The sequence below is a fragment of the Amblyomma mixtum genome, chromosome 1 (genome assembly GCF_055824585.1).
Source record: "Amblyomma mixtum isolate Tamu chromosome 1, ASM5582458v1, whole genome shotgun sequence".
In the NCBI taxonomy this organism is placed as follows: Eukaryota; Metazoa; Arthropoda; class Arachnida; order Ixodida; family Ixodidae; genus Amblyomma; species Amblyomma mixtum.
The window spans coordinates 56,972,882-57,044,970 of NC_143012.1; the positions used below are offsets into that span (position 1 = coordinate 56,972,882).

At 48.6% G+C, this 72,089-nt stretch overlaps 2 long non-coding RNA genes across 8 annotated transcripts; one reads left to right on the forward strand and one right to left on the reverse strand.

Moving 5' to 3' along the window:
- Positions 1–11,040: 11,040 nt before the first annotated feature.
- LOC149366359 (uncharacterized) lies at positions 11,041–23,891 on the reverse strand. 6 transcript variants are annotated; one of them, XR_016283744.1, is made up of 5 exons: positions 23,321–23,891; positions 22,954–23,055; positions 17,705–17,760; positions 15,767–15,917; positions 11,041–11,195 (listed from the first exon to the last, which is right to left on the reverse strand). It is a non-coding gene; the product is annotated as an uncharacterized LOC149366359 (long non-coding RNA). The 6 variants fall into 6 exon arrangements; XR_016283752.1 differs by having other exon boundaries at positions 23,003–23,055; positions 23,321–23,594; XR_016283754.1 differs by lacking the exon at positions 15,767–15,917 and having other exon boundaries at positions 23,003–23,055.
- Positions 23,892–61,963: 38,072 nt separating this feature from the next.
- Positions 61,964–64,677, forward strand: LOC149366360 (uncharacterized). 2 transcript variants are annotated; one of them, XR_016285199.1, is made up of 4 exons: positions 61,964–62,596; positions 62,920–62,988; positions 63,488–63,552; positions 64,546–64,677. It is a non-coding gene; the product is annotated as an uncharacterized LOC149366360 (long non-coding RNA). The 2 variants fall into 2 exon arrangements; XR_016285195.1 differs by lacking the exon at positions 61,964–62,596 and having other exon boundaries at positions 62,637–62,988.
- Positions 64,678–72,089: the final 7,412 nt, after the last annotated feature.

Here is a 72,089-nt window from a genome sequence, read left to right on the forward strand (position 1 = left end):
GCCAAAATATATATGAACTTTCGAGAAGCTTGCAGTCAAAGGAACCTCTCCAGTGCAAGCAACTCGTCGAAATCGCCAAAATTTGTTCGGCCACAGTGCCGACGGCAGCCACGTTTACGAACTTCTAAAAACTGACCTGGATATTACTTACGCTGGGCTACACAACGCTCTGTAATTAAGGAGCCTAACAGTAAGAGTTAAAAAGTTAACTATTCAATATTAGTTAACCAGCCTGCTTGTAAGCACGCCTTAGCTGTATTTTGAAGTACTACACTGCTGATAATGCGATGCCTGAAAAGTGCATTTCTAAGTCAAAAAGCCTATTTTTAAAAGCTGCGTAAGGATTTAGGTGAAACACCCTGTAAATAGCTTGCACTGAGCGACACGGCTGCCATTACGATGAACCACCTATAGCTTGCACGGTGCAGATCGGGGCATGGGCGGATGAGGGAATTATATAAGCGAAATGCCCTTCGGCGTAGTCCTGGTGGCTCAAAAAGCGGCCACTATGGCGTTAGCGAAAGCTGTATATGAGGTCAACACTAGTACTTATCTTGTAATATTGCCGCACGTGCTCCTGAATCGTGTTTGACGGCAACTCTGGCTCGGTTTGTTGTTTTCTTTATATAGAACTGCAACACTTTCCCAGCGATCAAAAGCAAAAATACCGTAAGTTTAAGTATACAGCCCGCGGGCTAAGCGAGTTGAGAAAAGTTCAGTTTTGGGCTTTGGTGAATATGTGTACGTGTGCATCATGGAGAGCTTTCGTTTTTAAGTATGCGCCGATACTGCGTGGTTGTTCAACGCTTTTGTGGTTATTCAACGCTTTTAGGCAAAGATGATTTAACTGCGCGTTTGTCGCTTATTCTGTTCGTTGCGATAATGGTGATTATGTTATTTCTGGATCGCTGATATTCATTCCAACCCTGGCAGCTGTTTTCACGTGGTGCCAATATGCAATCGGTAATGAGAGCTGATACAAAGGACACAGGTTAGAAGCAGAAAGAAAGGGGTAGGAAATTAAAGAAAAATTATTGGCAGTTCTATCCCCAAGAAAACAATCTCGTAGAAGCCTTTACTTCCAGTTTTAATTACGCGTGCGCAGCATGAACACGAACCTCTCAGGGTTTTGTCGTGTTTCGGATTTTGTAACCGCGTTTGCGTCGAAAGGAAGACTGAAGCTGGAGGGCCTTTCGAAAAAAAATAAGATTTCCTGTACGCTGTGTTCTTAAGGCGAAGCTTAATTATCCTCTCCAGTTTTTTTTTTTTTTGACGTTGGCTACGCTTCCTTTTCCTTATTTCTCACTGATAGTGTACGATCGCTGCGCAAGCTTTTGATAAGCTAGCGACAATGGTCTCCCAAGGAGGAACCAATACGCACGCCAATATATGCCAGTATGTGCACTGCCAATATATGGCAGTGCACATTTGCCACCCATTTTATAGCAGTGATTCCCACCTGGTGGCTTGTGCGCCCTTTTTTTTGTTCTTCAGGATGACATCACGATGGCGAAGTCGCTACGCTACCTGTGCATCCTCTCTGACGTGAATCTTACCCGGCACGCCGAGACCCACGTCAGGTGGTTGTCCAGCCGTTTTCCACGCCTGAAGGTTCTGCACGCGCACTGCAGGAACATCATCGGCGGAGAGCTCCAAATCACCTGGCTCTGTTCCTTCGAGGCTGCCCTACTGCAACAGGGAACCTCCCCCCAAGCCGCCGAAGAGCCGCGACCGCGACCTCCACCGCAAGCGAAGCCGTCGTACCCGGACCAGCGGGGCCAAATCGTCCGGGGTAAACCTTGCTACCTCTGCTCGGCGCAGACGTTCATCGGACTCGTCAAGGCGCACAACCGCGGAAGGATGACTTGCATGTAGAGTCACTGCTCCCCCTTCCCTTTCTAAAACACTGGGGCCCCCGACTCGGCTTAAGCAGCTGTGACGGTGGTGGTGGTGAAAAACTTTAATCAAAGAGAGCTTGAGGGTAAAAAAAAAAAAAAACCCTGCTGCATGGTCGGTATGCTTAGTCCAGGACACCGCATGACGACGCCCCGTCTCGCGCCCGCTTGACCAGATCCCTTTGGGACTCCAGTGTGGAGCAGTTGAGGAGGGCAATCTCCCATGCCTCTCGGGTGGGGGTGGGGGAGGGGGGAAGGTGAGGATTCTGAGTACATGCCCACACCATGTGAAAGATATCGCAGATCTCCCCACAGTGCGGGCAGCGCCCATCTGTGTTCGGATCGAAGTGTTTTGCTATTGCAGGACAGAGAAGGGTTCCTATCTGTAGGCGCCGCAGAGTTCGCTCCTCCGCCTTACTCAGCCCCTTGGCAGGTGCCGGGTAGAGACGGTGGCTGTCGCAATAATAAATTAGGATTTCGCGGAACCGCAGAAGCGGTTTATGAGCTTCTGAGCCATGAGAGCTAGGATGATGAGCCCGGTGTATGAGCGCTCGGGCGGCCGCATCAGCGGCCTCAGTGCCTCGTAGACCCTGGTGGCCAGGAGCCCAGATCACTTTTGTGCGAGTTGGATCGGCGAAAGCGCGTCTTAGAATTTGCGAGGCAAGAGGTGATATTTCGCCTGCAAGATAATGTTCACAGGCCCGGCGAGAGTCTGTGATAACCGTTTTCGATTTTGGATCGGCAGCAGCGAGAGCTATTGCGACTTCCTCCGCTCGTGTTGAATTTGGGGCCCGAAAAGATAGCCCATCGACATTCATTCCCCGGTGGACTACGGCAGCCGTGAAGAATCCCGCGGGCGACGGCCCTGTGATGTCCACGTAATAGACGCCCTCTTTATAGCCATATTGCCTCTCAAGCGTGCGAACCCGCGCTTGTCGTCTGCCTTCATGTGAAGCCATGTCCATGTTACGCGGGAGCGGAGCGACCAAGAGCATGTGGCGCCACAGCACCGGGATGTTCTCCGTCCCCTCTGGTATTCATGTGTGTTGGATGTGTAAGCGGTTTAGCAGGCGGCGCCCAGGGACCGTATGCGATAGCCGCGTATATTGGTTCGCGAGGTGGGCCTCCCGCAACTCCTGATAGGAGTTTACCACTCCCAACGCCTTCAGTTTGGCGTTGGAGGTAGCCACCGGGAGGTCCAGTGCTCGCTTTGTTACCTTCCTGATGATGGCGTCAATGCGCTCGTCTTGTTGTTTGGTGGGTAGGTACGGCACGGCGTAGGGGATCCGGCTGGTCACGAAGGCATAGGCGAGCCGTAGCGCGTCCCTGCCCCGCAGACCACCCCGCTTGTTGGAAACACGGCGGATCATTCATGCGCCCTACCTGTTCACCCATGCTCTTCAGTTTCGCTATAGTAGAGTCCGGCCTAAGTTTGTTATTGATGAACGGACCCAGGATCCGGAGCTCCGCCACTTCTCTGATGGGACCGCCCGACAGAGATATGTGTAGAGACGTGTTGTCCTTGTGGTTTGTCCTGACGTGTAGAAGCTCTGATTTGGCGGGAGCACATTGGAGACCACAGTCGGCAGCATATGCTGCGACTATGGAGGCGGCCTGCAGAAGGCCGCCTCCATAGGAAATAAAATGAATGAAAAAAAAGGCGGTCCTCCATCTCCCCAAGGCTCCCCTCGGTGGTCGAGATTGTAATGTCGACTGCGTAGAGTGCGTGTTTTATGCCATCCACCTGAGCCAGTCGGCCGGGCAGGTGCATCATGGCGATGTTGAAAAGGAGCGGTGATAACACCGCCCCCTGTGGTGTACCTCGTGTACCCATAGAGTACGGGCCGTATTCGTCGTCCACGGTGGCGGCATTGAAATGCAGGACGATGCAGAAGCGTACGCGGAAACGACGAGACGCAGGCCTGACAAGAATGTATATTCAGCGTGTTCGAATACTCCGCGAGCGTGGATACATCCGCCTGCCAAACGGGGAAACGTCATGAACTGCAGGCCCAGCGGCCGGAATCCTTTCTGGTTAACATGCCTGCCATTCCCCTCTCTCTGTATCTATCTATCTGGGGCCCCCCGATCAAAGAACTAGACCTTCCCTCCTGTTCTAGTGGCCATTTAGGTTCGTTAGGTTTTTAATGCGAAAGCCTTTAATGCCTTATCGTTGTCAGTAGAAGGTTGTCAGCAGAGGTGTCACGCTTTTTCTAGTCAGAACACAAAAAACAAAAATCTCTGCCTCTCCCGTAATCGAGAGTAGAGTAAGCACGAAATGTTTACGGTCATAACACATTGGTTGTACATGGTACTAGTCAAAATCTTGAAATGGGTCTAGCGTTCAGCACAGCACACCACAACACACCACACCACACCACACCACACCACACCACACCACACCACACCACACCACACCACACCACACCACACCACACTCTTCTTGTTGCGTCGAAGCGATCGTCTGCAATAGTGCGTGCTTAGGTTGGCAGCCGCGAACTGTGGCGGCCTTGTCGCTTTCGAGAGCGGCCGCATAATCACGGCATTGTCGGCAGGGGCGAGCAGTCTTCTGCTTTGGCGTATCACACGCAAAGCGATCGCTTTCCGCAAGACGCTTCCTACCTCTCCTTTCATCAGGCTCCTTTGCTCGGCTTATGCAGCTGTGACCGTGGCGGCATTGAAATGAAGGACGTTGCAGAAGAGTATGCGGACACGACGAGACACAGGCCTGAAAAATATGTATCTGCAGCGCGTTCGAATACTCCGCGAGCGTGTATACATCTGCCTGCCAAAGGGGGAAACGTCATCAGGTGAAGGCCCAGCGGCCGGTCTTTTACATGTGTGAGTGTGGGACCGCGGCGCCATCTTTGGGGACGGCGCGGAAGCAGTTTTTCCGCCCAAAGCCCTTCTCGCCCTGGAGCTCCCTCTTGCTATAAGCGGCCCTCTCTAAAAGCCCCTAACAGATCAAGTATGAGTCTTGTTAAATCTCGTACGGTGCCCGGATGCTCTCGTTTCAGCTCCTGGACGTGTTTAATTCAGTGCCCGAATGAGTGGAATTAAGTGCCCGGATGTTGGCTCTCGGTCTCGGCGTGACGTCATCACACTGCCGACAACGGGAGCTAAAAGCATTTCATGCTTAAAATTTTCGTGCGCGATGGGATTCGAATCACCATCCTTCCGTTCCGCAGCCGAGCGTACTAATGGCTACGCTACTCCCAGCCAACGCATATGTAGTGTCAGTCGCTGGAGAGTGTTTGCAGAAAGGCGTCGAATCAGACGGACACATCCCAAACGCTCTCCAGTGTTTCCAGCATTTAAGATTTACAAACAATTGTGTACTTAATTAACATCTTAACCACACACCAGTGACACAAGCAGCAACACCGCGCAAAAGGCTTTTGCCTCACCGCACTTTAGATCAACAAAGTGCCCCCCTGAATTTTTCTGCGAGCCGTGTGGTGGTCATTGCAGAAACCTTTGGCTTCCAGCCCGGTCACTGAACGTTCATACCTAAAGCAGCCAGTGTAGCTAATCCCTAGCGCTTTTCTTCCAGAAAGCTTTGTTCTTAATTGAAACCACCTCTGCACCCGCTGCGCATGTTCATGTAATCTCCGACTCGAATGTTTGTCACAAATCATATCCTTGGCAAATATTTTCACTGTAAAGAAACTGCCAACATTAAAGTCATTTTCATGTGTCTAAAGTGGCACCACAGTTGTTTCCAAAAATGGCTGCAAGGCTTTCTGCTGCACCCCTACAAAGGGATGCCGTGGCTACAGCGGCACAGGGACCGATAAGTGCGATTGCAAGGGATAGAAGTGTACAGTCGGCCAAATCTTGAGCTTGCGTAAGCGACGGCCGCTTTTTCTGCGCTTGCGCACTTTGTGACGAAGCAAACTTGGTTGGTTGGTTGGTTTATGGTTAGTTTATGGGGTTTAACGTCCCAAAGCGACTAAGGCTATGAGTGACGCCGTAGTGGAGGGCTCCGGAAATTTCGACCACCTGGGGTTCTTTAACGTGCACTGACATCGCACAGTACACGGGCCCCTAGAATTTCTGCTCCAAAGAAATTCAACCGCCGCGGCCGGGATCGAACGCGCGTCTTTCGGGTCAGCAGCCGAGCACCATAACCACTGAGGCACCGCGGCGGCAAAAGAAGCAAACTTGGGGAAAGCTCAATATTAAGCAGGGGCAAAGTGAGCCCCTGCTTAAATTTGATATCTTACTAAGTTTGGGCCGTCATAAGCTGCAGGAGCACGGAAAACGCAGCCGCCGCGCACGCCAGCTAAAGATTTGGCCGGCTGTACGGGAGTGCTGTGAATGTCATGTCGTTCACACTATGCCTGCACTTGTTTGGTATGGGGGCATATTTATGATATTTATGATTGCAGCTTGACGCTAAAAAAAATTTCTGGGGGGGGGGGGGGGGGGGTGTCGCTTAGGGGGGACGCTTAAGCTCCGGCTTTAAGGGTATGTGGCGACAGCGGTTCCTCTCGCCTACGCTGACACCGATTCCTCTTTCAGCAATCGCAATTATTATGTGAAAGTTCGCACGACACACATAGGAAGGCCCGCTTTAACGAAGCCGGACCAACGTGTATGCGAACACTAAAGAAGTGGGTAGACGGTCACGCATGTATCCAAACCAGCGCTGGAAGACACGGACATGCGAGACATACAGCGGATCGTGTGTGTGTCTCACCTTTTGTCCGTCTTTTTAAGCGCTGGTTTGGATAGAGAACTCTAGAGCGGTAACGTGTAACGAGGATTTTTTAAAAGTGGAATTTATTTCGAAACCGTCAGGCTGCACTTCGGTCGGACTCTCAGCCCGCCAGCGTAGCTCCCCCTTCCGGAGTACATGAAGTAATTTATTTACTTCATGTACTTACATGCCTCGATGTCGTGTTTGCTAATGCCTTAATCGCTTTTAAATCTGAAGCTTCACGTGGGACGTATCTGCTGGTTCGTGCTTGTTACTTGTGATCATCATCATCAATCTGACGACGCCCACTGCAGGGCAAAGGCCTCTCGCACATCTCAACAGTTAACCCTGCAACGTCTGACAGAACTATGGCTGACAGTACGAGCCACTAAAGGCTTTCGCCTTAAAAGTGGGCAGGTTTCTCAGCAGTCGCAAGAGTGGGATAGTCACGCGTATCTTGAGATATGAAGATGGTTTCGTGGCTTCCAACCGAATGTCCCGCCGAGTGACTGAAGTAAAAATAAGAATAGAATAGTGAAAAAGCATTTAATGAAAACGGCCTCGGCCTTGACTTCATCTTCGAGATGGCCGAGGAAAAATCGCTCCGTTTTCTTGAAACGTAACTCGGCATGCTTTCAAATCAACTTTGCTGGGTCTATGAGCCTGCGTCTACAAAACCGTGTCCTCTACTAAAGACCTGAACTTTCAAGAACCGTGAAGAGAGGTATTGCCGTTTTCGTCTTGGGAGTGGCTTTGTCCGAAACATTTGTGCGTTGAATGATCAATTGTTTCGTTTATTCGGCTTTTAGGATGATGAACGTCGCATTACTGCCATCTGCACTACTCTCGTGTCGGACTCAAGGAAATAGAGGAAAACAGGAAATACCGGGGGCGCCTCCGAAGACGGCCGGTGGGAAGACGTTCTTTGAAATGCCTTATACACATATGTTGGGCACATAGTGCGAAAAACATTCGCGTGAGGTTTGGTGCGGAAGTGGTGTTTTCGGCACCCGACACACTTTCCCTGATTTTGCCCTTTGGCACACAAAATTCAGAATGTGTCGTAAAGGCTCCAGCATGTGTCTTGTGTTGTGGAGTTGAGTACGGCGTTTCATTTCCCTGCGCGAAATGCTATATTGGGGAAAGAGGAAAGTGTGTCTACAAGTGCCTCAGAGGGCATGAGGAGGAGGAACAACATTTATTTCCACCGAATATGGCGCGGTAGCCACCTCCGGGTCCGCACGCAGGCGTCCGGGGAGGCAGTCTGTCGCACCGCGGCCGGATGACATCCGATCCCGTCTAAGAGAAGAGGTCTTCAGCATCGGCCGCCAGGCGGACGGCGAAGCGCTGAGTTTTTTCGTCTGAGCTTTTCAGCGTGGTCTCCCATTCATCGCTAGTTTTAATCGCAATGCGCCCTGGGGCACGAACGCATCTCCAAATTATGCGATCTAATATTGCCACGTGGCCGCAAAATTTACAAATTTCAGTTTCTGCACCGTCCCTCTTCCGCCCTCTTCCACCCGTCCAACTCCGTACGGTCAAATAGGTGTTGGCTTTAACGATAACTGCGACGCTCCCACCACGCTAACCACGGTCTCGCCTGAATAAGTTGTAACCGGGCGGAATCAGTTTGTCATCGTGAATCCTATCACGCAGCCACGTTTCAGTCACAGCTAAAATATGGGAATCATAAGGAGGAAGAAATGTTTCCAGTTTATCGACCTTGTTCACTAAAACTTCTAGCATTCAGCGAAAGCAAGCGTAGCCCAAGCGCCGGACGCTGTAACTGCTATCAGGCAATACTTTGCCTATCGTTTCGACAGGTCTATGTTCGTTTAGAGCGTCACCCGGCGGGTGGCAGTGCGGCGAGTGGCGATAATACTGTACTTCTAGGGCTATGTAGAAAAGCAAGCGCCACGCCGCGGTGGCTCAGTGGTTACGGCGCTCGACTGCTGGCCCGAAAGACGCGGGTTCGATCCCGGCTGCGGTGGCGGAATTTCGATGGGAGCGAAATTCTAGAGGCCCGTGCGCTGTGCGATGTCAGTGCACGTTAACGAATCCCAGGTTGTCGAAATTTCCGGAGCCCTTCACTACGGTGTCCTTCATAGCCTCAGTCACTTTGGGTCATTAAACCCCAATAAATCAATAAATCAAAGTATCATTGGCTGGTGTGTGGAGTGTTTCCCGAGCGGTGAATACGTGCAACAGATGAACAACTCACGCCATCAAGATTGTCACGAAAGATACAGTTTAGCACCTTTTCCCGCTGGTCAGTTTCAGTTTCGTCAGGCGTTCTTTTTATTCCAAAAACAATCAGATAAGCTCTTCTGCTTCTGTCCTCTAGATCTGCTAATTTTGATTGCTGGCCTTTCATTTTTTCCTGAACTTCTTTGATATGACTGCTCAAGCTATCAGTAGCCGCCATCTTTGCAGATATCGTTTTGGCGCCGTCTTACAGGCAGAAAACAACAGCAGGGTCTGCAACAGAAAAGCAGGACACATCTTGAGCGCTTTCCCACGCGGAGCGCACCACACGCTTTCACAGTGCCCACATACAACTAAATACAACTGAAACAAAATATATAATTTTTGCTCTAGTTAACAAACCTGGTTGGTTTATGGTTGGTTTATGGGGTTTAACGTCCCAAAGCGACTAAGGCTATGAGAGACGCCGTAGTGGAGGGCTCCGGAAATTTCGACCACCTGGGGTTCTTTAACGTGCACTGACATCGCACAGTACACGGGCCTCGAATTTCTCCTCCAAAGAAATTCAACCGCCGCGGCCGGGATCGAACCCGCGTCTTTCGGGACAGCAGCCGAGCACCAAAACCTGCAGATATAACCGCTATTATATTATTTAATAACCCGAAAAGAGAACAAATAGCGACGGAGAAATTTTCGGGTGTGTTGTTTGAAACCGATCTATCTTGTAACACACGTGTAAACAAGCTGTGTTCAGAATTAAGTAAGGTTCTTGGGTGATTTTGCAGGTCAACTAACTTCACACTTCTCTGTTTGAAGGAAACATTGCACTACATTTTATTTTAATCCCGACTATCATACTGCAGCCTAGTATGGGGTACAAGGAGTAAAGAAATATTTACGGATAACCATATTGCAGAAAAAAAATTAGGAATGTTTGAAAGCTACGGAGGTAGACTTCGAGTTATATTATTTAATAATACGAAAATAGAACAAATAGCGACGGAGAAATTTTCGGGAGTGTGGTTGGAAACCGATCTATCTTGGAACACATGTGTAAACAAGCTGTGTGTAGAATAAAGTAAGGTTGTTGGGTGCTTTGCAAGTCATCTAACTTGATACCTCTGTTTTAAAGAAACATTACACTACATTTCATTTCATTCCTGACTATCATACTGCAGCCTAGTATGGGGTGCTAGGAATAAAAAAATATAACCGGTTAACCATATCGCAGAAAAAAAACAGGAATGTTTGAAAACTACAGAGGTAGACCTCGAGATTTACCAACTGAAGCAGTCTTCTTAATACATGAAATGCTTAAACCTAGGCAGATATACTACTAGAAAATTGCACAATACACAAAAAGGTTTGGTTGGTTTGGTTTATGGGGTTTAACGTCTCAAAGCGACTAAAGCTACGAGAGACGCCGTAGTGGAGGGCTCCGGAAATTTCGACCACCTGGGGTTCGTTAACGTGCACTGACATCGCACAGTTCACGGGCCTCTAGAATCTCTCCTCCACAGAAATTCAACCGAAAGTAAGCGATATGTTAATGTCCGGCATATGACACTAAGTCGGTACTGCTTACGAAAAGAAAGAGAACACCACGCATATGTAAAAACTATGGCACACAATATGTAGACTACCAAGTCCCCCTATTTATAAATAGCCAAGGTTGCAGGGTTGATTTCAGGAAACGTATTTTGAAGAAGTCACTAAGATGATTCCTGCTGGAGAGTGAAATAATACTTCAATTTATAATATCTCCTGATGTATTGTATTCTAACAAAGCAACATAGCTTTCTGTTTGAGCGTGTGTTGTATTTGATGTTATTGATATGCTTGTTTGTGCTTTAGTTATTTTCTGTTTAGTTTCAACGTTTTCTGTGCGTACAAGATGTATGATATATGCCTGCAAGTTTTTTGTGAAACTGCATCCTGTCGGCCGTTACTGACGTTACTGTCAGGAGCCCCTGTCTGGCTACACCCTTAGCTTCTGCTTTACTGCGCGTTTGTTACCTCTATAACAGAGCAATGAACAAACTTCAAACTGTGAGCACCCCTATTACCCCGTGTGGCCGTTGATTTCGAACACAAAAAACGTGCTGGTGCGTCACAAAGGAAGCTTTTAACCGACACTTGGATTATTTGCCCTTTGATATGTGTATCCCATGCAAGATCGGGTGTTTAAGTTCATTGACAAACAGGTGCAAGAAATCTCCAGCCGATGCTTCACAAAAGTCAGTCTCCTCATCTCCTTTTAATAACGGCTGACAGAATTATAATCCACTTCAGCAGCTCACGATGCTGGCTTGTGAGGTTTGTTTTCTCGCTGGGAGAAATCATATCAAACACCAGCTTTTCCACTCGCTTCAAAATGTAAGGAATTGGCTGTCCTGAAACAAAAAAAAAATGTAAAGTAAGAATTTCTACAGAGGCACCAGATGCAGAATATGAGACTTCAAAAAATAAAAACAAAACTGGCTTGCGCCTACTGTCAAAACTGGGCATCAGCCGCCATCTTTCTGCGGGATGCCACAGCGCTGCGAACTGCACCCGCATAGTGCACAACAAGCGGGCTTCATAACCTCTGAGAGAGCTTAAATGTTTCCCTCTCGTCTTCCTGCAAGTACAAGAAGTCAGGGCACCACACAGTTGTTTACTGAGGCTGTAAACGCCCGTGGGAAAGCAGCAGCTGTGTTGTCTGGGGTGCTCTGTGCGTGACATGCACAGTGTGTGTTGAGTGCTCTGCCGCTGTGGAGAGTTTAGCCTGCATCGTTTCTAATCAGCAGTTCAAAAATTACCGAAGACACATTCGAAATTCTGAAGTGTGCTTGGCGAAAGCCTTGTGGTCAAGCCACTGCGGCTTCCCCGAACCGCTTGGCGCGTGGCGGGCTTCCCACATGTGCGGTTGCTATTGTCTCTGGCGACTGCGGTCGCTTTTGAAGCGAAAAGCTTCACTACGCGGTCAGTGCCGAGCTTCGCGTGAGCCGAACTGCTGAGCTATGAGCATGCGCGAAACCGAGTGACGTCACGCACCGCTAAGGTGGTCATCCTCGTCGCTGCCGCCGCCGAGTCCGGCGCCTGACCTTTCGGCGCAGCTGCGCGCAACTGCCCATGTGTGTCGTCTCCTCGCTGTCGCTACAACTGCGCGCTTCGCCTCCTCGCCCACCGTTTGAGCTTTTGTTGCAGCCGCGTGTTGCCCGCGTCGCAGCCGGCAACCCTCCTCTCCCCTTTCCTGAGGGCAGTTTTAACCGCGCCGATTTGGTCCCACGCGATGTGAGAAGACGCATACACGTGCACCCCATTCCGCGGAATCTGCATCCCGCATATAACATCGAGAGGAGGAAAGCAAGAGGTGAAGCCCTGCAGAAGAAATGGGACAAGCAAATTAACACCCTTTACGTGGACGCAGCAGGACCAAAGAATGGAGTCATGACTATTGTGGTCTCAACGCCTTCAGGGTCGATGGTGAACTGCGCCTCGGTGAAAACATCTAACCCCACTCACGCAGAGGAGGCAGCTATTGTATTAGCTGTAGCATCTAACCCCAACGCCGTTGTGCTCACTGATTTCCAGAACGCCTGTCGCAACTTCAATAACGGATTAATTCACAAGTCAGGGTTGTCATTGCTGACTAAGCATCCAAACAATCAAGTCTCAGTCATCTGGTTTCCTGGTCACCTGGAACTACCAGGAGGAAACGAAGCCGCCCACAAGCATGCCCGAACTCTTCTATACCGGGCGTCTCCCAATGATGAGCATGCCGGGTACCGCGACCTAATAGGCTTAGCAGTGTATGCTGACAATCTCGCGCCATACAGAACAGCCTGAAAGGAGTACCCAACACCACACAAATCCCTCAATAAGTTAGAAGAAAGCACCCTTAGGAGACTGCAAACCAACACATATCCAACACCAGCTAAATTACACCAGTGGTACCCTACACTATAGTCTCCGCAGTGCCCACACTGTGGAGGGGTAGCTAACCTCTACCATATGGTGCGGGCATGCCAATTTAATCCCTTAGTTCATCCCATTCCCAACCTCTCGGAGGAGCAGTGGGAGGCTGTTCTGCTCAGCGATGATCCTGACCGTCAGCACTGGCTGGTGGGGAGGGCCAGCGCAGCAGCAGCAGCCAGTGGACTACCGGACTAGGCGGCCCACCCACATGTTCTAAGAATGTTGAAGAAATAAAGATGTTTTTAATCAATCAATCCGTCTCCTCTTCCGCCTCCGTACAGGCAGTGTGTGGACGGCCGTCAAACCAAGCATAACTGAAGCTTTTCGCTTGTATATCCAGGATTAACTAGAGCTAAGCCACTGCCTAATTTTTTTTATTGTAGTGGTTTAGAGCGCAGCTCTCTGGCGCCTGCCTCGTGGCGTCGCCGTCGCCCGTTCGGCGTTCGTTGTGTTCAGTGGCATTGGCTGGTTTGGTTTGGTTCATGGGGTTTAACGTCCCAAAGCGACTCAGGCTATGAGAGACGCCGTAGTGAAGGGCTCCGGAAATTTCGACCACCTGGGGTTCTTTAATGTGCACTGACATCGCACAGTACACGGGCCTCTAGAATTTCTCCTTCAAAGAAATTCTAGCCGCCGCGGTCAGGATCGAACCCGCGTCTTTTGGGTCAGCAGCCGAGTGCCATAACCACTGAGCAACGGCGGCGGCTACTGGCGTTGGCGCTTACGTTTTACACTCCGATCATTTTAAGGAATGAAAGTGCGCAAACTTGCTTCCTGGGTACGTGGACGCCTCAATCGCGCTGTTCCGTTGCTGATGTAGCCGTATGAGCCGTTACCTAGCAACCGTCGAGGTGGACACCCGAACCGTACCGTACAAGAAGGGAGTAAGTGGGAGTAAAAGAAAAAAGAGAAAGAGGTACCGTATTGAAGAAAATGATTTTAAGAAAAGAAAGTTGCACAGTAATTGTCTCGCATATGTCGGTGGACACCCGTCATCCGTTTGTAGAGGAAGAGAGGAAGTGGGAGTGAAAGAAGAAACAGAAAGAAGGGCCGTAATGAAGAAAATGAAATTGAGGAAAGGAAATTACGCAGTTGGCACGATTCCAGCGCACGGATGCACACCTCGAGAATGGACGGACACCGCGAGCATGAGCCATTAAAGGCTTTCACCTTCAAATTCCGACCTGTGTCAAATACGGATTGCTGCGCTGCATAGTACGAATTACGAGACAAGTGTGAAAGCAAGAGTGAGTACTGTTCTTGAAAAGGTCGACTTAACTGCGTGGCCATCTCTGTACTTTAGCGGCATCCATGTGGCTGTGCAGAAATAGCGCGAAGGCTAGCAGTATAACCGATAGAAGCCAATGAATTTCATGGAGTGGAGCGATTCGCCATGAGACCATTTTGGATGTTGGAACCTAGCTCGAGCGGTTTTAATTGGCTAACGCTTGGTCAGGGTTCCCCAAATTATCACATACTCCTATTTCCTAACATCGCGGCTACGGATGCTCGTAATTCGTGGTTCGTGACAAGTGCCAGCCTCACAATGCTTGAGATAGTGGCTTGACAAAACCATATTAGACCTGCTATCTGTATAGGTAATCACGTATTATGTAGTAAATGACAAAGCCATATCAGACCGACTATCTTTAGGTAATCACGTATGATGGAGTAAAGGGCGGGCATGCAAATGAAGTTTGCAGCAATACTTGCTGAATTATTTTAAGCCTGCGTCTTTTTTTCTTTGGCTTTACAAAGTGCGGGCTGGCCGCGGCTCCCATATGCGCCCTGTCGTATCCCGCTGTGTGGTGGCCCGAAAGTTGTGCTTCTCTCCACGTTCAACAGATGGTGTCAGGGCGCTTTGCAAAATACCGCCAACCAAAATTATTTAGTGTTCCGGTCTACAGACACGCGCCTAAAAGCAAGAGGCAAAACATGACGGCGCCTGCCCATGAGCCGACCTGCGGTGGAACGAAAATTTATTTGGCGAGCCTGTTGTGCCCAGGAGGCCCGAGCGACAAAGATAAACAAGTGCGCGTTGTGGAGCGGCGACGCTGGAATCGGATCCTCTAAAAATTGCTCTAACAGACGACGAGAAGATAATGGCAACGCGCCATACTGGTGCTGAAGTTAGCTGGGATTACTATAGATATTAACACTCTGATGCCGAGAAGTTTACCTGTGTATTCAGGGAATTTGAAACCAAGCACACACATATAAACTTACGAATATTAAGAAAATTTTGCCAGATCGTCGGCAGACTCTCATACAAAACATCGAGAGATATTGCTTAATTTAATAGGTATCGCTGTCTGTCCTGATTCTCTGGGCACTTGTACACCTTAAAAACAAACAAAAAAAAGAACATTCTCGCATCCAATCTGCAACTGATTTGGGCGCTCGGTTTTTCTCGCCCTCTGGAATCGCTGCGAACGCCTTCGAGACGTGTCTAAAACTGCGGGAAAGGTACGGTTTTACTCCGGAGAAAGGCTAGTCTGAGTTGCATCCCGCCCAATTGGTAACTGTGCAGCTCTTGCATAGCTTTTTGATGGAATGTTATATTACGAATTTTGGCTATAATGAAACGATTTTAAGATTGTTTTACGTGTTCACAGAAACGAGATACTTCAGCATCGGAAACGTATGGGAAAATGTAAATTACAGGTTGTCAATTCCAGAAGAAAAAAAAAGGCAACAAAATCGTAGTAAAAATATGACACTGTTTTGTCGTTTGGATGTACCACAGAGTTTCCTGTTGTTTTACAACGTTTCTTTTTCTAGTATTGCACAATTTTTCGTTGCATTTTTCAGCAGTTGTGCAGATAAACAGATGACAGATATATTCTACAAAAAATTGTTACTGCAGATTCATGGCGAAAAATGCAAGAGATTTGTTTGGACAAATTTTTGTATTGTATCTTTAGGCCTCGTTTTTCTAATGAAAAAGCTGGAAGTGTGTAAGCTCCGGACAGCGCGATCTAAAATGATTTTAACAGGTACTTACACCCAATAGCGAGGTGCTCTCGGTAATATTCAAGCTCCGTCATCAGGTTACGCCCTTCGTCGTAAAAGTCGTCAGGAGGGTTTAATGGGCTACTTCTGTATATGTCACACATTCGCACACAAATACTTATTATGTTCATGAAGAAATCAGCCTGGAAAGATAAAAATGTGATACAGCTTATGGTTTATGGTGTTTTAACGTCGCAAGGCGACTCAGGCATTGATGGACGCCGCAGTGAAGGACTCCGGAAATATTGTCCACCTGGGGTTCTCTAACATGCACTGACATCGCACAGTACACTGGTGATACAGAGATATGCCTGTATAGTCCATTAATTTTTCAGAGCGGCAATGCAGCGGCGGTATGACGGCAAAGTCATAGTGATGCAAAGAGGGTTCGTTCCGACGAGCGTTACCATGCTTCACGTGGCGGAAGGGCGGAGTTAGAACAACTAGGCAAGAATCCCCTTAGGCTGTGGTAAGCCTGCCACTTCGTTTTATCCATGCAGTAAATATATTCTGAAATAAATTGTTCCTGCAGCTGGGTCCTCGGTAACAATTCACTTGTACCCGACTAACTACCGGAGCCCTTCATCATGGCCGTTTCATGGAGTGGTCGTGGATCTCCGCTACTGAATATAAGTCTAGCCTTATTTAGTATTCCCGATTGATGTTCCTTTAACGCAACCACGGAGTGAGTGATCCTTATTTTTTTAATGATAAGTTGTGGCGCTAGCTCGTTTCGTTCTCATCGCCGCGTGATCACTCACAACTTCTCCTACTTCTCTGCTGGCAAGTGACAACCAGCATGGCTCGTCGGGTCGCGACAACTTCGAGTCATTTTTCGCGTTGGAAGATTCTGAACCCACAGTGGGTAATGTCATGTTTGACGAGTAGGGCTGCTTAACGAGATAGAGAAGCCGTAAGCTCCCTGCGAGCAGTTTAACACGTCCTGGCGAAGTAGCAGGGATCGCTCTTCGATCCTCTTTCTACAGGAGTGACATATGCGACGATGATCTGTAAGATCAGCGGGAAAGCGCTGTGGTAATTCTCGCGTTCAGAAAAAGCCCTCGCTAAAGGTATGTCGGACGAATCTGATAGATTTGTTACAGGGCACGTTGGTGGGATACCATGAATAGGATTAAAGGATAACAATTTGAGTTGTTTTACAAAGAACGAAACTTGGATGTGAAAATAAATTTCATCGCGAAGAGGTAGACATTCGCGCTTACTCGTACTACTGTTATTAAAGAATTGAAAGATATATCGTGACAAAGTGTTAAGAAGTTTTCAGGATACCAATCTTTTCCAGTTGAGACCATTGTTCGTTTTCTCTAAAATTTTCCAAACTCGGCACTCAGAAAAATGTTTCCCTAACTTTACTGGTTCTTATCTGAGAAAAGTGACAGAAACTAGAGCCGTCGAAATTTAGTTTGACGTTCAAAGCTAAGTTAATATAAATTAACCGATAGAAACGTCATTGAGATACACCTTACATACAGTATTAAAAAAAAAAAACTTGCGAAACGCGTAAGGAAGAAGAGAACAATTGGTTCAGACGGTAATGAAGAAACATTTTGCCGTTTTTATACTCTGTTCAGGTATGGCAGTTAACCTTATATGAGTACTCATAGGCATAAAAGATATGTTGCACAGTACTGACGAGATGCATACTTGTCTGCATGGTTTCCTTGGCAAATGCCCACCGGCTATCTAATTGTAACGAACTAATAAGTAATAATAACTGAACAGCAAGGGAAGCATAAACAGATTTGTTGCAGGCATGTGAGCTGTGCAACCCGCCATCCCCCCAAAACGGGGTTTCTGGATTAGCCCATGATCAAGCTGCCCATACTAGCAATTTTTTACAGGCACCTCTAATGGGTGCATGATGGAAAATCGCCGCCATTTTAGTGCAGTGCCATGCTTTATCGCTTACCCGGGTCTTCTCAGTGCTGGGTCCCGGGGCCGACATCTTCAATCTTAAGTCGAAATCTGCAGAGGAGTAGTACAAAGCACAACTTGTTATTTTTGTGCAGCATCTAAGAAAATTGGGCAATCTGCTGCCACTGTCTAATGACTGAACTGCACGCTTTTTTGTATGGCCACCAATCCACTAGTATTGCACACAATCATTAAACAACTAACCATGCTTGAAAAATGTTGGCAGTTAAAGGCCTACTTGACCCAAAGTTTACTCCGGCTAATTTTGCACTGGATATAGTGTGCATGTTATGAGCAATATTTATATTTAACATTACGGCTCTGAAGCGTCTAGAATTGAAGTTAGAAGCGTTCAAAAACCTCTGTAGCAGACGACGCAGTCCTCTAGCGGTGTGCTGGACAACTAACAAACTTGACCGGAAATGACGCACAATTGAGACACTGGCATCACCGGCTCGCCTGTTTCAGGCGTTCAGAAGTGAGTGCGCGCACCTTGTGAGCCCTTCTTCTGGCGCGTTTCTGGCTGTTTTCACCGCGAAGCTGGATGGTTTCCGAGAAATATTAACTGCTGGCATCATGTCGACGAAGTGCGTGGCCGCAGAAAGGAATACGAGGAATGCGAAAAAGCACCATGTATACCTCTCGGCCACCGCCCTTCACACCCGATCTCGAAAGCTGGTGTCAGCGGTCTGGAGCTCAGGTGTCAGCTGTCTGGAGCTCAGGTTCACCTGAGCTGGAGCTCAGGTGAATTCCCCTCTCTTCTTCAAAAGAGATAATGGTGGGTGGCTGACGCTTCTGCCTCGCGCTAACCCCTTTTGTGGGTTGGGCTTTGTCAATAGACCTGTCCCGGTCTACATCATGCATAGTAATAATAACTGAGCAGCAAGGGAAGCATAAACATTTTGTTGCAGGCATATGAGCTGTGCAACCCGCCATCCCCCAAAACGGGGCTTCTGGATTAGCCCATGGTCAAGCTGCTCATACTAGCAATTTTTTACGGTCACCCTCTGTCGGGTGCATGATGGAAAATCGCCGTCATTTTAGTGCAGTGTCATTCTTTATCGCTTAGCTTGCTTTTTTCACTGCTCGGTCCAGGGGCGGACATCTTCGGCAACAAATCGAAATCTGCAGAGGTGTAGTACAAAGCACAACTCGTTATTTTTGTGTAGCAGCTAAGGACGTTCGGCAATCTGCTACAACTGTCTAAGTGTTATTCCAATGACAGGAGTATACGCCGTTTAGTATGGCCATCAATCCACTATTATTGCACGCAATCATTAAACAACTCCCCATGCTTGAAAAATGTTGGCAGTTAATGAGCAGTCTGCTCTGTTTCAGAGGCTTTTTAGAGCGATAGCTCTACTCCTCGTGGCACAACTTCTGATTTCGATCTGGATGAGACAATGACAGAAGAAGGCTGCCCGTTCCAGACAGGAAGGAGCTAAGCTACCGAGAGTACAAGACATTAAGAAGACCACAGGTAGGAAACTACTCCTCCCCATGACAGAGGACAAGGACTAAACCCGAAAAGAAAGAAGTGAAGGCACTAATCCAAGAAGAAAAATGCATCTCTTGCGGAGGAGTGGCCGACAAAAAGTGTAATATAGGCAAAATGGTGCGGAAGACGCTTTCGCCTCTACGCACTTTAGACAGTCAAAGTGCCCATGAATTTTTGGCTGCGCTGATAGCGTAGCGCTCTCATGCAGTTGACCAGCTCATCTGTACACGCTGCCACGGGTTCGAACCCCGGAATTGCCGATATTTATTCAGACGAAAGCCTTTAATACCTCATACTGTCGTTAGCAGACGCGTCGGCAGGAATGTCGACAGACGCGTCGGCAGCCGTGTCGACAGACGCATCGGCAGATTTGTCCGCCTTTCGGCGTCACTGCTTAGAAAGAAACTGCGCCGAGGGTGGGAATCGAACCAGGGCCTTTGGCATTTGAAGGGGAGACGCTACCACTCCGCCACAAAGGCTGAATGAATAAAGGCGCATCTAGTGAATGCATAGGCGAAAGCGTGCTGCAAGGCGAAAGCGTTTCCTGGCGCACTGTTTGTTTGTATTTACTTTTTTGTTTTTCATATTCTTTTTATTTTGCTCCTATCTTGTTTTTATTGTTTTTATTTTTATTTTCATATCCTATTTTATTTTGCTGAGACCAAAAATAAAGTGAATTATTCATATTAACCATCCTTTAAACACCTACTCCCACAGTCACCACGGTGGCTCAGTGGTTATAGCGTTCGGCTGCTGTGCCGACACACGCGGGTTAGAACCCAGCCGCGGCGGTCGAATTTCGATGCAGGCGAAATTCTAGAGGCCCGTGTGCTGTGCGATGTTAGTGCACGACGTTAAAGAAGCTCTGTGCACGACGTTAAAGAACCCTCATAGCCTGAGTCGCTTTGGGACATTAAGCAACCATAAACCAGCTAAACTAGCGTTTTGCGGTAGGTCAACTTCAGTCCGCAGTGATTGGCTCAAGCCCTAGAAGCTGCGGTGACGACAGCGGACGCGCCTTCCGTTTACACCCCCGTGACTCTGTTGCTAGTCTTCCAGCTGCGACGCTGCCCCTCCCTGGAAGCCTGCGTGCGGACCCGGATGGGCACGGGTCTTCTTCTGGCGGAAATAAAGTTTCTTCACTCACTGTTTTGTCAAAGAACGGAATGCGTTCAAGTGGCTCGCGCTAGGTCGCACCGATGCCAACCAACAAAGGAACAGAAGAGACCGCTATGAATGAGTCCCTTTCTGTGGCTTTTGACAGCCAAAGAAACCTCCGCAGCCCGTTTGCCGTGTCGGATGAAACTTTCCAGCAACGCCACCATCCACAGAAGTGCTGTGGTATTAATACTGCGGCTGTCCGAGCAGTTTGCTGATTCGGTAGGGTGCCATGCAGGGACCAGGGTGTTTAGTGTCGAAGACCAACGATCTGCGCCACCCTTAGTTTGTTCTATAGACGCAATTTTAAGCCCGCAATTGGCAGCGAAGAAAGAATCAAACCGGCTGTCGCCGCCAGCCGTGAGCCGACGCATCGCGACGTCTCGTCGGTTGACGCGCGAATCGGGACGCGGCATCAACGCATATCGGTTTACCGCAGAGTACCCAAGGGAGCCGCGGCCAAATAGCCGACGCTGTCGGTTACAACAACGCCAGCGTCCAGCGCTAAGAAGCAGAAATTAGCCATTCAATCGCAACTACGGACAGAAAGTTGTGTTGGTAAGTGTAGTTTCGGCTTTTCAAACTTCCAGCTTCGAAAAGCACGGAACGCCATCGCCGGAACGCCATCGCAAGTTTGGCAAATTGAAACTTGCTTTTTCGAGGAAACCGTTATGTTTATGCGGGGTTTAATGTCCTAAAACGACTCAGGCTATGAGGGATGCCTCAGTGAAGAGGTCCAGAAGTTTTGACCACCTGAAGATCGATCTTTAACTTGGGCGAGTCACTTCTCTTGGTGGACACGCTAACTATACTCCGTTTCGTACATCAGGTGAAACGCTGTCAAAGCTAGCGCTCTTTTTTGCGCAGCCTGCATCCGTGACAGAAAATAGTGCGTTGCTTGTGGTGAGCGAAAATTAACAAATGCATTGCCGATAGGCTTCGTGGATAATGCATTTGTCATCAGCGTGACAAAAAACGATGTTATTGCGAACGAATCGGGCGAGATCTGTGATTTTGTATTTTGCGTTTGTCGTCATTTTCCATTTCACGTTTTCGCTGTCCCCGCTAACCGCCGTGTTTACTCTTTCCGTCCGCCTCCCTTTCACTTTCGAGAAAATGGCGTCCAGCTGATCGGCCGCGGCCAGCTCTCCTGTACACATTTTCCCGAAGATCGTGCACGCCAAGCAAGTAATTGCGTATGTGTTCGGCCGCACCAGGATCCGTTTTCCGGAGAAGTCTGTTCGGGCAGTACTGAGTGCTGTGAACGAGGACACCGGAGTATCTCCCCGTAGCGTTGCCAAAATCAAGGCGGAGCGTCTGTGCGGGCCTGTGGCGTCTCCGAAGAAAAGACCTCGCGACGTGAAGATTTCAAGCTCGCGAATAGTCAAGAATGACAGCTTCACAGTCCATGCCATTCTTCTGAAAGTGCACAGTATGTACGCGAAGAGGGAAGTCCCAACACTGGGCAGTGTGCTAAAGGCTGGCAGTTAGGACGACGACCTGCCGAACTTCAAGAAAACCACATTGTGGAGGTTTGCCAAACATTCCGGTCAATAGCATTGTCGTCATGGGCAGTGCTCCATATCATAGCGTGGCTCTTGAAAAAGCACCACTGGCTGTTTCCAGAATAAACCATTTCTCGCAAACACTGCGGGGTCAGCATTTTTTAGTGTCCTGTCTCATTTATTGTTTGCTCTTTCGAAATATTTTTACCTAGCGTTGTGCAACTTTTTCTGCATTCTTACTTGACGCTCCCACAGCTTGGAACTCTTTTTACCTGACTGCACGGGAAAACAGGCACTATCGAGGTGGCATGCGTAAAAATAATTTGACCCGAAAGTTACAGACGGCCACTTGTTAATTGGGCCACGGCGGAGCACTCAGCACTGTGCTAATTAATTAAACCCGACGAATGAACGGCATCTTTCGCGCAAACCTCTACCTTGCAAGTAAAAAGTATAGTCACAATGCTGCAGAATCGGGAAGAAAACCGCTACTAGTGACCAAAATCCGGTGCGAGCTCACTGACAACGAATTTCGGACAACTCACATTAACGCGGTATGCATCAAATGAACAGATGCATGCAGTTCATTTCAGAACACGCCATAATATTCAAGCGATTCTGAACAAAACGAGTTTTCTCGTTCAAGTCACGCGAAATTCAACTTGCGATGAAAAAAAAAATGTGCGAAAAAAAAAGTTTTTCCACCCGGGATTTGAACCCACGCACCCTCACTGCCTGCCGACTCCCCGGAGCGACGCGTTAGACCGCACGGCCACAAAACAGCGCGGAGTGATACATTTCTCTTTGTTTTTTTCTGCGAACTACTTCCGTAGCCTTCACAGCGTTGCACATGATGTATGAAACGGAGTATAGGCATGATACTTTTTTACGGAGCCCCCGATTATAGGTCGCCGTTTTGAATTGCTGTCGCGAGCTAGGCTCGAACGTTTATGCTGCACGAGACGCTGGTTTGTACGAGACCATCCGGTACATTCTGCGGCAAACGGTTGGCCTGATACGTTTTTTTTTTTTCCGATGCACGGTGCCGACAACTAGGACACCGACGGCTTTCTTAACACCCACGTGCGCGTCTCCTGCAAACTTAAAGATGGGCGACGCCAATAATCCTTGCCACGAATGTCCTCGGTGTTCTTTTGTTGTGCGCAAAGGGCCGCAAGAGGCTGCCTGAAAAGACAAATGCGAACGCGAGTGGAGTGCTCAGCTATTCACTAGTTGCAACTGAACAAAGACAGATGCTACACACCGGCGTCGCTAATGCGCACCGCGCTCAATCCTGACCAACGTTAGAACGAAATTGCGCCAATGTGGAGACAGACGCACACACCGGCGTTGATAATACGTATGTACATCGCTCAAACCTGAACAATGTTAGAATGAATTTTGCGCCAATATAGGGACAGATGGACACACCGGCGTAGATAATACGCACCTTGCTCGATGCTGACCAAAGTTGGAATGAAATTGCGGCAATATGGCGCGTCCTGACTGGCCTCTCCTTGCAGGTGCCCACGGGGAAGAGGAAGATCAGAGCAGCAGCACGGAGGAGCCAATCAGAGGCGCGCGCCTTAAGTGACGTCATAGGCAGCGCAAGCAATCAGAGCGCTCTTCCTAGAGATGACGTCACAGGCTGACACGCCGCGCCGCCGCCGCTGCTGCGCCAGGGCTAGAGGGGAACGCCTTGATTGTCCCTAAGGGGCAGAGTGCAACGCAGTGGGAGCAGATGCTGAGTATGAAGGACGAAGAGGATCTGCAACGTCTTTTCTAACGTGCTAAACAGGAAGTGGAAGCAAGTGGTGCCCTGGGCTCAGGGCACGCTCACTGCATTATTAGAAAAGGGACTGCGGTAGGTCAGTGAGGAGGAGGTTAACTTTGTTAAAGAGGAGGCCTTAGACGTCGATTGGGGTGGTTCCCCTCCCCTCCTCTGGGCCGGACGCCAGGTGGCCGACTGACTACGACATTCGGCGACCTCTTCGGCCCGCTCTGTGACTCGGAATTGAACCTCCGGGTCAGAGCTTAGCAGCGCGGCCTCCCGCTTGGGTTTGGTTTGGTTTATGGGGTTTAACTTCCCAAAGCGACTAAGGCTATGAGAGACGCCGTAGTGGAGGGCTCCGAAAATTTCGACCACTTGGGGTTCTTTAACGTGCACTGACATCGCACAGTACACGGGCCTCCAGAATTTCTCCTCCAAGGAAATTCAACCGCCGTGGCCGGGATCGAATCTGCATCTTTCGGGTCAGCAGCTGAGCACCATAACCACTGAGCTACTGCGGCGGCTCTTGGGTAGAGAGCTGCAGACTCTGTGATGGCTTGTCTTCATTACATGAGTGTAGGATCTGCGGTGTGTCTGCTTTTTGGTGCCCACAGAGAGAAAAGACGGGGCGGAACTGCTCTGGGAACAATTTCCAGGATAGTCCGAATGGGCGGGGACCCAGATCAAGTTGATCTGGCGGGTACTGGAGGTTTTTTTTGACTGTCTAATTAGAGAATCCAGGTTGTCTCTTTCTCTGACTGTGGGGATGACGTATGGTGTAGAGTAGATGACTCTGCTAAGAACGAAGGCTTGTGTCACTTTCCTGGTCTCGGCTTTAACTGCTCGCAACCTCGGTCGGGACAAGCAGCGTATTAGCATTCGAGGTTTCCTCATATGGTTTCTTTTTAGAGCGCAGCTCTTTGGCGTCCGTTCCTGGGTTTCGCGTCGTCGTCGGCGTCGGCGTTGTCGTCGGCGTCGGCCTCGTAACCAGCTCCGCCCCCCTTTCATCCGCAGCTGGGGTTGACTCACTACCGGCGTCAGCGGCATCAGTCAGTCGCTGCTATCTCTTCCCTCCTCCCTTTATCGTGTTGTCTGCTTGCTGCGCGCGCTTCTGCCCCCATCGTTTGCCGCCGGGTGTACACGCCGCCCCCCTCCCCCCTCTTCCTGCGAGTCTCCGGTTGTCAAAGCGCCGGCTCGAACTTAATTCCTTTCTTCGCTCCTCCTCCAATGCAACCCCTGTGCGGTGGCAATCAGAGAGCCAGATCGGTGGCGGCGGATCTGTATATGTGCACCGCCCGAGCCGAAATTGCCGCTGCCGTTCGCCCTGTGCGGTGGCAATCAGAGAGCCAGATCGGTGGCGGCGGATCTGTATATGTGCACCGCCCGAGCCGAAATTGCCGCTGCCGTTCGCCACTGCGAAATTATCTGCCAGTTCTTTCTGAGCCATGAGCGAGACGACCGATGGAAGTCCTCCGTCTGCTAAAAAAAAAATTCTGTGTTAGCGCATACATGTGTTGCTCGATTTCTTTGCCTCAATCTATCGAAAAGGTGAAACAGCTTATTTGCTGCGCTCAAATTTCGCATTAGGAAGTAACGTAATCGTTGGTAATTTTTTTTACTGTCAATAAAAATTCAGGGGGCACTTTGTTGACCTGAAGTGCGGTGAGGCGAAAGCCTTAAACGCAGTGTTGCAGCTTGTGTCACTGATGTGTGGTTATGATGTTAATCGCCTCTAAGATAGCGTCTTGCAACGCTACCAGGGAGTCCACAGAACGCCATCGCCCATTCGGCTCTGCGCGTTGCTCGACGGTAAATTGGTTTTTGAGGAAGGGAAATGTCTCTCTCTCGCATATCTCGGTGGACACCTGAACCTCGCCGTAAGGGAAGGGAGGAATATGGGAGTGGACGAAGAGGAGAGGAGCAGAGGATAAACTTTATTTGCTCTATTTTACAAGTTATTACGGTCGACAGAGGTCGGCGCCCCTATTCCAGGCCGAAACGCGAACACATTTGCTAACACGACTTGGTCACGACAGTATGAGGCATTAAAGGCTTTCGCCTTAATATTATTCTGGGTCCACCTACGCCTTTTCGGACGCATCTGTCTCGGTTGCGTTCGACACGAACGCCTGCTCGGACGACGTCGTCTCGGCGATGCTCGAACCGTACTCGGGCTCGGACGCATTTCGTAAGCGTGGAGAGTAGTGAGACGGGGCCTTCCGGATTGTCTAAAGAACTTCGCCATGCTAAAATGGCATCAACAACGCTGAACTGAACTGCTCCTGCAAAACATTCCGCGCTTAGCCATGCTTAACCTCCTGCGTCTGCTAATTTTATCGGTGTAGGCTAGAGGACGAAAAGCGGGGGCCGTTGGAGACGCGCTACACCATTTTCCAACGGCAGACTGTTGCGGGGAAGGATTGTGGCCTCAGAGGCCAGCGAATGGCAGCCTGATGATAACAGCAGCGACTTGGCAGTGGAACACGACTAAAAGTACGTATTACAGGCAGCTGAATGGTGCATCACGTTTAGATTCGGCACGTTCAGTGGCCCGGTATAGTGAAATTAATAGCCCTTACTAAATTTGTAGTCATATACGTGTCAGCCCAAAGCCTTTTACGCTGAGAGTTGCGTCTTGCACGTCAGCGCATGGCGTGGGTGGTAATGCCTCGAAGCGGTCGGTGAAATCGCGGGCCGCTTCGACTCGAAGCTGAAACAGCCGACCGTTTCAGCGCAGAGTAGAACGCGGTTCTAGTTGCGACCTAGGGCCGCCGCGGTGGCTCGGTGGTTTTGGCGCTCGGCTGCTGACCCGAAAGACGCGGATTCGATCCCGGCCACGGCGGCCGAACTTCGATGAAGGCGAAATTCTGGAGGCCCGTGTACTGCGCGATGTCAGTGCACGTTAAGAAACCCCAGGCAGTCGAAATTTGTGGAGCCCTTCACTACGGCGTCCCTCATAGCCTACGTCACTTTGGGAAGTTAAACCGCAATAAATCCGTGAAACCCACCAAGTTGCGAGAGACGAAGTGGTGCTTTTTGCTTCCCTGGCGCCCGATGTATAGTATCGCAGGCAAGCTGGTGAGCCAGCTCATTGCCGGGGATGGCCATGTGACCAGGGAACCACCGAAGGGTCACCGGTCGTGGGCTTAATGCTAAGAGGGCAGCATCTAAAGCCGACCGGGAAGGGAAGGGGAGTACTCTTTAATGGATGGCACACAGAGTTCCCTGCGAGTCTGTATAGACAACGTATGCGGGGGGTAAGATGGCGAAGTGTGTGATGGCATCGGCGATCCCGTGTATTTCTAGGGCGAGAGTGGATGGTGGGCAGGTGTATGGACCGGTTGTGTGAGTGCTGGTTGCAGAGAGGCAAGGGTGGAGCAAGAAGACAAGAGCATCCAACGGGCACTCGTTTCGTGGGCTCGGGAAGTCGCCCCCACCTGGTGGCCACACCAAGCCCACCTGCCCAAAATCCCGCCAATTTATGGCAATAAAGTTGTTTCTCTGTATCTCTTGACGCAGGTTTTGAAGTGTTAAATTAAAAAAGGATGCGCCTCTAAACGCTGGTTTCACAAACGCTGAGTCCACAGAAGTATAAATGAAACACTCGGGCACCCGGTTTGAATACCTGTCCCGAGCTACCCTCCAAACTGAGAAACGTATGTTATATGGAGCGCGAAAGCGTATGACACCACCAGGAGATGAACTGTCGCGTTAAAATTTTAATACGAAAACTGGTCTTTGAGAAAACGAAACGGCTCAGTAACAGTCTCGCACCTCGGTAGACACTTGAACCACTCCTTAAAAGAGGCAAAGTCTGGGAAGGCATACAATTCAAGGTGCATATATCGTCAATTCGAATACCTGTCGGAAGCTAGCTTGCAACTTGACTATCACATGTAAGCTAGATGCAATCGTATGACACCACCCGGTAAGGTTCTCATTTCATTTCATTTATTGAACCCTCAAGGCCAAAGGCATTGAAGTGGGGAGTGGTTACAAAACAAGAAATACATAAACAGATACAATGCATAATACAAAACAAAGTATTATCATACTCCTGTTATACTATGTTAGCTAGTGCAGAACGAAAAAGCTGGTTATCACTTATGTCGACTATATCTCTCGGAAGGCGGTTCCATTCGCGTGATGTACGAGGCAAGAAAGACTGAAATGCAGTTACAGTGTTACACGTTTCAATGCCAACTTTGTGACGATGATCAATGCGGTTTGACACGTATCTGGGGGACGAAATAAGGGCATCATGTAGCATGGGATGATGGTATAGTTTATGAAAGAGGCTCAAACGAATTCTCTGCCGGGGGATGCTAAAAGAGGCCAAGAAAGATTAGCTTTCATGCTTGTTACACTTGCGGGACGGTCAAAGTTTGACAGGATAAAACGAGCAGCGTTATTATCAACTGGCTCAAGCAAAGTTATCAGCATTTCATGATGGGGTTCTATCATGCCTTTACGGTGCAGTCACTAGCCACAACGTTATTTGAAAAAACAAAGTAGGGCTTTGCGCGCGCATTTGATTTATAAATTGCAATTTATAGTTATTGGCTCTAAGCCCTTTCCGTCTGACAGCGACGGCCATTTTAAGCTTCCTGAATGACATAACCATACAGCGGCATCGTCAGCTGTAAAACTGCCGCGCACAAAGTCGATGCGGTGCTGAGCGCGCACTTATTTGACATTCTGGTGATTGTGAAGTTGCGGAGACTGGAGACAGCAGGTAGACAGAAAAGAGAACTCAGGTATTTGTTGTCCCTGCCACCATGGCGCGAGATGTGGTCGCAGCACTATAGTGACCCCGCATCGTGTCGCCAACTTCCCCCTTTTAACTCCTCCGCATCCCTAGCCTGTATAACGAACAACATATTCCACTAGGATCACTACGTGCAGTTCAGTCGTGAGACATCATGTGACCGTCGGCCTATGCCACCACGAATGGCGAGCGCGCCAGTGTTGCCCGACTGCCACACGGTTACGGAGAACTTTTATATATTCAGTTACAAATTACTCGCCGCGCCAAATAAGGTCATACTTTGTCCATTTGTTACCAGGTGTATAGCGGGCAACAGCCAATAAACAGCTTGTGTCGGAAAATTGGATTGGTTTGGTTTATGGGGTTTAACGTCCCAAAGCGACTAAGGCTATGAGAGAGGCCGTAGTGGAGGGCTCCGGAAATTTCGACCACCTGGGGTTCTTTAACGTGCACTTACATCGCACAGTACACGAGCCTCCAGAATTTCGTGTCGTGACCTTCTAAAGTATGGATGAGCGCTGCTGCTAAATGTAATGTAGTTGTCCTAACGGTCGCATTGAAAGTAGGCCTAGTTCTTTTTATTTTTGCCAACAGAGCAACAAATTTGCTTGTCTGAAGCGAATGACAAACAAAAAAGCATTCTGGTCTATGCGTTCGTCATTTCGTTCAGGGTTATTTATTTCCCGGTGACCGCGATGCCAAAAAAAATCTCACGAGTAATCAACTTCTGAGCCCTCAAGCCCAGTCGCTAGTACGAGCTGTCTTATAAAGCTATATACCATAAACATCTTCACAGCATAACAGAATCGCAGTTAATCAATTTGGTTCATCCCTTACTAGCCTAATTGCATACCTTCCCCTTTTTTCTCGGTGGCAAGCACCCTGGTGCACGGCTGCCGCTATTCTTCCTAGAACCGAATGTAGAGAACGCCCTGAAAACATTAGTGCGCCGGACGTTCCCTTGCTGGGAAACGCTTAGGCTGCGCCGGTAATGTCTCTTTAATATGAATTATGAAAAAAGGACTACATGGGCAAACACTGCCTCGAGTAAACTGCTCGGTCTGCTCTAAATGAGGTCAGATACCTAGTGCTATGCATTAGAACTCTTGTTTATGACCTTACTCAAAGCTGAACATCAGGACATACAGGTTAGCTTGTACCTATGAAAGAAATAGTGGGTAGGTAGCTGCGCCAGATGCAAGCCACACCCCGCCTCTCATACGTACGAGGACAAAGCTAAAACAGACACCGAGGAGTGCCTTGTTGCTGAAGTGTCTATTCATATTCCGGCAAAGCGGGACCAAGCAGTGGTATGCCATGGCAAAGAGGCTGTTTGACTGGCAGTAACTTTACCTGTGAACGATGCAGCCGTCAGAGCAACGGTGTGAATGCCAAGTATCGCTTCTTAAATGGTGTACATAAAAAGAGAAGGCTTTATTTGAATACTCGATTGCTCGGGTACATCAGGATATTTGTTGAAGATAGGACACGTGACAACGAATAAGTTTAAAATCAGCGAAACCATTCAATCAAACCCATTCGCCAGGTATTAAACAGCTAAAAACGACTGCGCCGCACGCAACTAAAAAACTTTCAATCTGAGAAGCATTTGCGATTATTTCTAGCGGTGAGCATAGATAGCTTGTTTTTTGCTTGTTTATTGTGCTTAAGACAGTACAGAAGTATTGCCAAGGGGCAGAGGCAAAAGGCGATAGCAATGAACGCTTGACTCGGCCAATGTCCCTATAAAAACTTGCAGCACAAACAGCACACACCTAGGAATGACTGCAAATAAAGCAAACCTGCACATGAACAGAGGCAATCTGTCGACTACAGAGGAAATCAAAAAGAGCAGGATTGAAGCCAGCACTAAGTAGTCAAATTATACAATTGTGTAACCTAAGCACAAAATAAATTGATACAATAAGTTGAATAATAAAATACAGAACCAATCAGTGGGAATAAACACACTCAGTGGAAAATAAAATCACCGGACAACACTGGATTATGATAAGCTATTCGCAAGCAGAGTCATTGACCAAATCCTGTAGATATGTTTACCAAGTTATACACAAAATAAATTTTGCCCTTTTACCTGAAGGAAATCGGGGAAGAAGAACAATTAATGATTTCGATTAAAGGCGGAAAAAAGATTCAAGCAGTTAGGAATTTGCCAGTTGAGCGGTTGCATACCATAATTTGTTCTAATGAAAGGTTTAAAAAAGGAGTGGTGTCTAAATGTGCAATAGGTTAAATCCTTAGTGTAAGTAGAAAAGAAAAGTTCGCTATTTGCTTTCACCTCTAGAAAGATAGCTTCGGAAAGCCGCTGGTAATACAAGGCTTCAAGTTTCAATATGCCACCTTTTACAACTGTGCTGAATATCCCAGCTTTAAATCACAAGTCTATAATACGCAGCATATAGCTTACATAGAAATGAAAAAGATTCCAGAAAGAAACAAAATCCGTGGCTTGGATCGATTGTTCCGAGAGTAAGAAGGTGAAGCGGCGGAAACGGCCTTACACGGAAGACTTGCTCCCGCGGTTGTGCGGCTTCTTCAGTCCGATGAACGTCTGCGTCGAGCACAGGACGCAAGGTTTTCCGCGGTACATGTGGGCATCCTTCAAAGCTCCCGGCCAGTCGGGGGCAGCTTCTTCGAGTCCTTCCAGCACTGCCGGATCCTCCGGGTCAAGAAGCCACGTGAGCTGCTGCGGCACGTCGTGTTCGTTACGGTAGTGAACGTGCATTGCCGCGATATGCTCGAATTCGCTGGCCATCCTTTCGACGAGAATCTCGACGTCCTCGTCCGGCGCACGCGCCTCGGACAGGATACACAGGTAACGAAGCAGCTTCACCTCTACGATGTCTTTCTGGGTGAAAAAAAGAACGAAGTTTTACGGGTTGTGGAAATCGCGCCGCTTGGACAGAGCTCCATTGCATGCTCGCTAGTAATGGTACGTGGGATTTAACACCCCGAAGCGACACGTTCGGTACAGGGATGCCGCAGTGGAGGGCTGTGAATTAATTTATGCTAACTGGAATACTTTATCGGGCGTGGAAAGCGGGAAGTACGGGGACGTTTTTCATTGCATCCCCTTCGACATGTGGCCGTCCTGGTCAAAATTCGATCCCCCAATCCTGAGATCAGTAGTCGAGCGCGGATTCTATTGAATCACTTGGACGGGTGCATGCGCAGTTGCCTTTTTGCCCACATCAGGCGCTGTGTGTAGGCATCATGGCTGAAAAGCAGGGATGTGGCAGAACGTTAGAATTGTAGGAAACCGTAGGTAAAGATGATGGCGAATCTTAATGAGAATTGAGAACACAGTAAACAAAAAAACAAAGAAAGAAAAGCTGAGCATGGTGGCCATTGCCACCACCCCGTTTCAAAGGGGGCGCTCCTAGCCATCCATCCATTCATCCATCCATGGAGGCCACTTTTCAGATGGCGTTCGGGAACACGAGTGACGGAGCCGCAGTCAGGAATCTACTCCGCGGACGCTAGGTGTGACACTCTTGTCATTGTGCAGTGAAATCTGATGCCAACCTAGTGGCGACGCTCCCCTTCGTCGTAGCTTCCACTCCACTTCCGCTTATCCGCGTGTATTCGTAACGCTGATATCAGTAGTGAAACTAGTCAAAAGAAGTCGCAGATACAGATCTCGCTGTAGAATCAAAAGGGAAGCGTGCACAAAACCACATGTGGGGATCACTGGTGCAAAATGTCTGGTAAACGGAAGTGCACACGATGCAAACCACTGGCGGCATTTGTGCTTGTCAGAGGATTTAGATAACCTGACAGACGCTAGCATCAGTATTAGTGACGATCACTGACAAAAAAGGACGAACGCAGCCTAGCTCAGCGAGGATTCATATGTGCGGATAAATCCAGCAAAGCGGCTGAAAGATAGCGGCTGCGGCTGATGAAAAGTCGCAGAAGCAAGTTCGCTCCTAATGACTGAACATTCTGCTATCTGATCCGACTACTGCACTTCCCCGCTTATGCACCTGCTGCACCTCTCGTGCCTTTATTGTCCTGGCCGCGCGCAATCGTTCTACAATGACAGCTTATTTTCTATGCCATCAAAATTGACGTTCTTGCACCATATATCCCGCCTCAAGGCTTGGAAAGGCTCTAGTCCACAGGTAACATGCCAAGAGGTCGTGAATAAACAAAAATTGCACAACACTGCAGTCTTCCCCATCGGAGACATTTGCGTTTGAACATCAACTTTTTTTGAAAGTCACCGTTATCACGTCACACTTACCACGTGACCCTTAGATTACGCCGGCAACTTTTTCACACGCGAAACTTATCACGTGACCATTGAGTGACGGCACCAACTTTTTTTGCAAGTCACCGTTGTCTAACATCAGTACGAGTCCCCATCACACTTTAAAGTTTAAAGTCGTACACACGACAACGTGTGAACTTTAAGCCCTTCTACCACACTTGAAGAAACGCCCCTTCTTGGCGCATACGTTGGCTGCACCCCTGGCACACAGGGGGCCGAGGTTCAAACCGCAATTTTGGCGTATTTCTTTTTTCGAATGGTCATTTACGCGCGGACACACTGTTCCCACACGCTCGGCGGACAGGTCCTGCACACGCCACTCACGAGACAAGAAACGCTTACGCAATGAAACAGTAACGAACATGAAAGCGTTACATCTATGTTCGGTACGAACTTTCTACTAACATACAGCGCAGGAGGATTGGCGATATGCTAAGCGAAATTCGATAAGATGGCCTGCGTGAGTACGCAGCTGCTCTTCCTCAAGGAGATAGCTGTTGAACATCTTGCGAACTGGTGACCCCACCCTGCCAGTTTTGTTCTTTGACCGTGTCCTTTTTGACCAACTATCTTCTTGTGTGTGTATCAATTGTGCCCTCAAAGGCTGAGCGCTCATCTAATTCGCCCATCGCATCCTCAGACGCTATTAGTGATTAACAGGGTGCCGGTCAAACCACAAGCAATTGATTTATATATTTAACTAAGACACAGAATTCTTTAGGATCCGTGTAACTACACAGCGTGGATAAATGGTGCTTTCCGCACAGCAGAATACCTGGAACGAGGGGTGGGTGAAGTTCAGGTCCTTGTAGGAGAGGACGAGGGTACGCAGACGTAGATTGTGCTTGAGATAATGCCCCAGGGTCTTGTAGCACTGCAGCGGATTTTTAGAGCTGTCGACGATGCGCAACTCAGCCAACTGGCTCTCGTGGGCGAAATCTATGTGGTTCACCATAGGCACGTTGTCCACCGTCAGGCGGCCGTTCAAAATGCTGACACTCAGCCGAGCAAAATCATAGGGATTGAAGTATAGCCCCAGCAAACAACGGTGGCAAGCTCTACTGGGGCCGTCGTACCCGGAACGAACGTCTAGGTCCTCAATATCTTTGCACGCCGCCAGTCGCACGAGTGCGTCGTCGGGGCGAAGAGCACAGGGGGCAAGTGAGAGTGCCCGGAGACAGCACGAGGAATTTGCCAGCAGTACTGTCAAGTCGACGTCATGGCCGAAGTGGAACGAGTTAACGTTCAGCTCAGTGAGGTTCGTGAATCGTAGGAACAGGTCATGAAGGGCGTCGCCGCACGGCGCGCCTGATACGGCCGCATGTGGAGACCCGCCAAGGGCAGGCAGCGACAGCAGGACGAGGCAGAGGGAGTGCACAGCACCCCAGTTGTTTAGCAAGCAGGCCTGGCGGATCTGTTCGTGGAGGCCGGTCTCCAGGATGGCGACCACGGTCAGGGGTTCGGGCAGTGCCGGTTGGGCGGACGTCGCCAAGTCGCGGAGACGCTTGCAGTTCCACCTGTGTCCCTCACGCCGGTGCAGCACGTTGGCGCAAGCGCGCGCGCAGTGTCCGAAGTCGTACGCCGCTGGCGGTTCGAGGGGGTTTGGCGACGGCAGCTCAGAAGTGAATGCGAACGTCTCCATGCGGGACTGATTCACCAAGATCCTGGCGCACCGCAGGACGGCGCTGTCGAAGGGACCGCGCACCAAGTGCACGTGAAGATCGGTCACGTTCGGGCAGTACTCGAGGAACAGGTCGAGAAGGTCGAAGTTGGCGTCGCCGGCGACCTCGACATAAAGGTGGCGGATGTTGTCTGCCACCATTTGCCGGAAGGCACCCCCGGTCGGCTTGCCAATGTGGTCGATCTGACTGCGTGCTTCGTCGTCCTCGCCAACCATCGAGAGCTCCAGGCGCGTCAGCAGCTTTAAAGGCCCCAGCATGAGGCGCAGGAGGTTACGCGCCTTCACAGAGGAGCCGAGGCATTCGATGGTGTGTAGCTTCTCGGCGCGGGTGGCCATGCGGCACAACTCATCTGCCTTCGCGACACGGTTGTTCGTGAGACGCAGTACCAGGAGCGTCGCCGCATGGGCGTCGAGGTGCCTTGCCAGCACCGATGCGGGAGCGTTGGAGGGAAGCTTGAAGCTCCCTTCAGATTCCATACTGAAGTTGGAGGAAACAGCGGCGGACTCACAGCGCTGAAATTCCCGCAGTCTACGACGTTGTTTTCGACGAGATTCGTGTGTTTCTGGAAGGACGGTGAGACGCCTTTGAAGTGCCGAAGGAAATGGGCTACCGGTGAAAACTTTCAAGGAATCGTGATTTGATGGGTGTCGATGTGGACTATACACGCGGCGCTCAAGCGTGATCAGTTTTTGTGGTGGCCAGAGTCCCGCAATTGATAAAGGGCTGTGCTTTTGGCTAGTGTAGAATGAGATGTCAACTTTTGGTTGATTGTTCAGTGCTCAAGCAATCACGTTTTCTGGATCAAACTTTGGGATTTAGAATTGCTTGTAGACTGTGATAACAACGCTCTCTTTGATGGACACATTTGCTGACGCTGGGAAAATATGCCCGTCATGCATGTGAAGATCATTCCTTGCAGCACACCTGGCGCGAAACTTTACTTGGATAATGTTTCTATTGGCATGAATTGTAGCTCGAAGGCAGCGACCGTCCCGTGGTGTTTAGTTTACTGCACGCAACTATCTGCGATGGTCTGCAGCCTAACAGTCTTGAAGAGTGAGGCGGAACCTAAACCTGGAAGAGGTCGCCCTAATTCGGTGGTTATAAGGATTTATGGTGCAGCAATAGTCTACATCCTAACAGTCTTCAAGAGTGAGGCGGAACCTAATCCTACAAGAGTTCGGCCTAATGAGGTAGTTATAAAGATTTTGCTGCAGCAGTATGATACTCACCCCCCCCCACGCCGCCCCCAGCTTTGCTTCAATGTACCATACATAATTTATTTCATTTTTATTAGTACGCAGTCTCTAATAACATTCCCCCGTCTTGGGCGGAACTCTACAGCTTTAGGTAAGTCCGTTCGGTCGGAAGCATTCCGTAGATACAGGTTTCCGTGGAATCCAGTATTTATGACAGACAGTATAGACTGTTCTAGCTTACCGGGTTTTCGCGCCCGCGTCACTAAGCTGGAGGGTGGGAGTGGTACTGCGCATGCTCGAAACGCTAAGCCAGGGAGCACGCGAGGCGGCCAAGCGGAGCGCCCTGACGAGTGGGCGTCGCGCAAAGCCTTCTCGTCTTCCACAAGAGCGGCGAAAATCCAACATGGCAGCCATCGGTTTAGCAGCCGCCAATTGAAATGTCTTTAAGAAAGATTAATTCTTTTGTTTTAGGGTAGAACAAATTACTATTTTTTCATGGTTGTAATTCCGCTTTTTAACATCAGGTGCTCTTCGTTTAGGTCATCGCTGTCTACGGTCAGCTAAAACGCCAATACCTGGCCGTCGCTCCGGTAAGCCTTAGCGGGCCAACTTAATTAGAGCGGACCGTCAATTAGGTCTTCTGCAAGTGTCTAGTATAGAGGGCCCAACAGAGCACTTACTCGCAATAGAAATCTTTATTGGCTGACTAGTCGGTATGAGTACTCTACAGGCGACCATATTTCGAAAGACAATGCGCACGTACAACCGGAACCGTATTTACGACCGGAACGTGTCATTATTCACGCTCAAGATTTCATTTGCCCTAAGAGCCTGTTCATGCTTCTCCTTGTATATCTACCCTTCGTTTAGCTATATCCCGAGGTATTTGTATTCGGCCACTTTGGGTATTTCGCGGCCTTGTATGGTAAGCACCTGATCAGTTGTATCGTTGAAAATCATCACACCTGACTTAGTTGAGCTAAAACTGAATCCTAGAGCGTCTCCTTCGTCTCCACAACAATCAACCAACGTTTGTAAATCTTCCTGGCTATCTCTTAACAGTACAATATCGTCCGCATACATTAAACCCGGGAGTCATGCACCTGCCGCAGTGTGCCCTTGTAGGGCGAGCCATGCAAAAGTGCGGCCGCTTTGTTCGTGTCTAGAAACAATACGCCTCTGCGTGAGCTGATACGTGTTGCTACCTGTGCAGTGTGTGCCATACCACCCACCGCCGCCGACCACTTCGCCACCGCCATTATACCAGCGGTCCCCGCGGGAGCCAGCATTGCGTTCACCGGCTCTGAAGGCAGCTGTTTGGGGCACTTCTGACCTGCAGCCTGTCTGCTATCATTGTGGGGAAGCCGGCCACCTGTATCTCCGTTGCCCCTACCGCGAAATCGGGCTCTGCGAAAGCATAATCCGATCGAGATGTGAACATTAGGTTCCTTAATGCATGTGAAGGTGGGTGACTATCCATAATCAGTTAGGCCGTGGTTTTCAGTGATAGCTAAAAAAATTGGAGGCTTATCAAGGTTAAGCCCAGTGGATGCGAAGCATGTCCTTAGCGTTTGGAGGCATCTTGACCGCATACACGCCCGGCGCAAAGACGCTGGCGCGTTTGCGGGCACAGATTGACGCGACGGCGGGCGCGCGCCGCCTCATCCCTTGCGTGACGTCACATATCACGTGATGCAGCGATGGTGGCGCCGCCACCGCGTCGCGCGCGACGGCGCGAACCGAAGCGTGGAGGCCTCCGTCGGGCGACGTCCGACGGCGCGATATGAGGCCCCATCTGCAGCCGGTGTGACGTCATCACGTGACGTCACATCATGTGATCTCACTTCAAGGTCAATGGTGGCCATCGCCGGGAGGCGACCGACTGCGCGATATGAGGCCCCATCTGCAGCCTGTGTGACGTCATCACGTGACGTCATGTCACGTGACCTACTTGAAGGTCACTTGAAGGTCAATGGTGGCCACCTCCGGGCGTCGCGCGAAGGCTCGAAACCTACGTTAATATGCTTCGCATAAAAATACTAAGGCGTTTATCTGCGTTTCCGCTAGGCCTGGTACGCTCACCTGGGTCGCACGCGCAGTTAAAGTCACCCGTGAGTACCACATGCTGATCGCAGCCTAAAGGAGGTGAAATATCCTTAAAGAAGATTGACTACTTAAACGGATTATTTGCAGCATACATGTTGTTCAAACTCCCAAATTTGTTATGCTGCCGAATGTCACAACATATCATTCGGCCGTCTATGTCAAGCAGCTGAAAAGAGTCACAAACAGACAGACTATTTTTAAAGAACAGAAATCAACCTGCCAAAAGGGCCACCGAGTGCCACACAGACATTGCAATCTATTAAGGACAGCAGCACAAGCTCTCTATTCAGTTCACTTTCTTTATTAGCATTATAAACAGCAGCAATGCCTTCCGGACTCTCCAAAAGTAGCCAGCGCAGCTGCACCTGTTTCTGCCCAGACTGGAGTCCACAGATACTGAGTGTTGCGAGGGTCAACTGTTGCACGCTCGCCGGGGTGACTAACTTGCACTAAAGTCCAGCATAGGCGATGTCTGGCGCCAATCCGGGAAGTTACGCCTCAGTAGAGCTGGCGCCTATTCTTCTTGATCTTGAGCGCCGAGATATCTTGTTCTTTGGCTTTAAACGGCATGCCTTGTGCTTGGCCCGGACATTGCCCACGGTAGCACGCAGCGCTTCGAGTCCACACTTCGACTCGCTTGGACGCATCCGCTCCAGGAAGTAAACTGCCAGGCTGACAATCAGTTGGCTTTGCCAAAAGTAACCGAGCAGGAGGTTTTTGCTTCACAACCGAGTAACTGATCCTTTACGGCAACCTGAAGACCGAAAGGCGTCAAAACGTGAGGATAAGGGCCGACCTTACTTTGCACAAATTCAGAGCTTAAGGGCTTCTGTATAAGGGCTTCGATAAGTGGCTGAGAAAGGAACGACTGTCGCCCGGTTACTTTTGGCAAGGACTGTACATTCTAAAGTGTCAACAGGTATCCCAGCAGTGCAGACAACGGCGCCGCAGCCATACCAGCAACATTTTTCTTCCTGCTCACGCACAGAACAGGAACGCGTACCGAGAGTGTGACCACTGACGATGTTATTAGAGATTTGTGTTCTCCAAGGCACTAACGGTCGACATCTGTGGAGAGCTGATGCATCCGCGAAGACTGGGTAAGCTCACGCTGCATAGCAGAAACAGCACTAGACACTGGGCCAGTAGTCGCTGATTAAATGGGTGAAACGGTTCACATGCCACCAGCAGCATACAAAACCTCTGTGATGGGCCCGGTGGGTCCAGTACATCCTCACGAACGAGTAACGATTGCGTCTGCCTTGAAGCACTCGGACAGCGGGCCACTCTTGGGGCACTACTTCTAGGCGCATAGCCGCAGAGTTGAAAGCAGTCCAAGCAATGCGGGCCTTTTAATCCCCACAGAAGAATCTTCAAGGCCTACGCAAGTCGTTAACCTTCGTGGACATTCGAGCATAGGGAGAGAACAGACTTTTGGAGGCTTAATTCCTTAGAGGTTTTATGGGGTTTAACGTCGAAAAGCGCCTCAGGATATGAGGGACGCCGTAGTGGAGGGTGCCGCATAATTTAAACCACCTTAGGTTCTTTAACGTGCACTGACATCGCACAGCCTACGTGCCTCTAGCTCTTCGCCCCCATGGATTTGAGACTGCCACCTCCGGCATCGAACCCGCGTGTTTCCGGTCAGCAGCCGAACACCATAACTACTGAGCCACTGCTGCGGAAATTAACCAAGAAAAAGCGAAAGCGCTGGTTACAGAAAGGCTAATATAAACACAGCGACGCTAGAAATTCCATATACTTTCAGGGCCCAGTTGAGGACTGCAGAATTTTGCTTAAAAATCCATATACTTTCAGGGCCCAGTTGAGGGCTGCAGGATTTTGCTTAAAAATCCATATACTTTCAGGGCCCAGTTGAGGGCTGCAAGATCTTGCTTGGTGTCGGCTCATCAAGAAAATGGCTAGAAGTGCGCCTAATGCTTAATATACACTTATCACTTATAGGCGCTATTTACGTAATATAATGACCATTCCACAACCTTCGGTGTACTGAGAAATGTAGACACAGACAACAGACTAGCTAAGTACCAGTGCAATACAAGTTTTTCTGAAACGCATGCACAAGGAAACATACCACAAGCGCTCCATAGCACACGGCCAAGAGCGGTAAGATGGCGCGCATGAACTTTGTGCTGAAGCATGACCCTGAAAAACACTATTTCTTGCAGAATATCACCGCTTGAGCTAAACCAGCTTACATGTCATTCGGGAATATAGAAAGCACACCCAGCATGACGTTTATTGGTACGGCCCTATTACTAACCACACTACCTGTGGCTGGCGTTGGTTCCTGTGTTCCATGGCTACAGCGCAACTGACGAGTCGCCTAGTCTATCGAGCCATATTCACCAGCACATTCCAGTCTCCCGAAAAGTGCAATTCTTCATTTTGTCTTTAGGAAAGAAGTCATGTGAGAAAAGGGTCAAACAAAGCTGGCAAAGCCACGTTGGTCACCTGAAGCTGGCTAGTTACCCCTGAGAAGTGCGTTTTCTTTGGCAGATATACTGCAGAAAAGGTTTAGATCAAAACATGAACGGCGAAACAATCAGGTAAGGTATGAAAAGAAGATTAGCTGTGGTGCCATAGAGAACCTGCGCTGCCCAGGTGGCACTGCAGTTATTCCACTGGGTGCCTAAAAACTGCTGCCGTCAGTCGTTCGGGCCGCTACAAACGCGAGAGCACATTCTGAACGATTTGAAGCCCGCGTTTGGTTGATAGCACTATTTGCCTCGCTTCTGCAGACATAACCCAGATAACTGACACGCACCACGTGTGGCTCCGACAAAGCGCAAAAGCTTATGCCAATAAGCTCAGGAAGGCAGCGTGGAATAGCCCTACGAGTGCCACAAAAACTGCTTGCTGCTCTCGCTATGCTTTTTGTTACGGCGCTGCAATCGGCACGACAAACTTGAGCGTGGGTGCCCTATATCTCGATCAGGTTTTGCACAACACGGGAAGAGATGGAAAGAGTGCGGGCATCCATACTGCTTTTCCGGCGCCGAAGCGATTGTATCGTGGTATCAAGAAAATTAATTCGGCGAACAGAGCTTGGCAGTGGGCTTAAAAGGCAAGGTGGCAGTTTGGCTCCTTCCCTTAAAGAATTAGCCTGTTCATCGCCGCTGTATTGTCAAAAGTAATCCACACCATGATGATGAGACATCGGCCTGTTTGGCCGATTTTTCAAAGATTAAATGAGCATGATTACACGCCATGGGTCTCCACGTTAGCACGCCTCGTTACTAAGGAACATAACAGAAGTTTTGGTTTGGTTTTGTGGGGTTTAACGTCCCAAAGCGACTAAGGCTATGAGAGACGCCGTAGTGAAGAGCTCCGGAAATTTCAACCACCTGGGGTTCTTTAACGTGCACTGACATCGCACAGTACACGGGCCTCTAGAATTTCTCCTCCAAAGAAATTCTAGCCGCCGCGGCCGGGATCGAACCCGCGTCTTTTGGGTCAGCAGCCGAGCACCATAACCACTGAGCCACCGCGGCGGCTCGCCGCAGTATAAACAGAGAGGGCGAATGTTGGATTTCCTGCAGGCGTCGCATTTTCTGGAGATTATGCGTCGCTTGTTGGCTGGGCGCGCGTGGGCCATGGGGTGGTGCTCTGGAACGACTGGATTCAGCTGGATTCAGAACAGAAGTTCTTTGGACACCAACTTTTCAAGACGAATGTACTAGCGCGCCCTCTGAAGCGCAGTCGCAAAAGAAAAAAAGTGTTATCTTGACTTTCAGTGTAGAGACATTCCGGGTTAATATTAGAATTTTTAATTCCAATGCATGTCGTTTGTTCATTGTTGTTCAAAATATTGTCACGTGGTGGTGACTGCAGTCCGGAGAGCATGAAGACAGCGAAAATGGCGCCCACGAAGAACTGAATGAGTCGGCGGCGGCGTAGCAACAAACATGCTCTGTGGCTGTCGAATGGGATGCCCGCCGCTCTCGGCTGTGCTCATTTTAAAGCTAACAGTGAACTTTCAAGATAAAGCGTGGAAAGCTACTAGAACATTCTGGAACGTAGAATTAACTCCACCTGGAAACGATCAATCCAGATAAATGTGGGCGCGTCTTGCGATGCAAAAAGAAAGAAACGATAAGACGACGTGCCGGCTGCTTTGAAGAATGAAAAAAAAACTATCACTGCAAACATTCGCGGTAATATGGTGTCAGTAGGTCATTTATACGGACTGATCAGCCGATGATTTGGTTTGGTTTGGTTTATTAGTGTTTAGCGTCCCAAAGCGACTCGAGCTATGAGGAACGCCGTAGTGAGGGGCTCCCGAAATTTCGACCACCTGGGGTCCTTTAACGTGTACTGACTTCGCGCAGACCACGGGCCTCTAGAATTCCCCCTGCATCGAAATTCGGCCGCCGCGGCCGGGATCAAACCCACGTCTTTCGGATCAGCAGCCGAGTGCCGTAACCAATGAGCCACCTCGGCGGGCGGTTAGCCGATGAAGAATTATGTTGCTAGTCGGCGCTCTGTTGGTTCGTTCTAGCTACGTCTCTTCAGTAGCGCTGTGCCCATGGCATACATGTGAGCGCAGTGACTAACCTCAAGGCTCTAGGATTCCCGCCAAAGACGCAGGAAAAGGATGGCAGACTGCGCATCAATAAAAATAAAAGAAAGCATGCACGGTACTCGGCATGAAGGTGAAAGCTGGTGGAGATGAAAGGGGCCGTCATTAAATTGGCCGCCCGTCGATCGTGGTTTTTTCGACCGGTACAATGCAAGGGAACAGAAACCGTGTTATCACAGCGGAGCAGCAAGCAACTCACGCCAACGCTTGCACAGCTGAGCCTCTCAGAAAGGAAGTGCATTCTTAGCTGCTCTCCCCCTTCTAGGAAGTCTCGAGTACGTTAGTTTTCGTCTGGTCTGCAGTGAGAGGAGCCCACCGCCAGAGAGTCGCGTAGGAGCACTTGCGCCGAGAACACTGTATTCCTGTGTTCTGTAAAGATACGCATAGACCATCCCAGTGTCTTCAATAAACGTTCGTACGAGAAGCATGAAGCATGGCTCAAGTGCCTCGGTGATGCAAGGGGTAATGAAAAAATTGGCAGTGGCTTAGTTTTGCTATGCCAGGATATGCGTAGCGTGAGGTGAGGGCGAGGTTGCCCACATCTCGGTGGACGCGTGAACCAGAGGGAAGGCGCATAACTGCCCTCCTGGAACAGTGGACATATCAACCGTGCTTTAAGCTACGTGGTTGTAGCGACAGGTGTGCGCTGCATGCGTTGGGATTGACAACGTTGTGACAGAAACGCGGCGCTGAAGCCATAGGCCGTCGGCGTTCATTTGACGTTGAGAACGTTTTACACTCCGATAATTTTAAGGGAAGGAAGTGCGCATAATGGCTCCCTGGATCAGTGGAGGCCTGAATCGTGCTTATAGCTACGTGGGGTGATGAGAAAGAGATGTCGGCTGCAGGCATTGATAAGGCTGTGCCAGAAACACGGCGCTCAAGCCATAGGCCGTCGGCGTTCATTGTGTTCGTTGGCGTCGTCACTCCGATCATTTTACAGAAAGGAAGGCGAGAGCGCGCGGCGAGGCACGCCAGATGTGCGTAGTGACGTCGCTTGATCCTCGCGCATGCGCAGTACGGCTCTCCAGAAGCCACGCGAAGCTGCTCAACCTCAGCCAGTGTAGCTCACGCTTAACTAAATAGGCCACCGGCTAGAGCGGAGTTCCGTATTTCCGTATGGGAAGCTCGACTTCTCTTTGCTAGAATCGTGACTCCGGAGAAGTGCGCGAGGCTGGTGTAGATCTGGGGGAGAGCAGAGGAACTTTCTCGCACTTAAGCGTGGTAGCGCGAATACTCGTGCACTACCACTGCTTGGAACTTCTTTGCACGTTAGGGTAACCTCTTACAAGACGAGGTCCGGCGTGATTGTTGCGGTCTGTTTTAGGCTGCAGTTTATCGTAGGCCGTTATGTGCTGTGAGTTTGAAACCACGTGACGGCCGCAACTTTCCAGCTGCAATTCACGCAAAGGGGAACTATATGATAGCAAAATATCGCAGCAGGTGTGATGCAGGAATGACCACCACGTGGCGGGTGTGTCTTCGCAGCGTCAGGAAATCAGTTAATCAAGGGCGTTATCAGATCCCAAACGGAACCGCAAATACCGAAATTTTATCCTGAAAACTTATCTTTCTGTGAAGGAAGTGGTGCGTTGCGATTGAGCTCTTAATAGATAATGCTAATCTCATTTATATGTGTCATTTTGCAGCAGTGAAAAGCGCAGCACTTTATCAAGTGCGAGACTCAGACCACAGCAGAAAGTGATCACTATTGAGTGCCGCGTGTGTGTTCCACTGCAGTAGCCATCAAATGCCGATTCCTTGAAAGTTTACAACGGCAGCCCATTTCTTTCAGCACTTAAAACGCGTCTTACCGTCCTTCCAGCAACACACGAAGCTCGTCCTCAGCAACGTTCTAGACCACGGGAATTTAAGTGCTGTGAGTTTGACGCTGTTTCCTCCTACTTCAGTATGGAACCTGAACGGAGCTTCCTACTTGCCGCCAACGCTCCCGCATTGGCGCTGGAAAGGCACCTCGACGTCCATGAGGCGACGCTCGTGGAACTGATACTCACAAACAACCGCATCGTGGGCGGAGATGAGCTGTGCAGCTTGGCCATCCGCGCCCTGAACCTACAAATCCTCAAATGCCTCGCCTCCTCTGTGGTGGCGCGTAACATCATACGCTTCGTCCTGGCGCCTTTAAGGCACCTGACCAGCCTGGAGCTCTCGATGGTTGGCGAGGACGACTACACGCGCACACAGATCGATCAAATTGGCAAGCCGACCGGGAGTGAATTCCGGAAAAACGTGTCCTACAGCATCCGCCACCTTTATGTCGAGGTCGCCGGCGACGTCAACTTCGACCTTCTCGAATTGTTCCTCGGGTACTGCCCGAACGTGACCGATCTTCACGTGCACTTGGTGCGCGGTCCCTTCGAAAGCGCCGTCCTGCGGTGCGCCGGGATCTTGGCCAATCGGCCCAACATGGAGACGTTCGCGTTCACTTCTGAGCTGCCGTCGCCACATCCCCTCGAACTGCCGGAGGCGTTCGACTTCGGACACATCGCGCGCGCGTGCGCCAACGTGCTGCACCGGCGTGAGGGACAAAGGTGGAACTGCAAGCGTCTCCGCGACTTGGCGACGTCCGTCCAACCGGCACTGCCCGAACCCCTGACCGTGGTCGCCGTCGAGCAGGTCCACATGGACGAAGAGATCCGTGAGGCCGGCTGGCGAAACAACTGGGTTGCTGTGCACTCCCTCTGCCTCGTCCTGCTGTCGCCGCCAGCCCGTGGCGGATCTCCACATGCGGCCTTTTCAGGCTTGTTAAACTGCGACGCCCTTACCGACCTGTTCACTCGATTCAAGAACCTCACTGAGCTGAACGTTAACTCTTTCCACGTCGACCATGGCGTCGACTTGACGGTACTGCTGGAAATATGCGCATGTAATCTCCGGGCGCTCTCAATTCCCCCCTGCGCCCTGCACCCTCATAACGCACTCGAGCGACTGGAGAAGTGCAAACTTATCGATGATCTGGACATTCGTTCCGGCTACGACGGCCCCAGTAAAGCTTGCCACCGTTGTTTGGTTGGGATACCAGACTTGAGAGCCAATGAGTTTGGAAAGCTGAGTGTGAACAATTTGCACGGCCGGCTGACGATCTACATCACACCGGAGTTCTGCATAGATTTCATCACAGGCAACATGTTGGCTGAACTGCGCATCGTCGACAACTCTCAGAATCCGTCGCTAAACTACGCCAGTATAGGTGACTCGCTGAGCAAAAATCCAGCTCTGCGTACGCTCATCCTCTCGCGCTGGGATCTCAACTTCACTACAGACTCATTCCAGGTATTCTGCTATGCGGAAAGCATTATTTAGCCGCACTATAGTTACATGCGTCTTAAAGAACTCGGTGCCTTTATTACAGGTATAGATGAGTTGCACGTAGATTCCCGTGCCCCAAAATTCTTGATCACTGATAGCTTCCAAGGGGACGATAAGTGAGTTATATGAGCGGTCTGCCTTTTAGCGCACACCTGATGCATCAGCAAGGCGATGCTTGTAACGTTAATGACCCCCCCCCCCCCTTTCCCCGTAGAACTTGTCCTTGCTCTGATATTGAATGCACATGCTCTAAAAAAACGTGTTTGCGTGCCGCACGATCTTGAGGATACTTTTTTTCTTTCTTTGGTCGCCCAGTGCTGAATTCGCAGCTTAAAAAAACCTTACGCAGTAGAACGCTTCATAGAAGGCGCACTCCGATAACCTGTTTACTGGAGATATAAAATTGCGGGATTTTTCGCACTTAGGTGCGCCTGTATGCATGTAGTTACCTGTAAAGGTCCATCACTTGCAATTTTACTAGTAATAGTGCCGAAAAATATGCCGACCCATAAAAGTTGTGTGGCCTGATAATGACATATATTTGGGGGAGGTCGAGCGGAAGGGCTTATGTGTCCAAAGAACGCCATTGCACAACCTGCTACACATTCTATTCGAGGTGTTGTCAAAGAGAAATTTCCGAAAGCATTTCGCCTGAATGAAACCGGGCATCAGGTCAGGGAAAGGCTTGTACCCATTTTATCACAATTCAGTGTTTTCGAGCGCAAAGAAAGTTTCAGCAAGAATCTAGTAAGCAAGGCTACTCTTTGAACGGCACATTTCGTGTAACGCAACCCCCATCTGGTTCAATACAACCAGAATACCTTTAGAGACTGTACTACCGGCGGAAACGGTTCACAATTTAAGGCGCTGCCTCAGTAATGGTCGTTAGTAGCCAGTTATCTGATTAAAAATACCTTGAATAGTTGACTGGTTTGGGCAGCATCCAAAGAGAGGCAGCATAACCGGTGAAAAAATTATGATGAACGCATGTTAAAGGCTATTTACCTCAAGATTAAGCTTGTAACGCATTAATACTTTCGGAAAATGGTGGTTCGTAAAAGTTTTCGCGAGTTTTTGCAAATGCTTGCAGCCGGGCAGGAAAAATTAGGTGGAATACGCGCCTTCAGATCCAAACGGCAAGGGTAACGGTGTGTTTCGGCGGGTGGTTTCGTAGTGATGCGATGTTTAACGAAATAATATAAAACACAAAAAAGGACGCGATCACGTAAGAAAAGTCGGGGGGGGGGGGGGGGGGGGACCAGCCGCTGATTGCATTCGTAGGGCGTGTTAATGAATATCGCTTGAGTTTCGCCAGTCCTTCCGCTCTATATGATGATAGTGGAACCTTTGTACGGAATATATATCTGTAATGCTTTATTGTTGATTATTGCTCGTTTTGCAAGGCATGATAGAATCTCATTGCATGAAGACACACACGAAACGGCGCTGATCTATCAACTTTATTTTAGGCATGGTTTTCATCTGCGCATTATATTTTACAGGATATTGCATGGTGTTTACAAAAATTATTTAGCCCCGTAACATTCCTGCATTGTTTTGTTGTTTGTTCATGACAGCCGCCGCGGTGTCCCAGTGGTTGGGGGGCTTGGCTGCTGACCCGAAAAACGCGGGCTCGAACCCAGCCGCGGCGGCCGAATTTCGATGTAGGCGAAATTCTTGAGGCAGGAGTACTGTGCGATGTGAGTGCACGTTAAAGGACCCCAGGTGGTCGAAATTTCCGGAGTCCTTCACTACAGCATCCCTCAGCGGCTGAGTCGCTTTGGGAAGTTAAACACTGAAGAAAATATTTACTCATGATCTCTCGAGGGTCGTGAATGGCGCAAATTACATGAGAAACGGAGCCTCCACTCCCTGAGGTTGAAGACATGGTCCAAAAGACATGGACAGCGCCAGCCTTGCGATCGAAAACGCGCGCGTTCAGCTCCAGGTGATTCAAACATGTGGGCGACAAGACAACTGCGCATGCACCCTTCCAAGTGATTCAGTCTAATCCATGCTAGACTTCTGATCTCAGGGGCGTGGGATCGAATTTTGACCACGACGGCCAGATGTCGAAGGGGATACAATGAAAAACGTCCCCGTACTTTCCCCTTTCGACGCACGATAAGGTATTCCAGGCGGCATAAATCAATTCACTGCCCTCCACTATGGCATCCCTGTAGCCGACGTGTCGCTTCGGGGTGTTAAGTGCCGCGTGTCATTACTAGTGAGCATGCAATGGTTGTCTTTCTAAGGAGCGCGATTTCCACAGCCTACCGTAAAAACTCATTTTGTTTTCACCCAGGACGACATCGCAAAGGCAAAGCTCCTTCGTTACCTGTGCATCCTGTCCGACGAGCGTGTGTCGTACGAGGTCGCCCGGTCTGTCGTCGAAAGGACGGCCAGCAGATTCGAACATCTCGAGGTAATGCACGTTCACTACTGTAACGAAGATGACGTGCCGCAGCAAATCACCTGGCTTCTTGCACGGGAGGACCCGGAAGTGCTGCATGGACTCGCCGCCCCTCCCCCCCCTTTGCCGGAAGGTTTAAGGGATGGCCACATGCGCCGCGGAAAGCCTTGCGTCCTCTGCTCGACGCAGACGTTCATCGGACTGATGAAGCCGCACAATCGCGGGAGCAAGTCTTGCGTGTAGTGTCATTTCCGCCGCCACTCTTTCTTGCTCTCGAAACAGTAAATCCGAGCCGCGGATTTTCTGTTCGCTTCCGAAATATCGTATGTTTTTATGTTACCTGATATGCTTGCTACTACATACTTATGAGTTACATCGGGATACTGCTGCACAGGTATCTGTGCTCATGGCTGGAACTGATCGCGAATGCTTTTCTCCTTGAAAGTTTTGTTCGTGTTTAATGCGGCGCTGTGTTTTGCAACTACTTTCCGCACTGGCTTATGGGTGTGGATGATTGAGTTCGCTGATTTTACGCTTATTTGATATCTCTAGCCGTATTCTCTGCAAATATCTTAATGTACCCGGGAAAGTGGCCACTCAAATAAAACCTTCCACGTGCACCATTTAAGAAGCGTTACTCGATATTCACCGTAATTCTCGCAGCTGCATCTATCAAGTCTAAAGTTGCTGTCAAATAAATTGCCTTTTCCGGGATTGCATTGTTCCCTCTACTGTAGAAATATGAGCACACTGACTCAGCAAGGTAGTCCTCGCTGGCTGAGGATTTTAGCAATGTCCTCATATGCAAGAAAGGTAGGGATCTGCACCTGGCGCCGCTGGGTAGCCGTGAGTTATCGATATGGTGCGAGGTCTCTCCTGCATGGCCTTGTGTTAGCTTTCTGTAGTGATCTATTTCTCGGAGAAAGGTAATCGACAAGAGATCAAATGTATGTTAGCTCGTGTCTGAGCAGTCTTTTAGTAAACTAAACTTATTACCGAAGGTCGTCTTTGCCCAATTGATCCTTTTGCGCAATTGAAATCAATGTGAACTTACTGGCGCACCCGAACCTTTTCACAGGAAGGAATCGTCCATCGCACTATTGTTTTAGGGTCGTTGAGTGTGTTTGGCTCAGGAAAGAACAGCGGCGACCGTGCACAAGGATACCATCTCTAAGAAAAATTTCTTAAGAAAAATGCCACATCGAAGAAAGGGTAGCGGGGAGAACTTTGCTGGTAATGGATATACAAAATGAATAATGCCAATTGTGTTCCGCCGTGAAGAAGTATATAGACTTATCAGGCAGCTTGTTCTGCCGACCGTGTCTGATGATTAAGTGGTTCTTGTGCGATTATCGGCATTGCGACCACCGAAAAACCGATAACAGCTGTGATAAGATATGTGGAATGCACAGACCAGAAAGCTGCTTTGTTACTTAATTGGTTCTGACGGCCAAATTCAATACACATCATTCACAAAAGCAAAAACGAAACTATGGCAAATTCAATGCCACCGTTAAGGTAACTATCGTTTTTGACAGCTGGGAGCGCCTATGCTCAAAGTGTCAAGCTCTCTTATTGGATGTTGTTCTCTGTAGATCTCGGAACAACTGGACAAAATATGACCTCATTTAGCGCAGCGAGTAATTTGTAACTGAATTTGTAAACGTCCTCCAAACCTTGTGCCAGTCAGGCAACACTGCCGCACTCGCGATTGGTGACGAAATAAGCCGACGGTCACGTGCTTGTTTCCCACTGACCGGCGTGTAGTGAGCAGAGTGGCATGGGTTCTTCGTTGTTAATGATAGGGATGCAAAGGGGTGAAAGAGAAAGTTGGAGAGGCGGCTGCTGTAGAGTTTGATTGCTGAGGAGCCCACGCTCCCCGCCAGGGGGACAGAGGCCATCAACCGGTTCTGCCCCTTCTCGGCGACTTCAACGCAGTGTGCCACGTCCGGACTCAAGTAGGCGTGCGCTCTGCTCTGCATCGACTTTGGGCGCGGCAGTTTTTCGGTGGGTAATCACGGTCATGACGTCATCGAGGCTGCTTCAGTATGTCCGTACCTGCCAGGGGGAGGTGCTTTGAGCGCATAACTTCAAATCGCAATTTTTTATCTCGAATGGCCACACAAAGGCCTAATTCTTTTTGAAGTGCGCATAATAACATCTCGGTTAGTAGCTGCAACGTAAAAGAACGATTTGTTGGAAGATCATGTCATTGCCCTTTAACCTGTGCTTACAACACCGGTTCCTACCAGAGACCTGCACGACCGATGTGTGGCGCTCGAAAGAGCTCCGCTTTGGCGAATGCGGCCACCCGCGATGCTGAGGTGTTGTCAGGATGATATATGGGACTGCGGAAATGCTGAAATTGGCTGCGTGAAGTACGTACGCATGCACTTTGAACTACTGCTGCCGATTCAACTAGCATCACTCAGACAACAGCGGTGGCAGCGAGCGACCACACTTGCGCAGTGCATAAAACCCAGGTTGGTGCGTTAATATTAACCTTGTTTTTCAGATACTCGTTCCTGCAGCTGCTGCCTAAAGCGAAACGTGTGCTTGTCAATTGAGAGCTTTAGTATAGCGGGCTTTGCGTAATTGCGTGCATAGCGGAATAGCGGGTCCAGACTGCGTATGCGCAGACCGCTAACGGGGAAATAGCGGTAGCGTACGCACGCAATTTACAAAGTTAGCGTTGCGGCTTTTGCGCCCTTAGCGTGAAAACATGGCGGTGTCCTTGCAAGCCAGAGCCGCCCGCTTCAGCCGATTCAGCAGTCCTTGCGATTCTTGTCGGCATGTTTACCGGCAACTACTGGTATTTTTGCTTTTCGCTAAGGCTTACCTTGCTTCGACGATAAAGTTTATGCTGCAATTCAGGCGAGTTTTTGAGATACGCTCTCCATTCTGGAGAGCGATAGCCTAATGGTACCTCAAGCTGCAGTGCTACCGTCTGCAACGTCCCGGAACGTAACACAAACTTCCGAACGAAACAAAAATACATTTCGAGCTTTGTCGCGGTGTTTTATGTACTTATATGACGTAACACAACAAGTTATAATAAATTTACATAAGTGTTTGAACATTACACGCTATGCGATGGAAAATATTTTTGCTCGATCTGCTTGTACTTAGCATTCCCTTGTCCAGATGGCGCCATTGCTATACATTTTTATTTCTTTTTATTTCAATTTCTTTGTGATTTTGCTGGCGAAAATAAGCGCTGCTGTAATAATTGGCCTAACAGACTGTGAAAAAAACCGGTTCCTGCGCTGTTTTTTTTTTCTCAAGGTGCACCAACTCGCTCAACTCGCCGTTTTACTGAAGACTGTGAAATATGATATTTTGTCAAGTTAGCAGCAGTGGCGACCATTTTAGAAGGACCTTTCGCCTCCATGTAAAGCAGACTGCGTTTAACGTTTTCTCAACGCTATACTAAAACTGTCTTTGGGGATAAGTTGCTTGAGGCCCGTTCACGCAATTTTTCTGAGGTGCGCTATCACGCTAACGCTATACTAAAGCTCACTAATATTATCTCGCCGATAGGCTGCAGGTAATGACGAAATTCATGAAAGATCTCAGGTAGAAGATGTGCAAAATAGGTCCTGGCTTGCAAAAGAGCTACCTAGAGATCAAACACGTCAAATCACCCATATACTTATTTAGCCTGCAGTGTGATACCATCGTAAAAGGCTGTACCTAGATTGAAGGAAGAATTGTGCAGTGAAAAAAGGAAAGACAGCAAGCAATTATAAGTGCGAAAAATGTTTGGAGCTTCCGCATCGCTTAGAGCAGAAAGCTAGCAGTCGCAAACAATAATCTAGAAGCTAAAGTTCGAGCTGAAATACATTCCTTGCAGTGCAAATGGAGACATTGAGGACTTGATAATGAAAATCGGGTATACTTGTTAATAGAGAGTTTTAGTATTGCGGGCTTTTCGTAATTGCGTGCATAGCGGAATAGCGGTTCCAGAGTGCGCATGCGCAGAACGCTAACGGGGAAATAGCGTTAGCGTACGCACGCAATTTTCAGAATTTAGCGTTGCGGCAGTTGCGGCTTTTGCGCCCTTAGCGTGGAAGCATGGCGGCGTCCTTTCAAGTGACAGCCGCCCGCTTCAGCCCATTCAGCAGCTCTTGCGATTCCGGTCGGCATGTTTACCGGCAACTACTGGTGTTTTTGATTTTCGCTGTGACTTACCTTGCTTCGACGGTAAAGTTTAAGCTACAATTCAGTCCAGTTTTTGAGATACGCTCTCGATTCTGGAGCGCGCAAGCCTAATGGAACCTCAAGCTGCACTGCTACCGTCTGCAACGGCCCGAAACGCAGCAGAAACCTAGCAAAAACGTCTGGAACGAGACAAAAATAGATTTGGAAGTTTTTCGCGGTGTTTTATAGACTTGAATTATGTAAAGAGAGTTTATATTAAATTTTCTCCAAGTTTTTGATCTTTAGACGTCATGTGATGGCAAATATCCTTGCTCCAACGGCTTGTAGTTAACATTGCCTTTACTAGATGGCGCCATTATTTTATGTTTTTATTTCATTTTATTTAAATTTCGGGGTCATTTTGCAGACGAAAATGAACGCTGCACTAATAATTCGTTTAAAAAACTCTGAAATATTTCACTTTGCCAAGTTAGCGGCAATGTCGACCATTTTAAAAGGACCGTTGGCATCCATGTCAAGCAGATGGCGTTTAGCGGTTTTCAAAACGCTACACTAAAACTGTCTGTGGGGATAAGTTGCTAGCTGCACGATAACGTAATTTCCCTTAGGTTCGCTATCACGCTGACGCTATACTAAAACTCTCTAATAAAAAATCACAGAAAATGACAGTGAAGTTTGCAATGGTGTCACCAGGAAAGATAGAAATATATTGCGCAGTGTCGGACACGGGCTAAACGCGTTGCACTTCTTGGCAAAGAACGCAAAAAGCGAATCTTTATCTCTGACGTTGGTTTTTATGGAGAGTCACCTGTGTGCGTCCATTAGAAATTATGTCGAGCCGTCAATAATCCTCGCCCATAAACTCTTGCAGAAAGATGTAAAGCTATACATTAAAGGAACTCTTCAGTGGCGGGAGGTCCCCTTAGGCAAGTTGCAAATTCTAGGAGGCGCCCCGTCTTTCGGACCTCTAGCGCCATCTGGGGAGTAGCTGCTCAAATGCGGCAGGATTACTCCCGCAGTCAGCGGCTCACGCAGCGTGTTTGACACCCAGTGATGGCGGCAAACAACGTGCCGATATTAATTTTAGCCGGGTTTCGGGTGCTACACGACCTTGACAGCTTTTTTCGTGGAAAGTATTTGGAGAAAGGAAGACCTCTATTTGAAGCGGGCACGTCTACGAGGTGAGGGAACTGCTCGACTCGCACGGATCGGAGGTGACAGCTAGGTGTATTCCGCAGACGAAAATCAACGCACCGGCGAGATGCGTGAAGCTCAGCGTATACCGTGTGGACGCATGGAATTATAGGTGACATAATGCTTGAAGATCGACGGCAGAAGACGAATCTTCGCGGGGAGCTGCGATTGCCGTGCTGGCATCGCAGGGGAGTGCAAGCACGCCGCGGCAGTTGCCCTGTCCATACAAGACGGCAAATGCGACTCGAAATCCTCTCATCCACAATCGTGGGGCGTACCGGCGTCTCGTAAGGCATACCCGAGTCACTCTAACGTTGCTGTCCCCGAAAAAGAAAAAGGTGAACTTACCAGCTGTGTTTACACCGGAAAAATATTTTCACGCAAGTTGCTGAAAGTTCGAGTCTTTTTATGTTGCGATTTTTCAGTGCGTGCAAAGGAGGTTCCGCTGAACCATGTCACACAATATTTCGGTGACCTCAACTGCCCCTTAATTGATATGCTGAGAGCAGAAGAGTGTACGCCAGCTGAGCCCGCTACAACCCCTCCTCATAGCTCTCCGCAAGCCTTGATGCTTTTTGAATGGGAGAGGATCGAGAAAGAGTTCCCCGCTTTACTGTCATGCAGTGTGGAAACAAAATACTTCATAAACGAGTTAACTCCCTAGATAGGTTTGTATCCTAGTGTACAGTACTTAAGTATTCGTATTTTTTCTTCTCTAAGAGAACCTTACTTCTGCCGTCGGACGAGCGCGATCCAGCGGTGACGCCGTTCTATTTCATACGTTCGGCTCGGAAACCTATAAAACTTCGTTCCTGGTGAGTTGGTGTACGTGCTGTTGCAGCCCACGACGCAGCAATTCATTGTTCCGAAAAGGCAACAGCTACGCGCGAAACAGAGCCCAAACAGGCTTTTCCGAACGCCAGCGGGCCGATCGTATCCTTCCGAGTTGTGCGCTCGCCGCCGTGAGGGGCGCCCTAGTCGGCGCGGGAACGACGTTCGCTACTAGCCTTTAGTCTGCGCAGTGGGAAGTGTGTGCTTGACAGCTGCCGCCATCTGTCGCATGCACTTGTCACTAACGTGAGCTGCGCATGCGCGGTAGGAGCTGGCGGTTTTATTTTCAACCAGTGGAGGTTGAGGTGAAGAGGCGCGCTTGCGCAGAGCGGCCTTGTGAAAAAGGCGGTTACCTGGACTCTTTGTGCAGACGGTGCCTCAATATCATACAGGATGGTGATGAGCTCACATGTAAATCACTGCTATTGTAATATTGTCACGCGGCTTTGTTTACAGCCAGAAAAGAGGAATACAGAAGGCCGCCGTGCAATTCAGACTCCTTAGTGCGTTCATCTCTCTTACAATGAAGTGAATGGTTCGGTGACGGCGATGGCAGTAACTGCGCTGAGCTTTCGGCGAACTGTACAGAATCCGTGTTGTTTCGTACTGCGCTACATGTAAACGCGTCGGAGACATTCGGAACTAATGCGCGCAAATCACGCACACTGATCGAGTATGTTGTAGAAGCAATTCAACGTGACTACAGTGTTACCAGATAAATTTGGTAGCCAATCTCGGCACATCTTTATTCGATGGCAGAGTGCAGGAGGCTTCGAGCGCAAAAGCCTGTTTTGCAAAAATTAATGGGAATTTGGGCCGTACTCTTCGTGGACTGAAAATGATTGTTGGCGCACACTGAATTAGAAGTGCTGCTTAGGAAATATATGGTTTATTTGCTGGTATAGTACTGGTGCGCTCTTTTTAGCGACATGACGGTACAGGTGGCTGAGGCGGTTTTGGAGAATCTCTGAAAATGTAGACAGCATTTTTTTTATTCCATGTTCTTGTAACAGACATAATAGGGGCTAAAAAAACACAATCTTAACAACCTTGCATTACCAAAGGCGCGACCGAAAGACAGCTGGCACTCGTTCGGGGACTTGACAATGATACAAGGGCTTTTCGTATTAAACTGAGCAGCATATTTTAAAATAGTGCAGGAAACTGGAGCTTGGTGATATCAAAAAATTACCGACGATTACGTTACTTCCTAATGCGAAATTTGAGCGCAGCAAATAAGCTGTTTCACCTTTTCGATAGATTGAGGCAAAGAAATCGAGCAACACATGTATGCGCTATCACAGAATTTTTTTTTTTTAGCAGACGGAGGACTTCCATCGGTCGTCTCGCTCATGGCTCAGAAAGAACTGGCAGATAATTTCGCAGTGGCGAACGGCAGCGGCAATTTCGGCTCGGGCGGTGCACATATACAGATCCGCCGCCACCGATCTGGCTCTCTGATTGCCACCGCACAGGGCGAACGGCAGCGGCAATTTCGGCTCGGGCGGTGCACATATACAGATCCGCCGCCACCGATCTGGCTCTCTGATTGCCACCGCACAGGGGTTGCATTGGAGGAGGAGCGAAGAAAGGAATTAAGTTCGAGCCGGCGCTTTGACAACCGGAGACTCGCAGGAAGAGGGGGGAGGGGGGCGGCGTGTACACCCAGCGGCAAACGATGGGGGCAGAAGCGCGCGCAGCAAGCGGACAACACGATAAAGGGAGGAGGGAAGAGATAGCAGCGACTGACTGATGCCGCTGACGCCGATAGTGCGTCAACCCCAGCTGCGGATGAAAGGGGGGCGGAGCTGGTTACGAGGCCGACGCCGACGACAACGCCGACGCCGACGACGACGCGAAACCCAGGAACGGACGCCAAAGAGCTGCGCTCTAAACCACATTGTTCGCTTTCATGTTACGCTCTGCGGAGTGGTTTAATAATCCGTTTAATTTGTATTTGTCAGGATGAATTATAAACATCTTTAAAATCACTTTTCGGCCAAGTACGTTTCGTTAAGTTGTTGTAGAGGGGATACGCAAAAATTAGCCTTGCTTTTCAAGGCTACTTTCCTCCTGCGTGGTACTTTTTTTCAGTGTTTTCAGAAACCAGGCGAAATACAAAAAGAAATCAAACCTCATGACTGCGCTCATGTGCAATCAGATTGCAGCGCTCGCAACCGCTGTTTAGAACGAACGAAACCTGAGCGCTGACCGTATCCAAGTAAGAGGTCACTGCTAAATTTGACGGGCAACACAATGATAAAAATGAAAAAGTGCTGGCTACTATGACCTACACAGCTTCACTGCTTTCCATTTCTTTTTGTTTTGTCGCTGTCATTGCTATACAATAGCTCCGGCGGTGACCTGCCATCAATTATCGCAGGTGACTGTCCGGGCTTTCCATGTTCAGGAAGAATGCGCAAAAGCACATTCAAGAATGCGATGATAGTGGCGCCAGCCGCTCATATCGACGCGATGAGCGGTCAACATTCTTTCATTCAAAACGCGTTTGACAGCGCTACTATACGGACGAACAAGAGCGCAATAACATGTTTGGTTTTGTAATTTTATTTCGCGCGCTTTCATTAACAATTAAAAAAAGGACGTTTCTATAATACGCAGCTTATTTCCAGGACCAACCATATCTTTTTTTCGCTCCTACCTACGCGACTTTTGTGAAACCTTTGTTGAAAACTTCAATTTCGATCATGAAGTTATTCGAAGCTGGAAGCCCTATGATTTCGGTGATCTCATTGCGCGTTCAAGACTTACAATGTCCCTTACTCTGCATACAAAGAATAAAGACCCCATGCTTTATCTACGAAGGCGAGAGCGCGCGGCGAGGCACGCCAGATATTCGTCGTGACGTCGCTTGCTCCTCGCGCATGCGCAGTACGGCCCTCCAGAAGCCACGCGAAACTACTCAACCTCGGCCAGTATACCTCACGCTAAACTAAATGGGGCACCGGCTATAGGGAGTTCCGTATAGGAATTCTTCACCTTGCTAGAATCGTGACTCCGGAGAAGTGTTCGAGGCCGGTGTAGATCTTGGGGAGAGCAGTGGAACTTTCTGGGACTAAAACGTAGTAGCGCCAATAATTCTGCACTACCACTGCTTGGAACTTCTTTGCACGTTAGCGTTGAAAGAAGTTTATTTTTTTCGAAAGCAACAAAAATACAAAACAAAACGGTTGAACTCACAGGTCTGATCATTCAAGCACATGCGCAGTGCCGCTGCACTGGGCACGTCAGTAGGGCAGTAATGAGGCCGACACTCGACCGCCGCACAGGACGATGAAGTATGTCGACCATTTGCGCAAAAACTCAGCCTCGCTCATTGAGAGTGCGTCCACGCATGCTTGCTCAAAGAGGCGAGTGCGGAGGCGATGCAACATTGGAAACATGGTTCTTTGCGGACGCCCATTTAAGGAAGCCACTCCACGCTGTCGCCACAAAACGAACATGCACGTTAGCGTAACCTCTTGCAAGACGAGGTCCTGCGTGATTGTAGCGGTCTGTTTTAGGCTGCAGTTTATCGTAGGCCGTTATGTGCTTTGAGTTTGAAACCACGTGACGGTCGCCACTTTCAAGCTTCGATTCATGCAAAGGGGAAGTATATGATAGCAAGATATCGCAGCAGGTGTGATGCAGGGATGACCACCAGGTGGCTGGCATGTCTTCACAGCGTCAGCAAATCGGTGATTGAAGGGCGTTGTTATCAGATCCCAAACGGAACTACAAATACCGAAATTTTATCCTGAAAACTTATCTCAGGATTCCGGCCCATGCGCCTCGGAAAACCGGTCGCGCCATCTCGCGACAGCTGGCGGCGCGGCGGCGCGTAACTGAATGGCGATGAAAAATAAAAAATCAATATCTCGTCACGCATAAGTTACAAGCGAGCTCTGACCCTGAGGGGTTAAATACCTCATAAAGTTTCTTTTAATAAAGTTTCATCACTGTGGCTTAAATATTGCGTTTACCCTGCGCGATGAGATATGGTCGCATGATGCCTATGACGAGGTCGCGAAAAAAACCCCACTTGTCCTCATTTGATCACTCACCGCTGCCATGATTTACAATATATCGGACTGCTCTAGGAGCTTTAGGTAGCGAAATGTCCCATCTTTTAATAGATGTAAAGTATTTTACATTTGAAAGAGGCAGAATTTTTCCCTGGCTATTTTTCTATTCATCATGCATCCTCAGCATCGGCAAGAAACGTGTGGCGCCCTCTCTTGGTGCGTTTGGCTAGGCGCACGTCTACGCTTTTTTTTGCTTGCTTTAAGGAGATCAAGTCACGCCTTGTGAATGCGCGCTTTTATTAAAAGTGTCCCCATCGGATGTAGGCACACAAACATGGGCCGCTACAAGAAAGTGCTCCCCATGTATGGGTATTATAGAGGATTATAAGCAAACTCCGGAGCTTTACAGACACATTTACTATTGCAAACGCATACAGTGGCTACTTGAGGATGAGTGATAGTGGAAATGCGTGCGCATTAACGATACAAAGCCACGAAACTTAGGTATTAGCGCATTAATCGCTACATCTTAAAGCTCAATAGCGTTCAGCTCTTCGAAAGTTTAGGCGATGCAGTCAAAATGCAGCAGGGATGCGTTGAAATCAGTGTACCTCTGTAGTCTCTTTATTGAATATAAAGCTATTTCTGTAAGGGTACAAGCCCAATCAAGCCGAATTCGTTTGGCTTCTTGCTGTACTCCTGTCATCTGTACATATATAGATGCCCATAAGCTTGTACGTTGCAAGTACTGCAGGACTCTATGCAAGAAACCTGGTGCTCCGTTTCGTGCCTGTTTCACTGATTGTGCGCGTTAGGCAATTTGTCCAGTGTAACAATTCGTAGTGTGGTAATTCACAGCATTTCTTCTAGGTTGTTAAAGTGCCTCCAGTTATTCGATCATTCGCCGTCGCTAAGGGCTTTGCCATTGCCGTAATCGCTGCTAATTTCCGCGTTCATGTCAAAAGTGTGTGCAAACTATGAAGCGATAACGAAGAGTTCATAGAACGGCATGTTGTGAGCTATTCTGACAAATCTGCCATTTGCTGTGCAGGAAGCTACGCCTTTTCCCAAAGCTGCAACCCAGAGGCAAATCCAATTAAAATTTTATGACTATAATTTGCATTTATTTGAGAAGTAAACGCCAGCCAAATAAGTTCTTGTAGGATAACACGACGTTTCAAAGCCGGCTCTGTTTCTGCTTTAAGGCGGCAGCTGGGCGCTCCATCCGGGCCACTTGCGCAATGCGCCGCTCGCGCTGTCCATTAGCGACAGGACGCTACGTGCACGCGGCCTAGAATATGCAGTTAATTTACGCGCGTTGTAAATGTGTACAACAAAGCTTAGGCACTAGCTTGCGAGCGGCGCGAACTTGATACTTTTTTGTATTTTTTGAATTGTGTACAAAGCTCCCCCGTCTTTTCTGCCGGTCGCTTTCCTCCGTACTTTTCCTCGCTATCCTCTCCCTGTGACTTCCGCCGGCTCTGAATTCCGTGAATTCCACCGGCTGCAGCTTTCGTGCTTCCTTTTTGTATTTTTGTGTCAGTAAACGATTACTAATAATTCTTGAAGGTGCGACTGCGGGCGCGTTGCGGAGCCTTTTTTAAGCCCACATAAGGTCGACCGCAGGGTCACGGAGCTTAAACCGTGGATGTAGGAAAAGGGAGTGGTTCCCAGAAAACATTCAACATTCTCCTCCGTCATGACTCAAGTAGAATGCTTCTGCGCAGTTTGGTTCGGTTTCCACCACAATAGTGCCGTCAAAGTCACCCCTGTGGTGGCATGACTGGGAAGTACGGCCACTGCGCTTCTGTTCATTTGCTTGACATAAGCTTTGTGCTGCTTCACTCTTTCCGTCATATTGTTGGTGTCCCCAGCCTAAGCCTCGTTTACATGAACCGGACTGCGGTAGATCGAATCGGGGGGTCAAGTTGTGTAAGGTCAGCCCGACTCGACGATTGCGTGTTTACATGAACTAGATTTTAGCGAGTCGAGACCGGTTCAACTGCAGCGACACCAAGCGTCGAGCAGCGCAGCGGGTGAGGGCAGTGGCAGCCTCCAAGATTGCGGAACGGCACCGCTGTCTCGCAGGCGAGATGGCGCAAGCGTAAAAACAGGATCGTAATTTATGATCTCCACTCCCGCTAAACCGACTCTTCGTCTGTATCCGGTTTACGTGCTATCTTCCGTTGGGATTGAGCGAGTCAAACCCCCCCCCCCCCCCCCCCGCCCCCCCTGCAGCGGAGTTGACTGGACTCACTTCCTCGACTCCCGGAACCGACTGTGCGGTGTTTACATGAAACCAGTAACCGGTTTTCGACTGAATTCCTCAACTAAACCCCTTCAAGTAAACGCCGCTCTAGACACCATGCACTCGAGCAGGGTTTTTGCGTACCACGCCTTGCATCTTTTCTGTAGGACGATGGGTCTTCGGGACAGGGGAGGAGGCACCTGATAATGATGTCCGGCTGGTACCCAGTTTCCACCGCTTCCTTTCCGAGAATGCTGGCCAAGGATTTGCTGACGCCTTTTACGTACAGATTGCATACGCGTTTTTGCTCCTGGCGTGTACTTAGCCTACGCGTAGAATTGTTTTCGTTGCGTTTTTTCCCATAAGGATGTTTTCTTTTGTTGACAAGTTTTAATGGTGCAAGGGCCGCCTTGCACCAAAGAGCGCCATGGAACAGTGTTTTCTTCTACATAACGTTAGGTGAAAGACATTTTTCGACTCAATTCACCTCAGAGAAACCACAAAAAAAATTTGTATGCATTGGAAAGCGATAGGTATTCGGGGGGCACTGGGAATCGAACAACCGAACCGCCCGCGAACCGCATGCTAAAAGCACTGCTATCGCTGATTTTAAAATAAATAAGGAAGAATTGGGCATCACTTTCAACCTAAACTTGCTTGAATTTCACGCTACCCTTCCGACACAACTCTTTGACAATATGTTCCTCTCAGAAAGGCTATGACAACGCGACACACGTTTCGCAGAATTAAATGGATGACGAACACAGGGAGAAATGGGCGTTATTTTCAAGAGGTACGTAGGTGACCGGTTGCGGGGGTAAGGGGGAGGAGAGAGCAAAGGGCAGTAGGGAGAGGGTGCTGTCTCCTGCTGTACCTTTGTGTGCGCCTTTCTCTTTTTCCCCTTTTACTTCTCCTCGAGCCGTGGACCGCAGGCCGCGAATTCTAAAGTGCGCTGTTTTTTTTACTTCCGACGCTGAAGACCGACAAAGCTGGCGCGTCTGCCAAACCGGTCCTGAAAGGCCTCATGCATTAACGCATCCTTGCCGGCTCACGTAAAAAAAAAAAAAAAAAACTTACAGCTGCTAATGTGCCACTCCTGACTGAAGCGGTCAAACATTTCCCAAAAATCCCATCAGAGTTTTTGGAGAGAATCAGTTGCATTCTCTGACGTCCATTTGTCGTGGCTACGGCAAATGCGAATTAGATGTGTTAGCACTGCGGTTTCGATATTCGAATCCACTGATCACGGCTGCAAGTTGATGCAGAAGATCCCAGTGAACCACGGATATCCGTGGGAGGTCCGAGTAAGGTCCGAATCTCCAGTGCCAGGCTGGGATGTCCGTTGGGCATGCCTACGTATGTCCATATTCGGATATACGCATCGGAGATTCTGTGTATGTCCGAGGGACGTTCGTTATTGGATGGCTGGCGGACATCCGCCGGCGGATGTCCGAGGACTATCCGTAAACATCCCTCTTGGGATGTGAGCTTACCTGGCATATATATTTTGTTTACCCTCAGACGAACATTTTAAAAGAAATTCTATTTTGGAAATGACAAAATTCACACAATCGAATTTCTACCACCAACTAGTTTAATATTCAGATTGATTAAGATCACTCAACTATGGTGTTGATGTAAAAGAACTAGAATTAAACTAACTGCTTGGCTTTCTGGCGCCAGTGCTCATAATTAACGCCCTTTTATCCTGCAGCAATCCTTCGAGGTAACCGAGGCATGCAGCCATGCATGCTGCCTTCCATGAAAACAAACCCGAATAAACTCCTACTAGGGGCCGCGGCAGAGTGGTAAGCCTAAAAGTCAATGCAATCCAAGGCAATGTTTGTGGCGCGATGGTCTCGTTGGTTTTCGGCGCGTGGTGCTCCGTTCGACCTTTACTTTTGCTGCAATGTGCGGTTTGTTCGCTCTGTGGTTGCTTGGCTGTGCTACAAATGTGATGTGTCACCTACGCGCTCGAAAATACCTTCGTTTGCCTCTGAAGCTCTCGTGAAAAAGCTCCGGTGTCGTATTGCACCTGACCCCTTGCCGAGACATGCTTTGTTTGGATGAAAGAAGCGGCCATGGTGTTACCACTTGCGAGGTAAGTAACTGTGCTTGAAAATTACTTTCAGGATGTTGCTGTGGGATGTGTGAAGCGCATTAACGCAGTTGTACTCTGTCGCGCAACTTGTTTGCCACGGAGTGGAAGTTACATGCACTATGCATTAGCTGCCGCAAACGTTTCTCGTGTTTGTGAAAAAAAGTTGAGACGGTGTGCAGTTGCATGGTGTGAATCTTAAGGCAATTGCGCGTAGGTTCATAACTGCGATAAAACAGAGCGCAGGAAAAGCATAGTGCCAGAACGGTGTTAGTTTTTCAGTGCTTCGCGACTGAGTTTTTCTTACTTTTCTGTTGCCTTTGCAGTGTGGATGTGGCCCGGCTACCGAGTGTATTGGTGCCTACATTAATTATGCCAAGCCATGGAAAGCACAGGTAGGTTGAAAATGTCATATAAAAGTTGTTCATACTACCACAGCTTATCAATTTGTTCATTAGGCTTGCCAAATGGAAGTCTCCAACCATCCACTACACAGTACTTTGCACTGTGCAGTAGCATTGTTTAGGACAGCTTAACTGTTGTGTTAAGTTTGCGAACTTCAGTCACACATTTTTCACTTGTCAATCAATGAGCTCTTGCAGTGCTTTGGTATAACTTTGCCAAACATGTTATGCCCACAGGGCTCAATGCTGAGCCAGATAGCAGGACCATATATGGCAATCCTAGAGCCACATGTTCCTGGATTGTGACCAGACCTCTCTTCCTTACTTCTGTGCAGCTGTGGATCATCAAATATGCTGTCAGTGCCCTGATGCGTGATTCATCAGTGAACCCTGTGGGCATTGTAGTTTCGACAGAGATTGTGTTTTGCTGCATCGTTGACAACGTGCTGTATAAGTTGCTCTCTCATACTTTATTTTCTTGTCTATACAGTGTGGATGTGACTGACCTAAGCTAGCAGCTATATAGTACCTGCAGCATACAGCAGCAACCTTCAGGTAAGTTTGAACTACAGTGCAAGTTTGACCCTGTCACATAATGGATACTTTCCTTCTGTTTGCTCTGTGCAGCGGAGGGTATCTAGCTATACTGCAGTGTTCTTGTACAGTAATGGATAAAAATTTGTGGGATGAGAGTTCTTTGTAAAATAATTTCTCTGTGCTGTTAGCCAGAGCAATTTAATCAAAAGCCTAGAATCATGAGAGGACATGGATACTCAATCGTACTGAACAAATTTCAGCTTACTGCCTGGCGATACAATGCAAAAATAAATATTTTCGGAAAATCTACATCCAGCAAACTTTTCTCTTTGAGTGTACTCAGATTTCTTTTATGCGCACAGAAAGACGACACAATAAGACAAGGTAGACAGGACGGAGCACAACTTTCAACTGATTTTATTCCGGAAAAAGTACATGACATTTATACCAAAAAGAAAGAAAAAGAAAAGGAATAAAATCAGTTAAAAGTTGCGCTCCGTCCTGTCTACCTAGTCTTATTGTGTCGTCTTTCTGTGTGCATAAAAGAAATCTGAGTATGAACCAACTAGCCCCACAACGGATATTACTGGATTATCTATGAGTGTACCTTGTGCCCAACCTAAGTAATTAGCTAGCTTGCAACGATGTGGTAAGGATCCCTACTCTTACACTTGAATTTTTTTGACCATCAGTGTGGAAGTGACTGCCTGTGAGAGTAGCTGTGGTGTCTTGCAATGTAAACGCATTTTTCATGAACTGGTACAAAGCTCTGCAGTGGGGCATTTGTTCTTGCAGTTTTTTTGGAAAAGCAAAATATTTTGTATTACAAGAAATATTCTCACCTCTGTTGTTTACAACTTACTAGTTGTTCAAGATGTAAACATGCTTTCAGAGCTACAGATGACTAATTTACTTGGCATGGTGGAGTTACTGCATAGAACTGAATGGTGTCTGTCAAATTCGCTTGCTTTAATGACATATTCTGAACTTAGTGTTTACTGTTTTCTGCAGAAGACGTCCCCGGCTTGGCTACAAATTCATCATGGTCTGTACAGTATCCTTCCTGCTGCGTTAACTAAATGTATGGCCAGCTTGATGAATTCCTCATGAAGACTGAAGACGGCATTTATGTCATAATAAAATCATTCAGACTTTGATATGCTTTGTCATTTTGGTCGATTGCTTTACAGATTCATGCATATTACATACAGCAATTTGTATGCCCGATTTCAGACACTCTGCGGGCTTTTGATAAGCCCAGTGGCCCTGCGAGGTGCACTGATTGGTGGTTGTAGTTCTGGCTTGCCTCATAATGGTGAAGAATGCATTACCTGCAAATATCCTCAAAAGATCCGCCGGCGGATATCCGAGATGGATATCTGTCGGCAGTCTAAATAATTATATTTGTACCTCCGTCGGAGGTCCGTGCGAGAGCCGTTGGACGTCGGCGGATCTCCCACGGATATCCGTAAATCCAGTAAAGGACATACTTCGGACGTCCGATGAATGTACACTGGTTGATTGGGATACCCAAAGCACAGCGCGAGAGACGGGTAGTTAAGGGCACGGGATGTTCGGCTGCGGTGATGTAAGAGCGAGTGCTGTGCTGCTGAGGTGTGTCGTATTACGTGTCATGTCGATCTGCTACTGTTTTCCATATGGTTTGAACACGGTTCATGTACATAGAACAAAAGGCAGTGATGCAGTGGTCTGATGCAGTGGCCAGCAAAACTAATCTATACGCGCCGTCCGGATTCGCAACCCACTCGGTCCGTAAGGTATTTTCGTTTAGTTAATTTTGTTTAAGGTCAAGAAAACTCCAGACATACAGACGGACCTAGGCGAACACTAAGCCTCAGCACCGGGTAAAAAAAAAAAAAACTTTGATCGCATCAGGTCGCTGTTGTTCCACTGCCATGTGGAGCAAGACCTTTCTGCGGCCACGTAATTGGTGGAAGCTTCGGAAACTACGTGTCCTCAGCCTGTGTGTCAAGAAACCAGCCGCATTGCGTTTATTTTTTCTTTTCTCACCCAGCGTGTTCAAGGCGGGCTGACTGTGCGGCTGCCCTCCGTGCTCCCTTTGTTGGCGTGCAAGAAAAGGAAAAGTCGGGTCGCGGCTAACAGGGCTTTGTGCCTTCTTCGTGCGACTTCGAGCGATGATTTGTCAAAAATTACTGCAAGTATACACATAACATAAGACATGACTAAACGTCCCATAAGCCGCACAGAACTTTTTCGAGACAACGGGACAAGATTTTGCTGCGATAATCAGAGAGCGAAGCCCTAAAAGCCTGACAGTTGCTATCATTAACAACATGGTCGGGAAGGTATCTAAACTGTGAAGGATGAGGTAAATGGGATAGTTGGTTGAGAAGCAACAATACTTTCAACCACACCAGCACTTCTCAGCATGAGGGGTTGTTTTAATAAATATTTTGTGTATTGGAGCTCCACAATACTGGTATTACTGCAACAAAATGGCGATATTTCTACTTCACAGCTGCATCAGAATGCACATTTTCCGTTCTATAGTTGCCCCAGAACGCCCATTTTTGTTCTCCAAAAGCTTTTTTTTTTTAAAAAAGAACATATTTTGGCCATTCCAGCACTGTTGTCAGCGCTCCGTCACTCAGTCGCTAGCTTTCGTTGCAAGCAGTCACCGGAAGCAGGACTCCGAAAGTTCGCGAACAATGCTGAAACGGTGAGCGCAAGCGGCGCCTATGTGTTGATCCTGCGTGAACTGAACGAAGCCTTCAACGGTGGGCAGAGTCACGCGCGATCTTGCGATGCCACCATTATTAGGAAGTGCGCGCCCACGAAGTCAAAACCGCCAGACGCAAGAAACAGCAAAAACAAAGAAGGTGCCATTTGGGCATTCGAATGCCAGTTCAGCGTCAATACATTCGGCTTTACGTGTTTGGCCAGTGAAATGCAGAATAAGACGCTGCCAGGTAAGCTGTAGGTACTCTGAGCAGCTCCGTTTTTCATAGTGAGGCGGGGCTAACCAAAGTGCAAGCGCAGAATAGAAGGCTTGATGATCGATACAACTCATGAACGGTACGACGAATACACCCTATGGCTTCACCGATTGGCATGACGCCGTGACATCTTGTACCTGTCAGCCTGTCATCACGAGTTTTTGCACGTTAAATGGGATTACTGAGGATTAGGCAGATTAAACACGACGATAGCGAAACCCGGTAGACGGCATTTGACGGAAGGCCTCCTTTCAGCGGAATTTGCCGATTACGGTTCTTGAGTTCTATTCGACAATTTTGACTTTTTCAGCTTCTCAGATTATCGGCTCTTGAAAAAAAGTATAGTATGTGATTAACGTAAATTAAACCAAGGATAAAAAAATGGAGTTCCAGAGCTACGTGAAACCACCCACAGAGTGTTTCCCGTCGTATGGTCCTCCTCAGAGTATTTTATAAATTCCGATCAATTAGTTAATTAGGTAAGATTAATTATGCTAAATTTTAAACATTCACTTTAGGTTAACGTGCTTTTTGTTAAGTTGTAGAGGAGCGTTACGAAAGAACCGATCAAGTTTTTTTGTAGGAGCGTGTCTTCCACGTGGTTCTTTCTTCAAGTTTTTTTTTTAAAAAGCCCGCGAAATATGAAAACACCACGTGTTTTCTCTCTTGCGCTACTGTACTGTCGCGTTGCAAGCCAGCTCTGAATGAACGAAGCGTGTGCGCTCACCGTGGCCAAGTAAGCGGCCGGGGCGTAGTTCGACAGGCTGCCAAATCATGAACAAAAAAAAAAAAAACGAAGACTACACTAGAATACACGACTTCACTACTTTCACTTCATTTTTTGGTTTGCCTGCGCGATGTCTCATAAAAGCCCTATCGCAATTGGCAGATCACGCCGTGCGCTTTCCATGCTGGAAGAATGTGCTGATCGCACTTTCAAGATTATGCTAAGAGCGGCGTCGACTGCTCACTTCCAGAAGGTGAGCGCGCACGCTTCATTCAGAACGCGCTTGGCAGCGCTACAATGTAGTAGCGCAAGAGCGCAATGAAGTGTTTTTTCTTTTTCATATTTAGCGAGCATTCCATGAAAACTCGAAAAAAGGGCCACGTACGTTGCTACAAAACACTGGATCGGTTCTTTCGTAACGCCCCTGTACCACTTAACAAAATGCACGTTCCCTTACAGTAAACGTTAAAATTATGTATAATTGATCTTAAATAAGTAACTAATTAAGCGAAAATAAGAAATACTCTGAGGAGCGCCACACAGTGAGCAACAACATGTCGTTGGTTTCACCTAGCTACGCAGCAACCCTTTTTTTTTTTGTAATCTTTGGTTCAAGTTCCGTGAAACACCCTGAATAGATTTGGCCTGCAATTGCGCCCATCTCGAATGAGGCAGGGGCCCTTGTGCTTGCCTCGTCCTCTGGAATAATGACACACGCACCATATGGCGCCTCTTGGAAAGCGCTTGGGTGCTTTATTTCGTTGCTAAGGCGTTTCACTAAAAAACCTAGGGTTCCGTGTTTTCAGTATTTCTTTTTTTTTCCATTTGCGGGTTATATGGTGTTTATTTTTTCTCTTTGGTTCGATGATTTTCGCTTTCTACTTTCAATGCCGGAGCGAAACCGGCGTTTATCGGGATAGGTGTTGTAAAGCGGCTGTATAGTTACTGGAGAAAATATAGCGCACCAGCTGAATTTTTTTATTAAACACATACCAAACACCCTACCCAATGAATTAATGCCCAAACGAGTAAAAATAAAATAGAAATGCTATGACAGCAACGGAACGCTGTACTACGTAAGGTTATTCAAAATTTTGGCACGAATGTAGTTGGGAATACTGCTACCGCATTGAGCCCCTGCCAGTGATGGCATCGCTTGGATTGTCTGTAGTGTATGTAGTACATACACACGCAAATACTTGGAACGACGAACGCACGGCGCCGGATTTTCTCGTAATGGAACTATAATGCTTTAAAGAGTATAAAATGTTATATTTACACGTAGTGAAAAAAAATGGACACGTACATTGAGAGATTTGTCAGCCATCGGAGGAATGCGGTCAGAAAGCACACGTTTTACATTTGCATTTGATGGGGGGATGGCAAGAAAATCAAGAGATGGTTTTAACAAGACCGGCCATTCTTTACAGCGCGCTCTCCATAAGCTGTGAAAGCAAACGTCAGCAGATGTAATTTTGAACAGCGATTATTCTGAGATCCTTCTTTCAAAAACGGGTGGTCTGCAGAGCTCACAACAGGCGAAAATAATCCATTAAAGACTCCTTTGTCATCAATTCCTGCTCTATGGACGGGTCCACAACTTGCACTTGATGCCAGAAGTCATCGCTATCAAGTGAGTTTTCGCGGAAGGTGCGCATATATTTCTCGCGGACTTCATAGCTTGTCGAGTAGCGAATATATCGGTCTTCGCACCAAACGCTGACCATTCAGGAAGGTATTGACCAGTGAAGGTGCAGGCTAGATGAACCAGGATTGAGTACACGCGGCAGACAAGTGCCTCCTCTGATTCCAATGATTTTATTGCTGTGTTTATTGCCTCGATGTTCTATACCACGCGATTACACTTCACAAAAACTATATATACAGTCATGTCTTCGGGGATAGCGAGTACTGCTAGCAGGCTCTCGAGCTTTTCACCTTTTGTTTGATTGCTCTCCAGAAACCAAGAACATGAATGAACGCTAAAAAAAAAAGTACCAGCTCTCGGGGGAGCCACAGTGGCAAGTTGCCAAACTGGCAATGAGAGAGACGTGCAGGCAATGTGAAAATCCCGCCGTATTCCCCTGGAGCCTGTAAGCACTGCTGAGCCGAAAGAGCAGAAGATTTTGTCGGGTGGGGAGCTTGTCCTGGGTACTCTCGTGTCCTGTTGCGTTCCTCGTTACAGGAAACTTATGCCTGACCTACACACTTGAAAACCGTCACGCTGGTAAAGAGAAGACAAAGGAACGCGACAACAGAATTTGGTTTCGATTGAAAGGAATAGCACCAAGGACAGTTCAGTGCGGCTGTGTTCCGGGTGAACTAGAGAAAAAAAAGTAGAGTACATTTCTTCACTTGAAACTGGCATTCTTTTCTTCAAGGACGGCTGAAAATCAGTGTTCATTAGTTTTCCAGCATTCATATCAAAATGCCGCGGGGGTCATTTTTCGGAGTTTAAAGGAGTTTAACGAATACCGAAAACACGGCATCTCTACTTGTAACAGGGTTAGTTGGTGCGATTGCAATGTTAGAACTACGCTCTCTTCAATAAACCGGCCTACACAGATTCGTGTACTACCAGTACGTGTGGGTCTTTGTTCTGTACAGTCCAGCCAGCGCAGCTCTAACGCAATATGTTTTCCTCTTTCCGACTTTCTACGGGAGCCAGATCAATTTCAGCTTAACTTCCACACTTTCACGCAGCTGCTGCGCGGCTTCTAGAACGGATATGATAAAACGTTCCGCTGACAAACCACTTGCCCGAGTGCCTGGCATACCGAAGTTTACCAAACATGAACCGATGCTGCAAGCAGTAAAGCGACGGCGTACGCCGAACGGGCGCCGAAAAAGGGCATTCACCTCCATGTTCTTGGTGCTGGCTGGCTCCCCCTCTGAAGCCGACGAAAGTAATTTCGAGCCGTGAAGAAAAGAGGTTGGGTGCTCTGAAGGGCAACTCGAACCGCGAAAAGTTCTGGGAACCTGATAGAGCTTCAAGCCATAAAGAAAAGGGTCGCCGAGAGCCCCGCTGTCCTCCGAATGTCGTAAACCGGACCCCGCTTCCTACGCGTGCGCGAGCGCCCGTTCGTTCCGGTGGTGGTCCGGTGAGCGCCCACCTTGAGCGCGTACGCCAAAGAAGGGCCCTTGGAGCACACTTTCAGCATATCGAGTGCCCTCAACAATTTTTCAACCGAACATTCTCGTTCGAAAAATGAGGGGGGAGATGTCCCTTTGTCAATATAAGACAGAAGTTGTGGAAAGGATGTGAGGAGCGTGTCGGGACAGGTACTTGTCAAGAGAACGCATCATGGTAACCTTTCGGCAACTTCTTTTTACACTATCTCGATGGCTGGAGGCGTGCGTCGAGGCTTCAGGTTCCGGCATATTAGGGAGCAGCCCCCTCACCTTCTTCCAAGAACGATACAATGGAGGGCTACTGACTCATCCCCCTTCACGCTAACCGCTTGAGCCAGCCGAGCAGGAAGTGGAAACGCGGTCTGTGAACGAGGGTTCTTGGTTTGAAGAGACCTTCATGAAAATAAGCTTTCCTGCAATTCTGCAAGTTGTCCATTTACTTCAGACACAATGAATGCCGGCACGTCGAGAGTATGCTAGGGTGCGTCAGCGGACATCAAGGCCGCCAAGCGACCCACAGCGAAAGCGGGTATCTTCCAGGGAGCTGCCTTCGTTGTCGGCATTCTCAGTGCACGCTCTGCGACGTATTAACATCGACAGCTGTTGAGGGCATGTTTATCGGTTGTGCATCGTCGGTGTTGGCGTTGATGTCTGAGAGGTACGAGCACAGTTACATCACGAGTGAAAGAGTGGTGAGGCCATGCGTATTGAAAGCAATATGAAAATAAATGGCAATAAGAAATACGAATTTCATCACCTGAAATCTCGCGTTCTACAGTGGTAATCACGTCCTGTGATTTTTGTGTTCTACTGTGAGCGTTTTCTTTTTGTTTTTGATATAGTGACATTGGAGCCTCGACGCTTTGTCGTCGCCAGATGATCTCTGGAGAAACGGAAAGTTTGCTACATTCGACTGGTTTCTAGCCACACAAGGCGAGAACACGCGGTTTTTGAAGCTTTCACCAATTACGTGGCCGCTGAAAGGTCACGTCCGTTCCCAATGGTTTGTTTTATTTGATACTGCACACAAGCCATAATAACACAGTGCACGCACGTTTAATGAGAAGGAACGAAGTAAAGGCTCTAGGAAAAGCCTTTCAGCATGCCGTATTTTACAGTAAGTGAGCAGACGAGAACCACGGCCACTCGGTGATGCGGTTTCATCGAGCGGCCGTTTTTTTGTCAACCGCCACCTCCACAAACTGGTAAAAGAACAGCCAGCTGACGGGGTCGCATTTTTTGGTGCGGCACTAAGGCTTGAATTCTCGATTTCGACGTGGTCTGTTTGTATGTCTGAAGCCTGCTTCACCTGAAATAAAATAATCGAAAATGTTTTACGGCCGCGAGTGGATTTCGAACCCGGGCCAGCGCGAACAGATCAATTTTAGACAACTACATCGCCGCAACCGAGCATCCGGCATCCTAAACTACCAGTCTCTTGCGCTGTGTCTTGGATATCATTTCTTCAACAGCATCCGTGCGCAATGGATCCGAACACCGCAACCGCAGTGAAAACCGGAGTGCGGGCGCACCTGCGCATGTGGAGTAACCGCGCTAAATCGTCCGAAATTTGTTTTTGTGCAACTCTTCGTACCCCGCCATGACCACGCGCTCTGGTTTTAACAAAGCTGGTGGAAGTCCTTAAGCTGGTGGAAGGCATTAAAGAATGTAACTGATCCTCTGCGAAAGCTCTGATGTCATTTTTGGGAGATTTCTTT